Here is a 72,089-nt window from a genome sequence, read left to right as displayed (position 1 = left end):
TGTTGATTAGTGTCCGTCTCGAAAATTTTTCACTAATATGAAGACACCACCACTTGCCGGTGAACAGCTAACCTTTTTGTTCAATGCTCAGGCACTCTTAGCTATTGAGTAGGGAGGGATCCTTTTCGTGCAAGACCTTGGTTTTTACGGTCTCATCAGAGAGACCGGTCTCCACGTCCTACAGTGGGATTCAAACACGCGACGTAAGGATTGGCTCCTTACTTCTGCGACTCTGCAGCAGACGCTCTACCCACTGTGCTACACGGGCGAAATCAATCGCATTCAAAGGTTTGGAAAACATCAAAAGCTCTAACCACTACGCCACACAGGCGACCCGGTCGTTAAGTTAAGAAAAGTAAAATATTTCGTATACAGGAAAATTGTAGACAGACAAAAGACCTGACTATTGTCGAGTCTCCTCTGATCTTCGACCTGTAGAGCATAAGATTAAATCAGTTTAAAGCATATTCAAAGGGGTACTACTAAACAGAGAACCCTAATGATTTTAAGTTATTTATTGTCTGTATATGAAATATTTATATTTTAAATAACTTATTAATCATGCTAAAACAAAATCAAATTTTCAACAAAAATAAATATATTTTTAAGTTTTTAGCTTAATTTTACAGATTACTTTAGTCTCTTAAGACTCCATAATATAGATCTTTTGATGAAACTAGAAAGAAATTAATCAGTATGTATAATATATATCTTTTGATAAAACTAGAAAGAAATTAATCAATATGTTTTAGATCATAGCATATGGTTAAAAATTAAACACATCGTTAAAATTTATTAAAAAATAATGTGAAAAACATTTGTAACATAATTGTAGAATTTCCATTATTTCGATAAACAATATTTTGAAATTCAATCGGGATCGTGATGCCATAAAATATTTCACCATCTAATCTATTTTGTTACGTTTTTCTGGTGAAAACTTCGATAAAATAACTTTTTAATTGATTTTATGTATAGAATATGACTTATTTGGTAACAATCAACCAAATTATACATAACATGTATCCAAATTCACCATATAAACCTTAAGTTCTCTTGGGTTCTCTAGAGTTCTCTAGGGTTCTCTGTTTTGAAGGACCGTATTCAAAGTTATAAGAATACTCTAACCCTTATTTGAATGCACCAGAATATAATATTCCTTCCTAAAAATCGTGTGACCTGTGCAGAATGTGCCCGCGTAGCGCTGTGGAAAGAGCGTCCATCTGCTTTGGAGTCACTAAGTAAGGAGTTGATCTACATGTCGCGGTTGGAGTGTTTAGGACGTGGATATCGGTCCTTTGGTCGACACCATACATGCCAACTTTTGAAAATTCCCATGGGGGATTTAGCGCGTGACGACAATTTTCAAAGCTCTAAATTCGCAACATTTTGTCGTGAAATTAAATGATAATGAAATGATCTTTTTTTATATTTATAAATAATATTTGATGTCACTTATTAATACAACTTAAGGATTAATTTCACACAAAAAAATTGATTAAATTTTTTTTCCCCAAAATTGAAATTTTTTTCCTAAAATAAGTGCTTCTCTCAATAAAAAAAAAATTTTGTTGTTTTTTCTAGCAGGACACATAATTTAGTGCAAAATTGAAAATTGTACAACTTTTAAATCATTTTTTTTTCAAAGGCTAAAAATTATATGAGGTTTTGATACTGTAAAGTCCTGTTTCGGGAAACATTTTTGAGATGTTTTAATTATAATATTTCCATTAATTGGAGATTCTAATAAGATATTAAATTTACTGAAATTTATACCACCTATCCAAAGGAGAGTTATTTTTTTTTACAGTCGTGAAATTTGTCAGGCTTGATGGTGCCATGTGGGTATTTCCTTAAGTCATGCACATACCTATAAAATATTACTTTTGGGAGAAGGAAGGGAAAACAAATTCTAACTGAGGCCGGAATTAAAAATATCTTGTTTCCCCTAACCTGACCCTAAATTCTAAAGTTGGGTCGGTAGGTAGGTAAATAATTTTATTATTTGACAGAAGCTTTGAAAAAAAAACATTCTAAAATTTAATAGAAAAATTACCTTTACAAAAAAAGAAAAGTACAAAAGATAGCGATTTGTGACAAAATGCCAAGCATCGTACATATGCCGTTTAAAAGCAAAATTCATGATTAATTAATTCACAACTGTTACTTCGTTGATCTTGTAAAATATCTCACACCATTACATTTATATAAGTTGAATAAAATAGATAAGATTCTCAAATACGCCCTAATACCAAGCATACGAGTATATCTTTTCAAACCTTCCATCAGTCTTCAGAGCTTATAGATGATCAATGTACTTTTTTTAGGGCTATGAGATTTGCTGTTGTTCTGGAACATTTTGCTTTGGAGTTAGAAGTGGCTAATTTTGAATAGCAGGTTCAAATCCCAATGAGTAACGTTGAAAACGGTCCTAGAAATCAAAGGGGACCATAAAAATTTATGTCCAGTTTCACAGAAGACGCTGGTTCAAAAAAGATCCCCCACTGCTTCATGGAAAAAAGTGCTGAGTACCAGTACGTCTAAATTTGGAGCAATGGGGGAAATGTTTATAAGCTCTAAATAATGTCCTAACAAATCTCGATGGAATTAAAAGCAAAGAAACAACCAATCTTCAAGGGCCAAATAAAAGAAAAATACACTGGAGTTCTCAGGAAGCTGAATCGTGATTTCAAAACTATTTGGAGAGTATCTGAAAATATTTAATTGAACCAAACCAAATCTACAAATGAACAAGTTTGGCTTTCCAGAAAGCGTTAAATGTCATCTCTTTGGCTCCATCTGTGTCAAAGAATAAACAGTGGAATGTAACATTTTTCTATTAAAGACAGAATTAGGGTCTTCCGTCTTCAGCGGAAGACCCTTCTATTATTCTTCGGTTTCTTTTTCCCCTTTATTATTATTATTATTTTTATTCTTTTTTCTTCTTACAAAATTTGTGCAGAGGATTTCTCTGAGATGGCTCGATCGATTTTATCCAAATTTACATAGTTGATGCATTGACATCTGAAGTTAATTCCGGCAAGTCCTTTTTTGGAAATTCCTTTTTAGTCGAGAGTTATCGCCCTTTGATCTAAATTTAGAGGACCTCCGTGTCTGTCACGTTACTCAAAAATGGCTCGAGTTAGAAAGCTGATTTTGTCCGGGAGGATAGAGGACATGTTGCCATGTTGCACCTGGGTCATGATATTTTCCGGAAGTGTCTAGTATGGAAACTCGGTAGGGGTCAAAATTTAGGACACGAATCATGACTGATTTTTTAAGACATTTTGCATCATATCTTTTAAAGTATAATTATTTTGTTAAAACATACTGAACAAAATTTGTGCAGAATGACAAGATCCTTAATATGATATCAAGAAAATAGTGCTGACTCATCACATTAGGGGTCAAAAGGGGCTAAAAGTCTTTTTTCAACAACTCTTAAGCAGTCAATATTTTGTTATACATTACTGAAGCAAAAATGTTTATCACAACAATCTACAACTATATATTATGATTTGGATGTCCTATGGTGCATAATAAGGGCCCATAAGGGGCCAGAATGCTAAATCTTTGACACTTTTTATCTCAAAAGTGGGAAATATTTTGAAAAGTAATATTGAACAAAAGATGTTCAAAATAATGTTCTAAACAATCTGACACCTTTCATTTTTCGCTAAACGTCCCCATTAAGGAGTTGAAGGGTTGGCCCCTAAATATTTCTTTTGCAAATAACTCGAAAACGAAACAGAATCTCTGAAGAGTTGTTGAACAAAAAGTATTCAAAATCATGAGAACTTTAAGATGAGATCAGGAAAAAGGGGCTGGGCACTCAAATTAGGGGCCAAGAGGGGTCAAAAGTCTTTTTTCGATAACTCTTAAGCAGTCAATATTTTGTTATACATTACTGAAGCAAAAATATTTATCTCAACAATCTACAACTATATATTATGATTTGGATGCCCTATGGTGCATAATAAGGGCCCATAAGGGGCCAGAATGCTAAATCTTTGACGCTTTTTATCTCAAAAGTGGGAAATATTTTTATAAGTAATATTGAACAAAAGATGTTCAAAATAATGTTCTAAACAATATGCAATCATATATTTTTCGTTAAACGTCCCCATAAAGGAGTTGAAGGGTTGACCCCTAAATATTTCTTTTGCAAATAACTCAAAAACGAAACAGAATCTCTGAAGAGTTGTTGAACAAAAAGTATTCAAAATCATGAGAACTTTAAGATAAGATCAGGAAAAAGGGGCTGGGCACTCAAATTAGGGGCCAAGAGGGGCCAAAAATCTTCAATCGATAACTCTTAAGCAGTCAATATTTTGTTATACATTACTGAAGCAAAAATGTTTATCTCAACAATCTACAACTATATATTATGATTTGGATGCCCTATGGTGCATAATAAGGGCCCATAAGGGGCCAGAATGCTAAATCTTTGACGCTTTTTATCTCAAAAGTGGGAAATATTTTGATAAGTAATATTGAACAAAAGATGTTCAAAATAATGTTCTAAACAATATGACACCCTTCATTTTTCGCTAAACGTCCCCATTAAGGAGTTGAAGGGTTGGCCCCTAAATATTTCTTTTGCAAATAACTCGAAAACGAAACAGAATCTCTGAAGAGTTGTTGAACAAAAAGTATTCAAAATCATGAGAACTTTGAGATGAGATCAGGAAAAAGGGGCTGGACACTCAAATTAGGGGCCAAGAGGGGCCAAAAGTCTTTAATCGATAACTCTTAAGCAGTCAATATTTTGTTATACATTACTGAAACAAAAATGTTTATCTCAACAATTTTCAACTTTATGTAATGATTTAAATGTCGTATGGTGCATAATATGGGCCCATAAGGGGCCAGAATGCTAAATCTTTGACGCTTTTTATCTCAAAAGTGGGAAATATTTTGATAAGTAATACTGCACAAAAGATGTTCAAAATAATGTTCTGAATAATATGCAACCTTTCATTTTTCGCAAAACGTCCCCATTAAGGAGTTGAAGGGTTGGCCCCTAAATAATTCTTATGCAAAAAACTCGATAACTAAAAAGAATCTCTGAATAGTTGTTGAACAAAAAATGTTTAAAATCCTGAGAGGTTTAAGTTGAAATCCAGAAAAAGGGTCTGGACACTCAAATTAGGGGCCGAGAGGGGCCAAAAGTCTTTAATCGATAATTCTTAAGCAGTCAATATTTTGTTATACATTACTGAAGCAAAAATGTTTATCTCAACAACCTCAACTACATATTATGATTTTCATGTCGTATGGTGCATAAAAAGGGGCCATAAGGGGACAGAATGCTAAATCTTTGACGCTCTATATCTCAAAAGTGAGAAATATTTTGATAAGTAATATTGAACAAAAAATGTTCAAAATAATGTTCTAAACAATATGCAATCTTTTATTTTTCGCTAAACGTCCCCATTAAGGAGTTGAAGGGTTGGCCCCTAAATATTTCTTTTGAAAATAACTTGAAAACTAAAGAGAATCTCTGAATAGTTGTTGAACAAAAAGTGTTCAAACTCTTAAGAGCTTTAAGATGATATGAAGAAAAAAGGGCTGATCCCTAATATTAGGGGCCGTGAGGGGCCAAAAATCTAATTTTTAAGTCTTTAATTTTCAAAGTCTGTTTACAGATTATGGAGGCAAAATCGTTCTTCTTCACAATCTTTATCATTCTTTTAGAATGAAAATCTCAATCAAAATCTTATCTCATCTTATCAAGAATCGGACGGAAGACCCACTCGTTGCTCGCAACGAGATCGTATCTAGTTTTTATTATTATTTTTAGGGGAATGGTAATTAGATATTGAACAGGAAAAGGGGTAACTTTCAAACTCCAAAATCGTATTTTGTAGATAGGAAGGAAAGGTTTAAAGTTTTTGATTTTTTTCTGAAAAACCATTTATTTGGAGAAGACATGACTATACTAAAAGAAAAAGTATGGATAAGGGAGATTACTTGCAGTGAACATGCATTTACAACAGTGAAAGATTTAAGGGCCGGGCTGGGACTCAGATTTGAAGAAAATATATTTTTCTGAAACTTTCTAAATAATATCACGATTCATGCTTAAGCATTTCACACTGAACTATATATAAATCGTGTTTAGAAAACTGTTTTATATGGAAATATGGTAAATCCTAAAACTACTAATTTTGGGGCACGTTTGATTGAAACGTATTCTCATACTTTAGAATGTGAAAGGATTATAATCTTCATATAGGCATGTATCTAACTTTGGAATAATTACATTTTAAAAAGAAAATTTAGATGTCAATTTAAAATACGTTAAACATACGGGAAAGAATGAATTGGCCATTCATTTCATACCTTCGTACTATTCAGATAGAATCAAAGAGCAATTCATATTTTCTGAGATTTTTTTTCTTAATCACATAATATTATTATAACTAAAAGCATTTTAGATGCATTTGTATTTGTTAATTTATTTAAAAACACACTCAAGATAGTAACAACAGCTGACCAAGTTCCACTTAGCGCAATACGAAAGTAAAATTTAAAAGGTATCAGCTGAAATTAAGCATTCACGAATTATCTGGAAAAAATCCCAATTTGCCAATCCTGAATTTACGACTGTTTTGGGAATATATTTTAATTTTGGCTTCATTTTAATAAAATAGAAAAGGTGATTTGATTACTTTTTTGCTATTAATACCATTGAAAATTGTATAATAAAATGATTGCATGTTCTTTTATTATACCGGGGTATATGATTAAAAAGAAAACTGTAAACATTCAAGAAAATACTCGATCATAATCTTTGTGAGTTTTCTTCCAATGCTCGTAGTTTTTCAAATGTATTCTTGTCTCTTCTTATCCCCATACATGTATTTTTGTGGAAAAATGGCAATAAATTATAGAATGACAACCAAAAAAGTTTTCGACATCAATTCACAGCAGTTTATAGTACTAAATGTAAATGTATTAACTTTGATGTTGTTTTTCTGTTAATTCTTGGATCCACGCCTCAGCAGATCATTTGTGATTCAACGCGCTGACCTAGTTAGAATATTCCATCTGGTGCAGACCATAGATCATTTACGCAGTAGCCTACATGTAAACATGTAGATGATTAAATAAGTACATATATTTTGAACACCATGCAAACAAACAGAAGGCGATATTGTGTATCTGGCCCTCTGTGATTCCTGTGCAGCCCTTTTTCTTTTTCAATGTTTGGATCGCTCATTGTTTACTGCTCTATATTTAGAAATCGCATCATCATCAAAGTGACCACTCGGTGCTCCTCGGATAGTTCCTGCCCCGCATGAGCGTAATCATCCGAGGCTTACCGATTTTTAATGGCCGCTTACACTGGGACCTCACATCCGGAAATCAAACTTAATGTGTCATCTCTCGTGAGAGATGACAAAAAAATACTATATAAAATGTCATAATCACGAAGTCTAACCACTTAATGAAGATGTGAGGAAAGCACATCTGAATTATATTTATCAGGGTTAATATGCAAACATATTTACAACTCTTATGGTTCCATAATGGCATATAGTAAACATAGGAACATAGATGAACTGTCTATTAGATCAAAACTCAAATTAAATTAAATGCAGGAAAATTGAATGATGTGTTCACTATAGGTGGGTCCTTCATCTACTCCTGAGGTGGGCCTTACCATGTACTAGTATTACGTACCTTAAAACCAAGAAAGGTTTGTTAATTGTTTAACTTCCATTTCGAAAATTAATTCACTCACACGTAGACGCCAAGACACATCCGAAACACTCTTAATTACTCATGGTAAACTTTATTATGATAATCTAATTGTTTCAAGTGTGAACAATTCCAACTAGATAAAAACATATGATTGAGACCTCACCATTGTTTTAAGAAAAGCTAATAAAACAATAAAAAAATATTTGAATATCTTCTTTAAAAAATCTTTTTAGTCGGGGCGATTTCATTGGGTCGGTAGCGTTAGGGGAAACAAAGGTATTATTTATTTTAGCCTGACATACACTTGATTGTTTCGTCTTAATTTATAAAATTTTAACTGGCAAACTTTTCAATATTTTTTCATTATAGATAGATAAAATCAGCAGCTATGCTTTGTAGTTTTCTACTTTCGTTTTCAAAAATCGATCTCTTTGGATTCTGATTTTAAGGTTTGGTTAGTATTTCATTGTCTTTAATTTATGTTTTTAATAAAATGAAAAACAATTAACACGTTAATCTATGTGTTTCACCATGCATTCCCCTTAAAAATGACAAGATAATCCCGTAGTTGCCCCAAGCTATAAGCTACTTGTACCTGGACAACTGCGTGCGTTCATGCGTGACGTGATTTCCTGTGGCTAATTAACATAGTTAAATAAACAATAAAACTAATCTGAGTGCATTGAATAAACAAGTTTGACATTGTTATCCCCATTGTCAAAATTCAGCGGTAAGGAATCTTATATAATCAGAAATTTTGGTGATTTTTTCAAATCGGGAAATTGGTGCAATGTTATTTTCACGATCGGGAAAGCGGTATAAAAGGGTAAAATCGTGAGGATCCCTCCTAAATCAGGAAAGTTGGCATGTATGCGAAACAGTTTAAACCATGGCTACATGTCGCAGTAGTTGTGGAAAGTATTAAATCTCTACTAGGAAGGAAACAAACCCGGTCCAGGAGGACCATACAATGAAAACATCTATAAATAGAAACATCTTTAGATAAAGAAAGACTTCACTTCGCCTGTAATGTTACGTAAATTACTTAAAGGTAAAGCGCATAAATTCATGCTTGGTTTTTTTAAATGAAAGATTTGGTTATATTGCATGACTGACTACAAACACCACACTTGTTCCGTAAGAAATATTTACGTACAATCTAATAATTCTTATTAGATATGTATAAGCCAACTCGTACGCAGATTGACTCTTACTGTATGAGAAAATAGATTCCCATTCTTTGTACAAACTACTGTTTCTTTTATACACAAATACAAGTTAACTCATACTAATAATTTGCTTAAGAGTACGTGTACAATGGCGAAGGGATATGGGTTTGGGCTTGTTCTTAAAATGCATTTTGGTTTCAATTATGTAGAAAATAAGGCCTAAGGTTCATAATATACTTTCATTCATCATTCCGTTTCATGTTGATGCCGTTTCTTATTTCAAGTAGCGTGGTTAACCAGAAAAATCTATATTTAAACTTTGGTGTATGTGATGACGCATACGAAAATTTATGTTCGTCTCTCAGACGAATTAATGTCACGGATTAAGGCAGCTAGGCATTCTTTCTTACAAAGATTTGAAAAGTAGCCTTACCAACAATAAAATGTTACATTTATTATAGCTGTAAAGAGAACTGCACATTCCTAACAGCAGTGTTTGCTATTTATAGCATTTATATGGATTGATTGTGTGGACTTGGTAATGGTAAAGCTTTATCTTAAAAGTCGCAATTGAAAAAGTTCGAGGGGGGATAGGTGGGTCAAGGGAGTGCACTTTTGGCCCTGGGGGATAGGTGGGTCAACGGAGTGCAGGTTGGGGGTCTGGGGGATAGGGGGTCAACTCTACAGCCCTAACCCTGGGGCTATGTGGGTTTCAATTCAGTACACAGCCCTTGTGTGTTCAATAGGGCGCTTACATTATTGTTTTTTTAACTATACGCTGCCACTACGATTTGGCAGCGACTTAAGAATGTTATTATGACGTCACGTTTTTATTCACAGTCAAAAGTCTAGCCAGTTCAAACTGGATTTTCTGAAAAAACAGTAACAACACAAGACAGACAAGAACAGATTTTAATCAGAATCAAAGTACATACATCAATTGACTTTTTCTTCTTTTGTGCCTTTTCGGTCGTCATTCTTTTGAGTAGTGCTAGGGCCTGGAATCTCTCTGTTGTGTTCCTTTTTCTCTTTTTTGTCTCCTTCTTTCACTAAAGGTTTGGTCTGGTGTGTCCCTGAAGTCATGGGTTCCTGAGGCTTTTTCTCCAATTTTTTTTTTTAATTCTTTAACCAATTGTTGATCCTCTTCCTAAGTGCACTTATTAGCCCAATGGCAAATTTATCAACACTTGTAGCACAAATCTTCCTTGGGACAATCTGGGGGCCAATGCCCTAAGTGCTTCCTCCTCCTCTAATTTTGTCTTGCATGTTAGTAACTTTCACTTCTAATTTGGATAATTTGGCACGAATCAAACAAAATTTACTGATGTTGTAAGTTTTCAGATCAGTCAGCTTGTTATAAAGATCACTCACCTTGTTCATATCAGACAGCATGTTGACAATCCCATCCAGAGTTGTAATCAAGATGCCCATATCTTCTTTATTCATGTTTTCTGGAAGATTATACATGCCCAAATCTAATCCCACTGCATCCTGTGACTCTGGCATGAGGGCTCCTATAAGGTGACATATGAGGCCCGGCCGTGGGCCTCTTGTTAAAAAAAAACAAACATTTTTTTATTCAATTATTTACATCTATTCTTCTTCGTCGTCGTCTGATCGGTCCTCAATCACTCAGTTCAACAAAAGTCCTTTCTTTTCCATCGAGTCTTTAATCTGGGAAAAGGGGATGCGACAATACACGTACTCTGTAGGGCAATAATGAGGTGGAAACGTTAGTCCTTTTTTCTCCATCTTGAATTAATATTTCAGACAATCTCCAATGTCCGTGTACCGTGGACTTTCATTCTGAATGGTGTTGATGGGTGTCAGACGATGCATATGAGTACAGGTGACCCATTTGAATTGCTGCTAATGTTGGTTGATTTTCACTCTCACTCTAGATCCTGTTAGAGGATAGGGGATTTTGACTCTTTTTTCCAACCACGCATTCTCCAGGGAATTGCCTGGATGATTTTCAAAGAAATCCATGATGTCTCCTTGTTTAGTTTTCATCCATCCTCCTTTCATATACATATACTGACTAATGGGACTCTCACAATACCAACGATACTGCATCTTTGGGAAAACACGTCTGACTTGGCCAGTTCTCAGAATGAGAGTTTTTGATATACCTCTTGATAAAACCCCACTCCTCTATTTTTAAAGTTATTTTTAATAAAAAAAAAAACATCAAGAATTTTATAAACAAGTTTTTATTTAAATAAAAATACAAAATGATTTTAATGTCCCATGTATCGACATGAGGGACAATTTCTGTAGTAGGTCACTGTGAACTTCTCTATACATTTCTCACAACACGGGTATTGCCTGCATTGTTCGCATTTCCATTTTCCTTGAGTCATACATTCTTTCAATGGTCTGTTCCTGGTCGAAAATACCCATCGGGTGGCGGTTTATTCTCAATTCCTTTCTTCCAGATGAAATGTTTAATGCACCAGCTACAACCACAAGTCTCCATGGAAGGCTCATCATCGTCAAACCAGTGTGGAAATGGCATTCCACAATGCTGGTAAATCCTATAGACTTTCCAACGCCATCCGGGACAGGGGTTATACACTGTAAATTCTCTCGGATGGATCATCTTCTGATCACAGTAATGACAAACATTTTTCTACCTCGAACAAATACATCACTGTACCCCCTTCCTCCGGATAATTTTTAAAAGCGTTTAGATGATAGTCCTCATTTATATCCCCTTGATATATATCGAAAGATGTTTGCAGATGTACTGGGGAATTAAGTATTTTTAAATGTAATAAATTCAAACCAGCCCTATGTTTGTGACAAACAAGAGCAGAACAATAAAGTATATATCAAAAGTAATATAAGGAGATGAGTCCGTTGGCATGTCGCAAAGCAAATATTAAACACTTTGATTGGTAGTTAGTTAATTTGATCGAAATTTTCTTTTTATAGCTTTGCAATTTAAATTGACACATGGAGAATGAGATGGCTTGATATTTAAGTAAGTTCTACATGGGGTATTTTGTTCATCACAGAATCAAGACTGGGACAAGCTTTGCAATTTTTGATGCATGGATATATGCAATTTTTGTTTGACAAAGCAGTCTTCTTTTATTACGATCGTGAATGCGGTTCACCTACTTATCATTCATGGCGTCTGAAAGCTCAGACAGCAGCATTCTAGTTGGCTTTCTTCCTCTTCTAGCCATAAATAAAGTGATTCTATCAGATCATCACGCAATCGGTTATCTTTCGCATGTTCTTTACTTCAATCAGTTCTAGCGGAAGTAACGAGCTGTAATTAAAGTCGTTATATGTTACATGTTACATCTGTTAAATATTACATCTGTTAAATGTTACATGTTACATCTGTTAAATGTTACATGTTACATCTGTTAAATGTAATCTGAAGAGGATTAAGATTCTGGGGATGAAGATGTCTGTATTGATAAATTGAAATTGTAAAATAAAAGTAATATTAATCCAAAAATAACATATATGTTGATATAAAAGTTTGGAATAATTCCCTCAGCCATCGCGAGCGTTTGCAGTGATACTAACGAATAGATTTTTTATATGATTTAATTCTTAAAGACTAACAAATTTTCAAACTGTCGAATTCTCATCCAGAAGCGTATTCGACCGGCTACTAGACTCATCCAGGAACTTCTCCGGTCTTCGGGTGGTGGGGGGGGGGATCATAGATTTGATTGAAGCAGGTATTAAGTCACCGATTTCCTAGCCTGTGTGAAATTTTCAGCCATTTTATTCCGTTTTGAATACATACTTTCTCCATCGCATATATTTCCTGCCACAGTAAACTCACTTTTGCCGCTTGGGGATGGGTCAGGAAATTGTAAGGCTTTCCGAAATATTTGGTCAGACTCAGTCCATACCATTTTTGGAACAGAGTTGTTATCATCTGTTGACTTAGGAATTGTAGTGTAGCTAGTCTTGATCTGTTAATAGTCTGTTATTTAAAGAATCTTTAAAGGAAGGAAAATAAGGCATGTAATTTATTTTCTTAGATTATTAATCATTATATAAACGATGTAACTTTAAGATAATCTTTTTAAATCGTGGATTGGTTGAGCATGTTTATTGTAAAATTCGTAATTAATTGCTGGCAGTTTGTTTTATCCGCCATTATCTTCGACAACGAAGTCGCTTGTCATTTGTTGTATTCCTGGTACATAAATCGGGGTCGTATAAATAATTTGTTCAATATTTCATTCCATACTATTTGTTTTAAACATTTGAGATGGGATGTTTTGCTACGTTACTCATGAAGGTGTTCACCAATTGGAAGTATGTGGGGAAATCTTGCATTGTAACTTAAGAGATGACAGCTAAAGTTTAAATGAATTTTATTAGAAAGGAGAATATAATTAAAATAAACAAATAATTATGATATAACTTGGATTGTTCTGAAACGAACGAATATGCCTTAAAAGATTGATTGAATATTGTTTAATTCCGAGTCGGCAATTTTTTCAGCTATGTTTTGGCGGACCATCAATTTAAATCGATGTTTTGAACTGGTGGGCAATGATGATGACCTTGTCATGTAATTAAGCTGAATTCTTCGAAGCTCTTATTCTCGAGAAATAATTCTTTCTAACTCTGTTAAGTTTTCTCCGTCTCAACAGTGTCTGGTCATATAAGCTTTTCCTTGGTAAAATCCGATGTGGACAGCTGATTCCTGACTACAGAATGAACTTCAAGGTAACAAAAAAAAACTAAAATATTTATACAGTATGTGACATCACAATGCTTAGCTCAGCGTGATTTCATTTCATTCCTTCCTCTGTCCACCTCTTTCTGTTGTTTTTTTTTTTTGCGGGTATTTGTTTCTCAACCTTTAAATCAGGTAGTACTTCTACCAAATATGTTTATGTCCAGATCTGCAGATGTGTCTTCAACTAGAACAGATTGCTCAGTGTCCTCATCATTGTCAAGAATGCCTATTTCCACCTGAATTTTATGAAGAATTACATCTGCAACATATCTAATATTAATTATCGACGACGCTCACGTATTTTACAAAATCTGAATGAAATCAAATCTAGCTCAAGGGTCTATTGAAGCAATATCAACCAGGAACATAATAAACACGGACCTGTAGAACTAATTGTTAAATTGCGATAAAAAAATCTTTTCTTAAGTTTACCAATTAATTCTTATAAGAAATCCCACTTTGGGGATCCTGTGTAGGAGATTCGGTTATTACCACCACGATCTGTCCCACGGGCCGCCACGGATCATGTCAGAGACAAGGCAGATGTGGTATATACGTTGTCCTTTTGTTCACAGACGCTACAGGGGAAAAAATTGACAGTTTCTTGTGTTTGCCTTTTAACTTGCTATCAGGTTGACTTGCATCATAAGGTAAAGGAGAGTTATGCCTCTTGTTGTCGGGGGCGGATAAATTGTTCAAAGATAGCGCCAATTTCCTCATCAAATGTTGTAGAGACAGGGTGTAATCGACCATTGGTTTGTCCGAATCTTGAGGACTCACAAAGGGACGACAGCAATGGAAGTTGTATGCACTACTCTCAATAAGGAAGGTGAAAACATTAGAAATTACTACACAAATATTTACAAAAGATAAAACTAGAGCTTTACCTGCGGAGTGTATGGGAAGAAGAATATGCTTATGAAGAACAAGATGGACTATAATTACTCATGTGAGCCCATGGGCCTCTTTTGACATCTGAGGAAATTTCTCCTTAACCCACTCTTCGTACGGTGTGGAATGATCATATTGTATTTCCTCCACAGAATCGCAATCGATATATAAATTGATAATTTTCACAATTTCTTCAATTCTTAATACTTCAGAGTCTGTCAAAATACATAATCCCCAAAGTGTACGCACAATTTCAAAGGTATCTTTCATCACTTTTCGAATTCCAAATTTATCGATTAAACTCATGGACCATGAACTCGTACTAGTGGGAAACTCATTGTCGTCTGGAATAAAAACAAAAAAAAATGCAGTTTTCATCTAGACTCCTATAAATAGCAGGAAAATCCCTACCCAGCATGCTTCTCTCTGGGAAAGCCGAGCTCGTTGCAAAGCAACAAGTAGGTCTTCCGTCCTGTTTTACCGGAAGTAACTTTCATTAAAAAAAAAGAATATTGAAGTCCAAAAATGGATTAATCCTCCAAATCTATGTTAAGTATAGCAAAATTAAGCCATTCCTTGGTACTTCCGGTGTGACCAGAAGTGACGACGACGGACGAAAAATTAAAATTTAAGCTTCAAGTTAGACATGTTACCTAAAAACCTGTCAAAAACGGCAAAAATATGCATTTTCTGACTACTTCCGGTCCGACCGGAAGTGACGTCGCCGGACGTATTTTGACGACCCTAGTAGATAAAGCTTGATATTTTGAACAACTTTGTTTCTTTGATGCATAAAAAATTCTCAATACTTTTTGAGATATCTGGAAAAAACGTTTGGCCCCTCTAAGTCCCTTAATTTAGGGGTCAGCCCTTTTTTCGACATGTCATTTGAAAGATCTTCTAATTTTGCACAAATTATGTTCTATATATTTTAACAAAATATTTTTTGTTTAGAAGATAATAAGAAAAATATGAGTAATTTTTGGTTCTTTTAAGCGTTCTAATTTTTGACCCCTATATAGCGCCATTTTGAATACAGAAATCGAAAAACAAAAACTGATGTGCACAACTTCAATCCTTCTATTATCTAAAATCAGTAGAATTTCTGCTCCAGCTTTAGCCGTCTCTGAGCCTTTGTCTGGAAACGAAAGCCTAAAAATTTTCCTTTAAAGGGAAATAACTCAAAACCGGAAGTGGCTTTTAGAAATTTAGACAACATTCTGAAAGAGTTTATTAACGTCTATAACGTCTGAAAATTTGAGCGAAATCCCTTGAGAAATGAGCGAGATATGAGGCCTCAAAGTTGCTGTCTAGGAAGCAGAAGAAAAAAAACTAGAGCCGAGCTCGTTGCAAAGCAACGAGTAGGTCTTCCGTTGGAGCTGTGGACAGGAAGTACCGACCTTGGGTCAAGGTCACTGCACTTTCTTATGTAAACAACCTTTTCTTATCATGAGCCTCCAGTGAATCTTAATTACAAAGTTATGCTTAAACATTTTTTCTCTCTCAGTGACCTTGATTTGCCAGAAAGACCTTTGATCAGGGTGACATGACACAACCTCCAATCATAAGTAATCTATGTTTCAAGTAAGAGCCTCCAATGATTTTCACTTACTAGTTCATAGCCTGGAAAAGAACAGATTTCTTCTGTCAGTGACCTTGATTTTAACAGAATAACCTTGGCTCTTTGTCAAAACAAACCCTCAATCTGAAACAACTTTTAGAAATTCATAACTCTGACAGGTGTTTTACAACTTTTCTGTCATTGGCCCTGAATTTGTTAAAATGACCTTATTTTAAGTCATCTGAAAACCGGCGGACTATAAGCAATTTGTATCAAGTATGAACTTAAACAAATATAGTCAGAATGAAAAAAATACTATTTTTTCTGAGTCAAAATCGTAAAAAAAAAACTTTTTATCACAAGCAATCTCTGTATCAATTATGAGCTTACAGATATTCTCGATTACATATAAATGAATGCAACAAAACATTAATTCTTTCTCCAGTGGTCTTGAATTTCCCGTAATATTGCCTTGAATAAATACAATGACACATCCTAGGATCATTTGAAATCTTTGTTTCGAGTACAAGCTTCTGGTTTCTTTATGTTATAGCCTGGCCTTCTGGGAAAAACTTTCAGGGACAGACAGACATATGGACAGTTAAACAGACCGTTTCATTCCCGTCCCATCCACACTACCCCCCAAAATACACAATCACTTTGCAAGGGAAAACTCTAGTGATGATTTGAAAAAAGTAATCTTTTTTATATCAGGAAGCTTTCATAAATATGGTTTCTCATACTTGCCCTGAAGTTCGTAAGAATAATATTTCAAAACGACCCCTTCTTTTTTTTTAACTGACCGTTTTCTTCATTGTTTTCATTTTATATCCCCCAAGGTTGCCCGCATAGCGCAGTGATTAGAGGGACTGCTCTAAAGTCGCGAGGTAAGGATCAGGGGCCCGTTTTACAAAAGGCCTTACGACTTAAGACCAAATTTAATTCTTCATATAACTTTGTAATTAACTTTAGATCTAAAATTATTTTAAATTTTTTTAAAGGAATGTGGTAAGATATTTTTATAGAGACAAATTCAAAGAGAATGATTAATTTTGCAATGTTTTACAATCATCTAAAGTTTTTGGTCTTAGTCGTAAGTTCTTTTGTAAAACGGGCCCCAGCTCCTTACGTCGTGGTTTCGAATCCCACTGTGGGACGTGGGGACCTGTTCTTCCGATGAGACCGTATAAAACAAGGACCTGTGTCGCTTTAGGTGCTGGCACAAAAAAGATCCCGCCCTGCTCAAAGGCCCTAAGTGCCGATTATAAGACAATTAATGTTTAACTATGGTGCCGGTTATGATTTTAACAGTTTAAATTTGGAAATAAAAGTGTGTAATTACATGATAAATTTCTGATATTCAGTGTCCATGTAGTGTACATGTAGCTGCAGATTGTTATATAAGTTCTTAAATTTTCGATTCCGTACATACGACGCGGGTTTATTACTACTTACATGTTCATTGTATAACCTGCTACTGATATTTTTAAAATCACAGAACAAAATTAAAATGTTAGCACACTATACTAATCATTTACAGGCTTTGAATAAATTATTACACAAATTAAATTCATTGCTTTAAAATCTTCTATTATTTTTTCAACTTGACTATTCAACCTGTAATAAAAATGGGCATTGTGCAAGCACAGAAGTCACTTATGAAGTTTACAGGTGCGGAGATACTTATCGATGTTTAGTCCATTTCATTGAGTATAATTCTAATTAGATCCTTATGATTCGGAAGATTTTCTTTACAAGTTTAAAACTGAAATAGCCATGGTAAAAATCTGTGATGAAAAAAAAAATGTATTTCGGAAAATTTGTGTTGAAAACAGATTTATATGTGTGTTAAAAGCACAAATTAAGCTTGTGCATTTAAATCAATATTGGTTGAAGTTAAGTAACCGCAGATCGGCAGTCCTTACGCTATGAATCGTCAAAATGAAAAGTAAAATTACACATTGAACTAACGAACTATAAAAATTGAAGATTGATTAATGTACATATAAAATAAATACCCCTGCGTTTTGTTCTAAAGTCTAAACTAAGATATTTTTAAATATTTTTGAAAGATCCGATTTACTTACAGAAAATAATGTTTTCCGTAAGTTTGTAAAATTAAATTTAACATTCGACCACGCTGTGTAAATTAATGTCAACAAGCGATGGAAGGAATGATTGGTCGCGTAATTGTAAACAAACACAAAGCCTAGATAGCTGTTTTAGATAAACATGTATCATGATCAAATTTAAAACAAAGATAAGCCAACATATTAATCTCAAATATCCGACAACAATAATTTTCCATTAATTGTAAAATAGTTTTAATACACCAATTATTTTGTCTATGACTACGGTGTCAATGTTTCGCCGCGGTGTGTCGCTTTAGATTTTCTTGGACACGTGTAATCGTAAGATTACGCAATGGTACACACGCTTAAAATCTGGGTTCCATGTGAATGTGAGAAACGCGCGGTAAATAATTTTTGTATTATTTGACTCTTTAAAAGCTTTTTTTATGAGATCCGGGCGTTTATCGTTTTCGTTCATATTGTTTGTGTTCATATTTAAACGAAGAAAAGATACTAGCTCGTGCTTTTTCTATAACTCTTTCTCTTGGAAAGATCTTGATTAATAAAAGGAAAATGATGCCATTGAATACTCTGAACAGGAACCAAAGAACACGTTTAAAACCTAATTTTAAAAAAAGAGATATGATACAGCGTTGTAAAATATTTATTACTCACGGCAAGTTTACTGCAATTCTCCGCATAAAGACTAAAGAGTTTTTCTTCAATAGCAAGATGAGAACTGTCTAGCTTTCTTTCCTATAATACGTAAGACTCGAACAAAATAATATTTTCATAGGACAGAGATAGTATTAAGGAACAATCTAATATATTTTTAAAAAATGAATTTAACCATTCTGTGTTTTTATTTGTGTATAACTGTGGGTCGCTGGATTACTCGCCGATTGATTCCCAGTGACCGACTTTGCCCCGCGTTATCGAGGGAGGCGCGTTATATAATTGTAAACAAACAAGGTGAAAGTAAAGGCGTGCGCTTAGTAAATAAGCATGACAATTTGGGGAAAAAAAGCACAAAACACTTCAAGAACTTTATTCTAAAGAATATTAGCATCCAATGTAGCCATGATTTTTATTAAGTAAGTTTGTTTTATATACCGCTTTATGCATGGGCCTCCAAAAACCGGAAACTTCCATAAGGCGCTACCTATCGACTAACCTTATCCTTCTGCAATCAAAACCGGAAACTTCCACAAGGCGCTACCTTTACGAGCTGATACTGATTGGCGAATTCGCCCCCTGGTGAGAGATTACCTGTACATATATAGGTCATGCATCTAGCTCATTTTAAACAAGACTAGAACAAAATAACAATTTCATAAGATCAATAAGATGTTGAAGCACCATTTATTTTATTATCAAAAGTCATTGTACGTTTTAAATATTTTTAATCGTTGTTTTCTTCTCTTTTCTTCTCTGAGATACATAGCAAAAACTTTCATAGGGATCACTTACTTTTAGTTTTGAAAAGTATAATGGGGCACTTAAAGTAGTAAAATTAATTTTGAAAAAAAATGGATAAATATTATACATTTATTGACTGAGTTCGCAACATGCCCCCAAGAACCAAACTGTCTGCCTGAGGCCGTAAGGCCGAAGGCAGACAGTTTGATACAAAACGCATTTTGTCCGAGAACTCTGTCAATAAATGTTTTGTTATACCTTTCATTTTATTTTATATTTTTTGACATACATGTATTTTGTACTATATTCCGTAATGTAACATTGGATATGTCACTGTTTAAAACCAAAGAATGAAAATGAGATTAAGCCCCGCCCATTCTGTGACGTAAGCGGTCCAACATCTCTCCGAGCGGTCCAACATCTCACTCAGCGGTCCAACATCGATTTTTTTATGCCCGCTCAGCAAAACATTAAAATTATTAGACTTTTTTCTGTATGTATTTGTATAGGAACAATTTTTTAAAGGTATAACAAATATTAATTTTAATCGGCATTGTGATTCTCTTCTTAAAATCAACCGATATAATTATTCACAGAAGAATAAGGTATGAAAAATCTTGGCAATTAGCAAAAATTTAAAATATGTACTTAATGCTTATTTATAAGTTTTGAAAATTTGATCTATTCAATATTATTAGTCTTTTTAAATTTGAATTTGTCAAAATATTTTTAGTTTTCAAGAAGAAAAGGAGAATATGTGTAAATTTTCACTCTTTTAGGCTTTCTAATATTTGACCCCTATAAAGCGCCATTTTGAATACAGAAATCGAAAAACAAAAACCGATGTGCACAACTTCAATCCTTCTGTTATCTAAAACCAGTAATATTTCTGCTCCAGCTTTTGTGGTCTCTGAGCCTTTATCCGGAAACGAAAGCCTATAATTTTTCTTATAAAGGGCAATAACTCATAAGCGGAAGTAAATTTTTAAAATGTTAACCATTATTCTGATAGAGTTTATTACCATCTATATTGTCTGAAAATTTGAGCAAAATCTATTACATGTACTAGTAAACACAAACACTTTGGCCATGTAGAAATATCAGTGAGATATCAACATCCATAATTGTTTTCAGAGACGATTCTATTTTAAAAATGCACTTCCTGTCTTTCAGACTGAATGTTTAAATTTTGAAACATGCATTTCAATCTAATTAAAATTTATTTAAATGTTATTGATACTGTCTTACGTTGAATTAAAGTAATTTTGCCTTAAAGTTGGCGTCTAGGAAGTAGGTTTTAGAAAAAAAAAATCATTTCATGCACTTTTTTCGAATAATAATCTTTACCAACAGAATCAATTTCATAAGATCAATAAGATGTTGAAGCACAACTTTATTATCAAAAGGTTTTTGAGATACATCTTCCGTAATGCACAACTGGAAACGGAAGACCTTAATAATAATCTTTACCAACAGAATCAGTAGAAGGTCTTCCGTTGGAAACGGAAGACCTTAATAATGCATTTGTAATATTTAATCTATAATATTTTATATAATTTGACTTGGATAATATTCGCTGTACTGATTTGAAATGGATGTCTTGACTGAAAAAAGTATCCGCTGAAGATTCGTTTATATATTCTTCGTTTTGATGAACCTGATTTGGAAGATTTAAAGCAATTGGCTAGAGTGTTTAGAATTATGATATTCATTAAAAGGGACCAAATCATCATTCTGTAAAAAGAAAAAAAACGTCCTTGTTGCCCTGAAAATCTATATGACTCAGTATTAAAATCATATAATTCAGTGATAATGCTTTTTATCCTTCATAAAAGTTCTATAAATGACCACACATGCACCTGATAAATCGAGTTGTACCATGCATGTACTTTGATCCATTGCACCAAAACATGAAATGGTACTTGTCGTTTAATCAAGAGCAACAATGATTACCGTCAGTAAAATTAATATCTCGTATTGTCTTGAATGACATGTTTAGAAGAAAAGTGAAGGTAATATCTGTATATTAGGTAAGGTGTCAAATTGGTCGACGTATTCTTCCGCTGCGTTACTCCGTGAAGACAATTCAATGAGTTTGGTTCTAGGATGTTTAATAGTACTTTCATTTGCATGGACTCACAGACACCACCATTCTTCTTTTCAATCATGAAAATTGCATAATCTAATATAAAAAATTTCCACACGATAAACCTTTCTGCTAGTCTAGAGATTTGCCTTTTGCTTTTCAGTTTTATATAACTTGTCGAATATGTCGCTGGGGTCTGCAAAGCATTTGGGGCGTAAAACACCTATAACATGTCAAGGTCTGTTGAACAAGTCCAACTGGAAACTAGAGAAACGATTCTAATTTATGTTTTATTTTGTTAAGGTAGTTCTATACTCGGCACTAAATGGGCTCAATCTTTAAAAATCTGCTTTTATATGATAGACATATATTCCAACAATGGATAGACACAATAAAAATTATATGTCAACATGTTTACTTTTCCGCTATAGCCTATCGGAGTATATACCCCGAAATGTAAAATACTGAAAATTTACCTATCCTAGATTTTGTTGTATATAAATTAATTAAAGTCAAAATATTTAACTTTAATGCCCGAAATAGAGTAGAAATATGTTAGTAAACAATATAAGTAGTATAAGCATCCTAGCTAGGACCGCATTCTGATTGGTTGAGAGAAATCACGTGATCAGATTTGATTGGTGGAGGGGATAAATGGGTCAACTGAGTGGAGAACTAACCCTAACCCCCTAACCCTAACCCTAACTAACCCTATCCCCCTTAGCCCTAACTAACCCTAACCCTCCTAACCCTAACCCTAACCCCTAGCCCTAACTAACCCTAACTAACCCTAACCTTAACTAACCCTAACCCCCTAACCCTAACTAACCCTTATCCCCTAACCCCCTAACTAACCCTAACCTATTCCCCTTAAATACTGGAGTTGTTTACACAGTGTTTTTTTTTTTTACATTGGTACGTTGGTACTACGTTTTGTTTATGCTAAACTATACAGGTAAATGCGCCGTGTGCAAAAAACATTTCAAGAATGTCATTATGACGTCACGCATTTATTCACAGTCTAGCTTCATTTTTTGAAAACCTCATTACCAAGAAACAAAAGAGAAACTAACCCTATTTTCTCTTAACCCTATCCCCTAACCCTAACTATCCCTAATTTCCCCTTAGGCCTCTATCCCTAACCCCTTTTAACCCTAACCTATTTCCCTTAAATACAGGGGTCCACTTACACTGTGTTTACACTGTATATAGTTTTTTACTATACGCTGCTATTACGATTCACAACGTTGCTACTACGATTTTTTGGCAGCGATTCAAAAGAATGTCATTATGACGTCACGCATTCATTCACAGTCTAAAGCTCAGCCTAGCCTAACCGGTTTGAACTGGTTTTATTGAAAACAAGAACACACACAATACAGATTAGAACACAGATTTTATTCAGAATGAAAAAAAATACATACATTTACATTTTCTGTTTCTTCTGGGCCTTCTCACTGGTCAGGGGTAGTTTCCTTTTGGTTTCCCTAGGTTTTTTTTTCTATGTCTTTTACCAATACATAGCATGGATCCATTTGTTTCTTACTCTCTCCTGATCCGCCCTGGGTCCCTTCTTCTTTTTTCTGGTCAATGTTTCCTCCTTCTTCTCTCATTTTTGTCTCTTTCCCCGTGAATGACTTTATGATTGGGGATAATAGGCCACTAATGTAACAAAATCCACTGCTGATGTAACATTTCAATTTATCCAGCTTTTTGTCATGATCACTTGCCTTCTCAACAATATAATTCAGCTTGTTGTCATGATGACGCACCTTCTCAGCAATATAATTCAGCTTTTTGTTAAGATCACTCACCTTTGGTGTTCATATCATTCATCTTGTTATCCAGAGCAGATAGCATGTTCACAATTCTGTCCAAAGTGGTATTTAAAATGCTCATATCTTCTTCTTTATTCATGTCCTCAGGAAAATTAACCATGTCCAAATTCAAATCCAAATCCACGGCGTCTTTTATTAACTCTGTCAAGGATGGTCCTTCATATCCTTCAGGTGTCACATAATATACTGGGAATTTTCTGAAGTATTCATCCTTGCTTTCTTTTTTCACCTGTGTCCAGTTCGAAGTGCTCACGCAGAATGATCATCAAATTTGTTACAGTTTTTTAGTTTATATACCTGCTATGAGCCGTGTGCACCTCTTTACCTGGGCTTTATATACCTGTTACATCCTCTGTAAAGGACCGTGTGCCAAAACTTAGGGGCCGTGTGCACCTTTAACCTGCGTTTTCTATACCTGTTGCATCACCTGTAAGGGGTTCGTGTGCATCAATACGTTTTACCTACGTGGGCTATAAAAAATGAGAATAAAAAATAATAATAATAATTTTTTACTGTGGCAGGACATAGATGCAATGGAAAGAAAAAAAAAGTATGTATTCAATACCTTGGAAATTTCACACAGGGTTAAGAAAAAAAAAAATCAGTGACTTTTTTAAATACCAAAACCTCAATCAAATCTACGAATGACTAGACCCCACCCCTTGGATGCAATGAATATCATATACAAAATACTATTTCGGAGGAGAATTCGACAGTTAGAAGCATTGTTAGTTTTTAAGAAATAAAATAAAATAAAAAAATCTTGTAATACTACATCACTGTTATGTTTATTGTATGACGTCATAGATACACTCGGGTTCGGCCTTTCCCCCCTCAATTTTGCTTTCTCACTGTGATGGGCGTGTTTACCAAATGGGGTGATTTTCTTTTAGCCAATCACATTTGATCACATGATTGGTTTTTTCCATGTTTCGCACGCGATTGCACTATCGTCTGCTATTGTAAATAAATACAGCCCCTCCGTGTATTCAGCATCATTCTGTTCCTGCCAGATTGAATTTTACAACATGGCGAACCAATTTCATGAAGAATTTTTTATCGTGTCTGGTATTGCGATTGAGCAACATGTAATTGTGAGGCGTTTAGACACGTTAGAGGAGCTCGCAAATTACAACATGGTGAGAATCCAGATGAACACTGAGAGACAGAACAGAAGTAGGAGGGCGCACCCATACACGAGAATTACGCCCAGAGGAAGTAGAAGACCGGCATCGAGATCGCTGTCCCCACCACCGCCGCCCAGAGGAAGTAGAAGCCTGGCATCGAGATCGCTGTCCCCACCACCGGCGCCCAGACCCGCTACGTCAACCCCATCCACACAGAGCCAGGCCCTGAATCAAGGCTGAATTCCCCGCTGGGGCTTCCGTGTCCCCCAACAGGGGTGTTGCTAAAACGCGGAACGGAAAACGGAACGGAAAGCGGAACGGAACGGAAAACGGAATATTTTATTTTATATTAAATCACTTAAAATACTCAATTTTTATCATAAACGATATATTTTATTCATTTTAAATCCCCCATTATTCAAAACAGGTTGTTGAGTCATTTTCAGTCTCTTATTCACGTAAATCGCTGACATAACAGTCACGTAGAATCGAATTTGAAAGTTTGTGGGGGGGGGGGGGGGGGTAAACTTACTTATAAAGAGTTTGGCAAGCGAAAAAGACAGAAGACAATTTTTGTTCGAAGAAGGGGGGGGGATGTTCTAAGACCAACATCTTTCAGTACTTTTTTAACACAATCTGACTACATGAATTGTATTAACAAGCCCTGTTGGGTTTCAATATATACATTTCAATTTCAAGTAAAAAAGTATGGAGCTAGTGTCAAAAGGGGAAGGGCGGACCTTTTGCAACTTTTCAGACCTTTCCAGAGAACGGAAAAATAAACTCAATTTCACCATTCATATCCATCCTGCCCTCCCCCTTACACATACACAAATGTACCACATAAAACTATAACTTCATTATATGTAAAGATGCTACATTTTTAACAAGCACAGAAATGTTCAAATGTGAACTTTACGTGTTAGAGGTGTTTATCCGAGGTTGCCGGAAAGGTCTGCTCTAATCGTAATCTTAGGAATTAAAAAAAAAAATCGTTCTCTTTAAACATGGTTCGTCTAGATATCAAATATTTGCACCCTCCCTTTCCAGGTATAACTTTTTTTTTACTATAGAAATGTTTATTGAAACCTCCACAATTTGTTAATTAAAGTAGTAAGTAAGTGTAAAAAAAAGTATTGAAAGATAGTGGAGTGGGAACTGATTCCCCCTCCCGAATCATATACATGTATTTTTTTTTCCGCTTAACCCCCCCCCCAACACACACACACACAAACTTTCAAATTCAATTCTATGTCACTGCTACGTCAGCAATTTTCATGAATGAATGATTTGAGACAATTATAACGAACAGTATTCAATATCAAAAGTCCATAAAACAATACAAACAGGAGCAGAGCAAACACGGACCTCCAAACATCAGAGGTGGGATCAGGTGCCATGGTGGAGTGACCATCCCGTGCTGACCGGTCACACCCGCCATGTGCTCCTTGTCATGATCAGGAAATAACGGTAAAAATCCGTCGTCAATTCAGTGTATGAATAATGAACTATCAATTAGTATGAAAAACGTCAGTCAGCATTTGACTCAATGATAAATTGTATTTGCTGACAAGGTCATTGTATCGACCATAGAACTTACGAAATGGTGTCTTTAAACAAGACCGCTGATATTCTTGTTTCATCAACTTGCTTGTCAATAAGAAAAGAGGCTGAACATGACTAAATCAACTTAATTTTGATAATACGGGATTGTATGTTTTTAAAATATATTGTTTAAGACAAAATTTGTGTATTTTAAGTGATTTAATCTAAACTAATATATTCCGTTTTCCGTTCCGTTCCGCTTTCCGTTCCGTTTTCCGTTCCGCGTTTTAGCAACACCCCCCCAACAGGCCATCATGTGCAGCTTATGTCTCGCGGAGGGGGAGCCTAACAATTATTGTTGTTCACGATGTCTTCAACGAGCATCTTGCCTACTCTGTGCTGCCCGTATCGTCGAGCAAAACCTGCCCTGCCCCCTGTGCGGGAACCGGATACGTGTCCCCGTTCCTCTCTCCAGGAGAGCAGAGTTTAACCCTCCTGATGACAGTTCTTCTTCGGATGATGATGAGCCTTCCATGGGCCAGATGCTCCATGAACTCTTGGCTGCCTAGGGAGCCACATGGAGCCACCTTGATACCAAAATTATAAAACAAAAAAAAAAAAAAAAAAAACAACAAAAACATCGAAAAATACAAAAAAGTGTTTTCTACCAACGGCTCTTTTAAGAGCCACCAAATCTTTAGAAAAGATGCCTACTTAAACAGTCGAAAAACGAAACGTTCTGTGTATGTCTTAGAAAAAAAAAGATTTTCTTTTTTTTTTTTCAAAATAACAGTCAAAGAAACGATTGTATCTTAGGAAAAAAAAATAGGATCTTTTTTTTATATACAGGCAAAGAAAAAACGAAACGTTTGTGTGTGTGTGTTCAATAAGAGTACCTTCTGTACAGTCAAAAAGAAACATTGTGTTTCTCTCAAGTTATAACACCAAGTCACTTTTTAAAAATTTTTTATGTGTTCAAGTACGACTTAATTTTCTATGTAAATAAGGCCGCCATGACGAATCTCCGCAAGATTTTACCCCAGTGAAAAAGGCTTGTAATCCACCTTGTAGATCGTTTAAAGTTGTTTCACATTGTTTATGATTGTGATTATGTTATCCCTCACCTATATGTTTAATGTCAGCTATGCTAAATAATCCATTTCTGCGTAATTCGAGAGAATGTTTTTGTCATGTGCTTAAAGTATGGCCTGCTATTCATGTCATCATTTAAAGTCAATCCTCAAATAAATCTGTCTTTTTAAAAGATACATTTTTACAAATGACATTTAATATGATTGATTAGAGTATAGGAATCTATATATAAGATATTATTTTTGCATTACATTTATAAGAGGCATTGTCTCATGTAATTTGATTCATAATAACAAAAATGGGTTTTATTTTCTATACAGTCCTCAACCTGGAAGATATGTTCCTAACCAATCCATTCTCTAAGTGAAGTGAAGCCTGGCTGCTGGTCTTCCTTTGGGGAAAATACACAGTGAATCAATTATGATAAAAAAACAAAAACTTGAATCTTAAAAAAGTTTTCAATGAGATATCATTTTAATTTATTTTCATTATTATTAAGATAATTATGAGTTTTATTTTAAATGTTTTTATTAGGGCCCCGCAAGGATTTGCGGGTGCCCTATAGTAATCACTCTGTCCGTCCGTCCGTCTGTCTGTCTGTCTGTCTGTCTGTCTGTCCGTCTGTCACTCTTCCGTCCACAAATTTTCTGTTTTTTTCTAATAACTTTTTTATGGTTGCCCAATCAAGTTCAAATTTGGTATGGTAGTTCAGTAGGCAGAAAGACATATTTTGATGCTAAGTTTGGTTCTCTATGTCTTCTGGTTTGGAGCTGGGGTGGTGGGGTAGATTCCTTTACTATGCATAAGAATGAACGGGCAACTTTTTTTATGGTTGCCCAATCAAGTACAAATTTGGTACGGTAGTTCAGTAGGCAGAAATACATATTTTGATGCTAAGTTTGGTTCTCTATGTCCCATGGTTTGGAGCTGGGGTGGTGGGGTAGATTTCTTAACTTTATATAAGAATGCATTGGCAAAGAGAGATAACTGCTGAAGATGTTCCCCTTGTAAAGTGAATGCTGCTAGGAGTCCCTTGGGATTAATTAGCTTTCCTCCTGAAGAAAATCCAGAGCATTATCTTTATCTGTCACATTGAGATTAATTACCATCTCTGTCTGCAAATGAAGTTTGTTTTGAAGTTAAATCAATTTGGAATGCTATGAACACTCTGAAATGTGGATATAAATATAAATTTTTATTATTTATTTTTGTTTGATAGTTATGATTTCATTGAATTCTAAAAAAAGAAATAGATTAAAGAAGATTTTTGATTTACTTTTTTTCACTTTTTTCACTTTTTTTAATGTATTAATTCAAGAATATCATTAATTTTTAATGTAGTTGTATAAAAACCCCATTCTATCATTAATACTGAAAAAGTTCTTATTGTAAATTTAGAAGAAAATGATGAGAGAGGTACAATTAATCCCTTGGGATTAATTATCTAGCCTGCTGCAGAAATTCTTTATCTGTCACTTTAAGGTTAATGAAAACCTTTGTCTGCAACTGCTGTTTGTTTGAAGTTAAGGTCAAGCCTTCATGATATTTGCATTCATTGAAGGCTGGCATTTTATATAACACAAGCTTCATAATTGTTTAAATATACATTCAATGTTAAGTTTTTCTTTACTGCCTAATGTAAATACAAGGATATTATTTTCAGGTTTTTGAATATTCAGGAATTATCTTGAAATTTTAAGAATACAGTTGCTGTTGCTTATTCTTCGTACATTTATTAATCATTCTGTAAGCTGCACCCTTTTAATTCTACCCCATGGCGGGGCCCTTGCTGACTGGTCAGTTTTCTAGTATTTTTTAAAATGGATTAAAAAATAAAATCTGATCATGGAAATCAATATCATAAAGATAGCAAAGTTTTGACTCCAATTACTGATGAATTTCTGAATTTTCCATTAAATATTTGACATTATATCACAGGGGAAAGAAAAACTACTTGAGTGTTTCTACTTACCCCCCAGAGATCTGCTTATGAGTGCATGGGGACTGCGGTGGACCTTCATCTCCAGTTTAAAACAGACTTTAGAGTATGACAGATAAAAAGGTACTTTTTTTTTCTTCTTTATTTTACATCACATGAAAACACACAATTAATGATGATGAAGAATGTACACATGTTTTTCATAAGTGTGTACAAATTGTTCAATATAATGTCTATAATGAATCCAATTTCCTTGGGTTAGTCCACAGGCAATCTTGTAAGGAAAAGCATAAGTCTGGTAAGGTAAACTTTCCCCCATTTCTTGTAAACAAGTTTTGAAACCATTGCTCTCTGTTTTTTTGTGGGGGTATCCTGATAAGTGGAAATTCTTTTAGGTCGGTGACTTGCTTTTCCATAATCCCATTGAGCTAGTAAACAAATGACCACAGGGGTTTGTAAGGGAAACGTCTTAATAGTGCCGGGAATTCCTCTATCTTCTTCTACAGCTAACTTTTGAAATCCTACAGCTCTGCGGGTGGCATAGAGATTAGCTTGTGGGAATTTCTCTGCCAGACTTTGACTCAATCCATGAGCTTTTACAGTTAAACAATTACATTGATGAACAATGGCTTCTACCTCACAGTTGAGTAAATCACCTTGTATCTCCTGGAGACTCATGATGTAAAGTGAATCTATTTTTTAAAAAGATCCTTGTTTTTATACAACAACAACAACAAATACAGCTTACTGAGGTTTTACGGAGATTGCAAGAAGTCTCGACACAGCAGCAAGAAGTGATGAACAATTTCTGTAATATCCGAGAAGAGCTAGACAAAAGGGAAGTCAACAAGTCCAATTTGAACCTCGATGAAATAAGTTTGATATGCGGTATCTTCGGAGAAATGTCCATTATTATGCAGGGAAGGAAAGAAGTGCTGACATAGATGACAGGAGAATGATATGCGGTATCTTAAATCCAATGGTTTTTATCATGCAGATAATTCATGATGATGATGGAATTCACTTGCCTCTCAGAAACATGTCTATATCTTCTTGTTCTTTGGGCTCTGTAATGATGAAAGTCCAATTAATGGCTATCCTGTAACATCTGTGTGGATCATTAGGATCCTTCACAGCTTGCTCAGGCTTGCTTAAATATTCATTCCTAGGTTCCTGATCCACCTCCATAGGTTCTATCATTCTCTTTTCTATAGGTTCCTGATCCACCTCCATAGGTTCTATCATTCTCTTTTCTAATAAGGTAAGTTTTTCCATCTCCATCTCCATGTCTTCTAATATTCTAGGAATTCACTTGACCAAAACTGTCCTTTACTCAACCACATACACAACTGATGAGGATTTTCTTTAACACCTTTGTTTTTATACCCCTCACACCTTTGCAAAAGATAAGGGTGGTGTGCAAAGAAATATAACGATAGACCTACGTTTTTTGTTTATGCTGACTGCACAGGTAAATACTGGCGCCGTGTGCAAAGAAATATACGATAGACCTACGTTTTTGTTTATGCTGACTACACAGGTATAATACTTTGGGGCCGTATGCAAAAACATTTCAAGAATGTGATTATGACGTCACGCTTCACAGTCTAGACATTCCTCTAACCAGATCAAACTGGATTTTTTTTTTACTGAAAACACTAACACACAAGAATAAGAACACAGATTTTTGATTTTTTTCATTCTTTATTTGTAACAACAAACAACAACAAACAACGTATTTACAATACATTTTGATAAAAACATTGACACTTTTGTCCATGACCCGTAGGTAATTTATGATAAGTGTTTTTAAACCAATTTGCCACGTATCTGTCCCTTTGTAAAGCCGTACTCTGGTCAAAAGGGAATAGCCATTCGTCAGTTTTCTTTCTTTTCTTGTCTCTTTGATGTAAATAATACACGCAATATTGTCCACACACATCGGTATTCCAGTCTTGATAGCGATACGGATTATAAATCCATTGCTGAGCATGACGCTGGATAAAATCTTGAATTTCTTTTTGTAAGGGAGGAAATCCATAAGAATCGAAATATTCCACCACGGGATTACTCACATACAGACACACCCAATGTGCTCCAGGTCGATCTTGAGGATCCGTATTGACCACCACAGCTTTTTCTCCAGGTCTTAATTGATCCGGTAATAAATCTACAGGATACACCCCTCCAAAAGAACTCTTGAATTCTCTGGATAAGACTTCTCTCAATTGTCCCGTATCCATTAGTAATCAATGCTCACTTCTCTCTGTTTGTTAATTTCTAATAGGTTATCGAATTCTGCATACACCACACAGTTTAAGTTAGTGGCCGTATTGTTGGTAAACTGCACTTCTACTCTCAGATTTCCTGTTTCTATGATGTGGAATTTATCCGATTGCGCTTCTTGATCTTTAGTGAAATCCCAGCCCCATAGAGTGTACCCGCTTTTATACTCTTCTAAGGTGATGTCTGGAGCCCAATCTTCTCCTAATTTTCCCAGAGCTTGATACAGACTGAGATAAGATCTCAGATATAAATCGTCGTCGAAATTAGGCTCAAAACAACGAGTACTCATGGTCTCTCCGTTGATACTGACATCTAATTTCTTGATCCCAAAGTTTTGGAAATGAAAGGGATTTTTAGTTTGATCTCCGTTAAAGGCTGCATTCTCCACAAAGCCTAAAATGAGCCGTTTAGGCATCTGGCCTTGAAACAGATGATCCGTAATCTTAGACTGAGTTCCTGTGGGGATGGTAAAGGTTTTCGCTTCCACTCTTCTCAAGGGATATTTGGCTCTGTGGGTATTCAAACTCTGATTAATGGCATTCATCATGACTGGTGTGGGTTTGACTTTTCTCACCCACAAGACCATACTCAAAATTTTCACTTTTCCTGTACTTCCTCCTTTGATCATCATGTAGAAAGCAGGTCTAGCTCGATTAAATCGCAAACGGACGTCCACTCCATTAGGTAGAAATCGATCTTGTTGAAACAAATCCAGATGTAAACGATCCAGCAAACTGATTTTCTTACTGTCAGCAATAGCTTGGTGTCTTTTTCGGAATCCTTCGTTTTTAGAATTGACTGGTAACGCTGTGAGGATGGGTTCGTCAATGGTCACCGTGTCTTTACTTGAACCTTTAGTTACATCAAAGGTCTTATTTTGAGATACACCAAGAGCCTCTAACCCCACTTCGTCCATGTGTCCTGCCGTATCTTTTTCCCACAGCCTACAGGCCCTCGCCTGTGTCTTTAATGTTCTGGGTCGGTAAGACAATAATTTCTCCAGATAAGCTTTGTAAGGATAAGTATCCGTGCCCGGGGTCACTATTTTTCCATTCAGACTGACATCGATTTCCGTAAACATGGAATGTAAGATATTATTCACTGGACTCGAAGTGCTGTTCGCCCCAGTCAGATTACTTCCATCGTCTTTGGTAAATTTACATACCATTTGAACATAGGTTTGGGATAAATCCAGATAGTGATCTCCTTGTCCTTTAATTTCAAATTCGATGGGAGCGGTGTCGGAATCTAAAGTACTGGAAATAGGGTAATATTCTTCCCATTTCGAGTCTTCTAAAGCAATATTAGTCGGAGGGACTTCAAACAATTGTAAATTGTTCATCCCACACGCACAGGAATCGGGTTGTAACATGATGTGTCTACTAGGATTCAGTTTTCACAAATGAACCTTCTGTTCACTGGACTGGCCTATTTATACTCTCTCTCTCTCTCTCTCTCAGTCAAACACATCTAAATGACGTTTTCTTTTAGGAATTCCTCCTCCTTGTGTTTTCCTTTTTCTCTTAGGACCTCCTCGGGCTAACATAGGGGTCTTTTTTCTTCTGTTGTTAGTACCTCCTAGATTCATTCTTTGTTTCACCATTCCCGAAGTATTTTTTAGAGCTTGTACTCCGTGAGTTTTGACTGCGTCTTTTAAAGATCTCTTATTTTCTAATACGTCTTATCCCGTTCTAGCAGCAGCAGTTAAGGCGTGTTTAGCTCCCGTTTTCAGTAAATCAGTAAAAAATCCTCGGCCTCTCTGTCGTCTTCTTTTTCTTCTTGTTATTTTAATCACCATTCCCGATCCCCTCTGTTTTTTCATTCTTTTTCTTCTTCTGTTGTTAGTACCTCCTAGATTCATTCTTTGTTTCACCATTCCCGAAGTATTTTTTAGAGCTTGTACTCCGTGAGTTTTGACTGCGTCTTTTAAAGATCTCTTATTTTCTAATACGTCTAATCCCGTTCTAGCAGCAGCAGTCAAGGCGTGTTTAGCTCCGGTTTTCAGTAAATCAGTAAAGAATCCTTCCCCTCTTTGATAGTTTTGGGGTGGATAATAGCCTGGTGGTGGTGGTGGTGGGGCTTGCTGTTGACCCAATAATCCTCCTACTAGATTGCTGACTAAAGGAGCTGCTACTTTAAATAGGGATCCTAAAAAACCGTGTCCTTTTTGACGTAATAACCCTTTATGATAGACAAACTGTCCGTGTCCTCTTTGTCTCAGTAATCCTGGATGATACTGCATGGTTCATGTCTCTTGTTCAACTGACCTTTATATCCTCGGGGGACTTCCTTTTATACCCTTTACGGCTGAATACAATACAGACAGCAGACCAGACAAGCCACCACACCCAATAAGATGGAACACAATAACGGTACACTCATCTCAGTAGACTTTTCTGAAATGAAGTTTCACCACTGATTTGCCACTTACAAAGGGCATGGGTTGTCCTAAAGGAGTCATGATGTGAATCTCAATGGTATCGAAATGTTTTTTACTTAGTTTCAAATATTCCGCTCGAATGGGTTCCCATTTGGCTTGTTTTGAATCCTCCAAATGAAACGTACAAGGCACCACTCTTAATAATTTCAAGGCATTGGAGCCTACCGTCTGGGGTTGAATCAAGTCACAATAGACATACATGGATTTCAGATTTTCATATAAATCCACAGTATTGTTTCCCAAGTAACTAATGTTGATCCATTTGGTCATGTTTTCTGTATCGTTCTGAAGAATGACTTTCTGACTGTCCATGCCTAGCTTATAAGCTAGGGATGTGGGGAAACGAATGCATAAGGGAGTAAGCATTTTTTCATTGATTTCATACATCACTCGATCATAGGTCTCGTAATATACTAATTTCATAGATTTGTCTTCATTTCCATCACTAAGGGTTTTCCATAATTTTTTCAATGATCTCTGTAGTCCTAGACTTATTTCCTCTGTTAAAGCCTTGGGGTGAACATAAGGCCCGGATCTGAAGTGAATTCTTCTAATTTCCATCTTACTATCTAGTTCAACGAGTGCAGGCCGTTTAGTATGGGCCCAATCGAGCAGTACAGGACATTGACGTAATGGCATTGGGTCTAAGTTTTCATTTTAAATCTGCCATAAACATTGGGGTTTTTGATATGGTGAGCAAAAGACTGAGGAACCAGGATGTCAAAATAAGCTTCCTCTTCTGTAATGTTTTTCAATGAATTGGGATACATCATTTCTGTTAAAGCCACTTCCCATTCTCCGTCGGTTAAATCCACTGTTTGTGGTAATAAGGTTTTAAATTAAGCGGTCGTATTGCTAGAAAAAGAGGTCATAGACCCATCACTGGGTAAAGTCATGTAAAACCCACTGCTCTCGGCCATGTTCAATTTAAGACTGAGACCCTAAACCTTAGAACCTTTGTATTTATAACAACACTTTTTTAAAAAACAACAAGATTTTTTTTTCTTTTTATTTTATTGATTCATAACAACAAGAACATCATAATAACAAACATTCAAAACTTTGATTCAGTTCTTTTTGTATGGGAAAAGGTCTCCTCATGTACAAATAGTCTGTTTCACAACGGTTACCACAGGCATTGAATCCTTTTACGACCACTTCTTTCAAATAGTCTTTAACACAATCTCCAGCTTTTTCCATCCATTTCCCTTGAAACAAACTGCTTTCGGGTCCCTCTCTTTGGTGAGGCAAGACGTAATTGATTTTCCATTTGAATTCCCGATACTTGGGCTGTCTGGGTCCTAATAAGACCATGTGTTTGCTTCTTTGGCGGTCCGGTAACTTGAATCTCTTATACAGGTAGATTTCATTGAGACCTGTTTGTCCTGGATTCTGATCAAAGAAATCTTGAATACATGTCTCTTTGTTTTTCATCCATTCTCCCTTTAAACTAGTCCCATCAGGTTCTACTATTTTCCAACGATACTCTGAGCTTAAAAATTCCATGACGTGTGCTCTGTCCCTCACTCAGATCAGAACTGATCCTCTTAGGCTTTGGGTGTCTCCTTTTTATATAGAGGGATGTATCTATTTTTAGATTCCGGGACTTGGTGAATTCGTCTTCTTGACCGTAGGGGTATGATGTATCATGGTAGGATTAGGCATGATGTAACCCACCGAAGAACTCGCACACACCATCCAATATTCTCGATTAGAATCGTGTAAAGCTAACATGACCACACTGGTGATGATGAGGGAAATACAAATGAATAATTGGGCAAAATACACAATTTCTTCTCGAGGAATATTCTCTCCACAACATTTCCAATGAGGTGTTATTGAATGAGATCCGTTTGGGGAATCCATGAATCGAAACTAGGGGGATATCCTTTCCACCGGACTTTGACTTCTTGAATGATTTTTTTCCCGACTCGTCGCTTTTTATACCCCAAGATTTCCTCTACTTCGTACACGTCGTCTTTTTTAATGATCTGTTGTAATTCTTTCTCGTAAAATGTCCCTTCTAATTCCTCCTGGTTATAATCTTGTACTCGATACACGTAAGGATACCGACCGGGGACTCGTTGGGCAATGGTAAATATTTCCGTGGTCCAGTTCGGTAAATATCCTTTTTCAAAAGTGCGTTTGGCTTTACTGATGCGCACTTTATCTCCTGTTTTAAACTTGGGGGGTTTCTTGGTTTTAGGTGATGATTCTTCCCCATATAAAGTTTTCCAGACTTTTAACACATTCGAGGGATTCACTTGAGCTGGAGCTCTTTGGATACTGCGATGATACGTATGATTGAGCATACACTAAATCCGGTAAGACCTCTAAATACCGTCTGGTCTTATTCCGAGTGAAATACCGCCACATGCGTGCTTTGAGGGTTCTTTGAAATCGTTCCACGATACTGGCTTTGGTGTCCGTATTGCGTGTGGTAAAGAAATGAATGGATTTAAATGCCTGTAAGAATTCTCGATTGGTAAATTCTTTGCCTTGATCCGATTGAATGCGGACGGGACGTCGATCGTCTTGTCGGAAAATCTCTTGTAATCCTCGAATCATTTCTTTTCCCGTTTTCTGTTTTAAAGGCACCACCCAAGCATATTAAGATAAGACGTCAATGGCACACAATAAAAAAGTATAGCCGTCATTATGTTTCTTTAAACTGGACACATCGGCTAAATCTAATTGCCATTGTTCGTCCATATCCGTCACTCTGGTCTGTTGTCTCCGGAATTTTCGATGAATGGGTTTATGTAAGGTATAAGTATCTTGCTCTTTTAACCATTCTCGTATGGTGTTTAAGGAAATCTTATGTCCTAGACTTTTGACCTGACGATACAAAGTCTGTATGCCTCCATACCCTCTCTTGGGATCGTAATAAATCTCTGTTAAAATGTCCCCCACTTCCTTCTTCTTCTTCTTCTTCATGTCTTAGGCAAAGGAAGCCAATTTTCCTCGATTTGTTGTAATCTCTTTTGAAATGGATCTGTTCTGGCTTTCTTTTTCTTCTGGAGGGCCTCCTCTAATCTTAAAATAGGGGAAGGCTTGGATTTTATAGATCGTCTAATAGGGGTCAAAAAAGAGGAAGCATCATGAAATCCGCTCTCATCCTCTTCGTCGTCCTCGTCACTCAAAACCCCTTTAGGAGTACTGATTTTTCCTGGTTTCTGCATGGCTTTTGATAAGGTCTCGATTTTGCAAGTAAACCATGGGAGTACGGGTCTCTTTTAAAGCTTGAGCAAATTCTTCTATTCCTTTAGGCACCGGTTGACTTTTGAGAGGTTTAGATCTCATACTATCAGCCATTAAATCCACAATGTTAGAATCGGGCACTTTTTGACCTCGATAACTGATTTCTCCGTCTTTATCCCAAGTCAAGACTTTGGTTTTCTTTAAATGATTTAATAATAATTCAGCTTTTCTTTGCATGGGCTTATTCACGCTTTGAATGATTTGTTGATCGATCTCGGGATCTGGAGCTGCTGCTGCTACTGCTGGAGCTGCTGCTGCTGCGGGGGCTGGGGCTAAGGGTGCAGGGTTTTTTTTCCCTGGCTCTCTCGCTTGTTGTAAATAATTCCTATACCGATGAAGTTCTTGACCGTATAAAGCCACTTTTTCTTCTGGAGTTAAATCATCACGTCTGGTAATCTGGTCCAATTCTTGACCTATACTCAGCGTAGATTGAAATTCCGGAGGTTTGGGGAGTTTTCCTTTGAGTTCATTCAACAGAACTTCAGGTACTAACACCATTTTACGACTCATTTTAGAAGGTTCAACAGTAAAGGAGCGGCTGCTGCGAATAAAAAAGGAAAAATACCTCCTTTTTGTTGTACTAATAAAGCTCTTCGTCTCTGGATGGATTGAGGTTGAACCAGTCTCCTTAAGATGTGTTTCTTAGGAGCTAGTTTTCGTTTCTGAGCCGAATGGAGAGGTAACACTCCTTTTAATAGGTTGTAGACGATCTCACAAATTTTCAGACTACAGTCTCCAGAACAGGCTAATTGTATTCGGCGCGTCGGCGCACCAGCGCGTCCATCTCATCCCAATATCACACAAGTATTTTCTCCCTGCATTAAAACACTCAAATGACAGCGATTTTATTTATAATTTAAGCATTATCGACTATATTCAAGTTGACACCCCGAGCCCGATTGTATTTTTTTGGTTAGGTGGATCCAGAAAATTTTCTTTAGGAGGTGGTGGCTCAAATCGGAAGGGGAAAAGGATTTGAGACAAAGCCTTAGTAATTTTACTATGTCAATTTAAAAAAAATAGAATTTTCCAGGGATCCGGGTCCCCTTTGATCCATGCATGTCTAACCACGATTTATGCAAGTGTAATCCGAAATTTACTGCATTTTTTTAGTTGACCTATCTCTCTTTTCTCTCAATCTCTACATACATATTACATATTAATAGTTATATCTCTAAATTCTAAGTATAGCATTAAAAAATATTTAGTGCTTTTGTTTTTATAAATGAACTTTATGCATAACACATAGGTATCGGAATGGGGGGGGGGCTTATAAAGATGGACATCATGTAGGTATTCAACATTGGGGCGTAGGTTCATTTAGTCCCTCCCTCCCCCAACTCTCATCAGGCAAGGCAGTGTAGTCCTAGAAGAAGGGTAAGTGGTAGTGTAAGTGGTAATGTTTGAAAGAAAAAAATGGTACTGAAAGAAGTCCCCCCCCCCCTCATAAATAGGATTTTCTTGTTTGGACAATAGACACATTTAACGGTTTTTTTTTTTTGGGGGGGGGGGGTTGCTTGCTAAGATTTTTCAGGTTCTAAATTTTTTTTTTCTTTCACTTACCCCCCCCCCCCCCAATTTCAATTTGATTCCGACGCCAATGTAACAAATTAAATTTACCAGTATTACATTATGACCCTATACTCTAGAGTTTAGCCTCCTTTTAAAGACTTGATTTTCATGGCAGTAAGCTACCATACATTGGTATACGTGTTTGAACAAGATGCCTTGTTACTTTTAAAAATAATACTACTAAAGATTAACTTGTTAGGTCACCTGAGTAAACTCAGGTGACCTATTGGCATCTGTTTTCGTCCGTCGTCGTGCGTCGTGCGTCGTCCGTTAACATTTGAACATTTTCAGCTTCTTCTCTGCAACTACTGAACCAATTTCAACCAAATTAGGCACAGAGCATCTATGGGTGAAGGGGAACAAAATTTGTGAATTTCATGATCCCTGCCCCCCTGGGGCCTGAGGGGTGGGGCCAAAACCACTAAAATTAATGCAATCTTTAAAAATCTTCTTCTTTACTCCTGGACATCAAGCAGTCAAACTGTTTGCATGATTGTAATCAGCAATGAGTCGTCTACCAAAATTGTGAAATTCATGGCCCTGGGGTCAGGGGTTCTAGTGCTAGGGCGGGGCTAAATAAGTAGGTAGTGAAAATGCATTATTTCTTTGAAAATCTTCTTCTCTGCTCCTGGGTATTAAATAAACCAACTAAGTACATAGTTATGATGGGCAAGAGTGCCTCTACCAAAATTGTGAATTTTATGGCCCCAGGGTCAGGGCTTCTGGTGTTAGGGCGGGGCTCTATTGATTGTATAGTGAAAATGCATTATTTCTTTGAAAATCTTCTTCTCTGCTCCTGGGTATTAAATAAACCAACTAAGTACATAGTTATGATGGGCAAGAGTGCCTCTACCAAAATTGTGAATTTTATGGCCCCAGGGTCAGGGGTTCTGGTGTTAGGGCGGGGCTCTATTGATTGTATAGTGAAAATACAAGAATTCTTTGTAAAATCTTCTTCTCTGCTCCTGGGTATTAAATAAACTAACGAAGTACATAGTTATGATGATCAAGAGTGCCTCTACCAATATTGTGAATTTTATGGCCCCAGGGTCAGGGGTTCTGGTGTTAGGGCGGGGCTTTAATGATTATATATAGTGAAATGCATGAATTCTTTGAACATATCTTATCCTTTGCTTTTGGTTAACTATACTAATGATCTAATTACATATTTAAGGCCAGGATTTATTTCATTTTCAGTTTTACAAACCCTACGCTCAAGGTTTTGAATTTTCAGGAAAAAAATAAAACAATTTGTTATTGTTATCTGTTTTTCGTCCGTCATCGATCGTGTGTTGTCCATTAACATTTAAACATTTTCAGCTAATATTTATTCTTCTCTGCAACAGCTCAACCAATTTCAATCAATTTTGGTATGAAGCATTTATGGGTGAAGAGGAACAAAAATGTTGAATTTTATGATACCTGCCCCCCTGGGGCCCGAGGGGTGGGGCCAAACCACTAAATTTAATGCAATCTTTAAAAATCTTCTTCTCTACTCCTGGACATCAAGCATTCAAACTGTTTATATACCTGTAATCCGCATTGAGCCCTCTACCAAATTTGTGAAATTTATGGCCCCTGGACTCAGTGTTTAGGCTCTAGGGTGGGGTCAAGGTTGGCTGTTTGAATGTTGAAAATGCATAATTTATTATAACTTTTCCTTCATTTACTCCCAAATTTCAAGAAGGGTATATATTTTATGATTATATTGAAAAATTAGTTCTCTAAAAAATTTGTAAAATTTATGTCCCCTTAAGGTTCAGGGTTCCATCATGTCCCAGGATTGGGCTAATTGAAATTTAAACTTTGTCATAAATGAAAATGTAATTAAAAAAAAAAATGATGTTTCTATATTGTGATCTGAAAGCAATAAAATGTTGGCATGAATAGCCTTCAACACTGTGGAATGTATGACTCCTCGGTTTTGGGTCCAGGCCTCAGGGCAAATATATATGCACTGTTTTTGGATTTTGAAGAAGCATTTTCGTCAAAATGGAGATTAAATTATATTTAATAAATGTTTATGTGATGTTTTATGTTTTTGAACAATATATTTTATTCATTCACGGAAGGAAAAAAAACCCAATAGGCCTATATTTTTAATATTTTTAATTCGACAGATTGACCCAATCAACCCTGTGTTTAGGCCTAACATTAGAAGAGTGTTGGTAAAATGGGTAGGCAAACCCGAACCGGAGCAAATAAAATAACCGGGTCTGGCAGCGATTTTTACAAATTTTCTCTCTTAATACTTCGTCAATTGTGGAACTAATATTATCAAATTTTGTTTGTTATACGTTTATTTGTATTTGCTACATATAAAATTTGGAAAATGATAAATTGCGGTCAGCCCCGGTTTTTAATTTTACCCCAGCCGTTGTTTGCCAACCCATTTTACCAACACTCCACGCATGCGTAAAAGCGATCGTCTGGAGAAATCTTCGAAGACTTGCTCCTTCAGTGTCCTGCTGAATATTTACAAAATTTACGTTTTTTACAAGTCTAAGGTTTAGCATTACGAACGGTGGGTTTGAGTGTTACGGTTTTAAGTGTACATAGTATGAAATATTACGTGCTTTTTCGAATACATAGCATTTTTTTGTTATCTATCATATTCGTTTTAGCATTGTTATGGCTTATGACGGAGATGCTGCAGCACCGAAGGAAACGTTCGTTCGAACGGTGTTGAATTTGCATTTTTTGTGGAGTGATAAATTATGTGCATTAAAAATATTATTCGTTATTTTTACGTATTTTGTGTTAAATATAGATTTTTAAGGTTAAATCTTTGATTGAATTGTTCCACGATTTTTATTGGCAACGGGAAGATTCGCCCTCTATTGACTATTCGTACAGAGATTTCACTCCATACGCATTTCGTTCCTTCTTAATTCTTATATTTGTGTGTACAATCATAATTTACATATTAAGTATTAGATGAAATGCTCTATCATTAACAAGATGAAGGTTCTACAAGGGTTGCCACGATGCAGACATAGTAAGATTATTTTAAATAAGTACAATTGCTTTGATGAAACTACTCAAAAAAGATGTTTGTTTTTTTTTCAGTTTATTCTTTAAGTCTGTATTTATTAATTATTTATTCCTGTACATGGTAACAGGATGGTTCGCACCTATGCAGGGTTTGCCCTGCACTGTTTTGCACCAATTCTGTTTCGGGCTGAGATTGTTCACCCCAAATTGTTTCACTCAAAATACTTAAATGTGCTTCTGATTTAAGTTCATTTAACAGCTGTTAACAGATATGTTTTGAAACATTTTTTTTTTATTTAAGAAGATGAAATATTTGAAGCAGAGATGTAAATAATTTATGTCTGTATTTAATTTTTAAAGTTTACAAAGCGTAATTATGAATTATCTTAACGCAATGCTAATTCTATTACCGCCATATAATAAGGTAATTATTGCTGGCTTGGATTACCCAACGTCAATTAATGATATAAATGATATAAAATGCTTTCTCTCATTATGATCTCGTTGCAGATGATCCGCTAGATTTGGCATTGCATATTATTTAGTCATGAATTTGAACACGCCACATACATTTATATCATATACATGTACTTTATAAATTATGGATCAAAATGTGATTGAATATTTACTTTAGAACATGAGATGTTTTGCACTGATATAGGCACGAACCATCTCAGTGCAAAACAGAATTGATGCAAAACATTCAGGATTCCACTTGGCTACTAGCAAATAAGTATATAAAAATATGTTTATTCAGGAATCTTAATATATGAAAACACTTCAATAATTTACAGACTCGAAGAGCAATTTAGCAAATGAAATAACTGGTAAACGGTATAAAATAAGTATTCATGAGTGCAGGACAAAATTGACTCTCCAAACACACAACTTACAAATTAATTCAATAATTGCGTGTATGAAAGAATCAACTTATTTTTTCCAGATAGTACTTGGAATTGTATAAGGTTTATAACATTAAGCAATGTTACTTCTGTTTAAAACATTATGTCAATGTGAACATATGTAACTTTACTGTTTACAGTCAAACTTGCTTACTGTATATACCCGCCTATAAGTCGGTTTTTTGGGAGTTAATCTTTGGTCTAAAACTCTCTGTCCGACTTATGGGCGAGCTATTAAGAGTATGGTTTTATATGAGGAAAGTCCATCTGATATGCAAGCTTATTAAATACAACCGACTTATAGGCGAGTATATACGGTAGTTCGGACATGGATATTGTGAATTCATGATTATAGTGAAGTTATCTTGGATCCTTTTTTATATAAATTTAAAACATTATGAACTGCATGTTTGACAGCAAAAAATGTTGAAAATTTGAAATTAACTATTTCAATGACAGAAAAATAGAACATTTATAAACTACTGTTGTTCATATTTCCTATGAAAGAACTTTTTATACCCATTGTTTGCAGCAAAATTGAATTATTGTCGTCTTGTACAAAAATGATTTCTTATATAATACTGTATATTCGGTTGTACAGAAATATTTCTTCTAAAATATTTTTAAGCTTTACAATGTATTTTGGTTTTATTTATCAGAAGGGTTTAGATTACATACAGATTAATCATAACACATTTTACCAGCAAAATAAAATTCTCAAAAATGCAGCTCATATTGCTTTAACAAATTTCTTATATGGGGGCTATAACAAAATAAGGATATAGCAAAATAATTTCATAGGTCCTATTGATTTCGTTGTAACTAAGTTCTGCTGTATTAACAGAATGAATTTTAAAAAGAAAATTCTTGGGGACATTAAGATCTGGGTCGTGCAATTACCGACACCAGGGCTAACTAATTATAGAGGTCAGGCTATCATAAATCTATACTGCATTACGCCTTGAGTCTGTCACTGGCTGCCGGGCTAGTAAATCTAAAAAGTAAAATGAAAGTATATGTATATTTGTGTTGACTGAGTTGATGAAATTTGATATTCAGATTTATCATAAGAATATCTAGGTCAAGTTCTGTGTCTGGTACAATCAAGTCATTTTTGACAGTTATGCATTTGACTTCCAATGCAGGAAAGAATGGCATAAGTGTTTTACAAACATTTCTAGTTATACCCCCGAAAACAAAGTTTTTTTTGGGGGGGGGGGGGGGGGTATATAGGAATCAGCTTGTCCGTCATCGTCGCAAACCACAGCCAACATGTACACTCCTCTCCCATTCTGGCCGTGGTTCAACGAGGAGAGAATTTTTCATTGCTCATTAAAATAATGACCAATGCGAGTAAAGCATAGTGGGATGATGAACTTTATCGCGACCTTTCAATATCCAATTGCAGTATTGGAAATATTTCTTGTATACTGTTGACGTCAGTTGTTGATTTCAATTGCGATGGAAACAAAACTTTCCACTGATTGAATATCACGTCACAATAGAGAGGCGTGAATATTCAAGATAACGACACTTTTTGTGATCAAGCAGCCACGGGTAAGAGAGAGCTATATAAGCGGACTCCAAACCGTGGCTTGAGACGATGCTTGTCCGTCTGTCTGTTCAAACGTGTCCGACCCATATCTTTCTTATGGATAAACTTGGTAGGCTCTAATTACACACAACAATTTCCCATGACCAAAAGGTCATGAACTTGACCCAAGGACATTTGGGGAATTTCAAGGTCACTGGAAGAAAAATTTCATAATTGGTGTCCGGTCAATATCTTTCTTATGGATAAACTTGATAGGTTTTCATTTCACACAAAGATTGCCCATGACCCAAGGGTGTGTCATGACCTTGAACCAAATCGGGAAGTTCAAGGTCACTGGAAGAAAATTTCATAATTCATGCCCGGTCCATATCTTTCTTATAGATGAACTTGGTTGGTTCCCATTTCACACAAAGATTGCCATGACCCAGGGGTGTGTCATGACCTTGACCCTAGGTTTAGAATTCTTGGATTTATTACAAATTGAGAAATACACTGTGGATTTCAATTTTTTAATTGAATTTATATCAATGAAAGGACAGAACACTAATAAACTGTAGAAAACACCAAACACCACAGAATTTGAACTCTATAAAGTGCATTATAAAGAGGGTTCTTCACTTATTTTAGGGAAAGGCATTAGTAGAAGAAATCAGTAAATATATTAATTCAAAAAATACTGATTGAATTTCTAGCTGTTTTATGTATTTTGCAGAAATCTGGTGTCATGCCACGCAAGAAGAACTGGCGGGTTGCAGCGGCCAAGATGGGGAACCAGAGTCATGCCAGCAATGACAATAGACTCGTGGATACTAGCCACGTAAAAAATAGTACGAAAGACCCAACGATTAACGAAACAGTTGACGAACCTTTTAGACTCGTGGAAGCTAGCCACGTAAAAAATAGTGCTAAAGACCGGGGGGATACTGCCTCCTTAAAAAGAGTACAAGATTTGCCTTCGGGCGCAAATATCAGTGCAAAATTGCCTTCGGGCACAAATAACATTGCAAATTTGCCTTCGGGCGCCACAAACAATGAAAATTTGCCTTCAGGCGCCACAAACATTAAACATTTACCTTCGGGTATGAATGAAATTTCAAATTTGCCTTTGGGCACCACTAACATTGCGAGTTTGCCTTCGGGCATTAGATTATTTGCAACAATCAATCAAGCAAATAATTTATTTCCATCTTTTTCTAGAGGAGTTCAGTGCACATGCAATGCTTTGATGTCTATCATTTTGCAAAATGCATCCACTTCATCAGAACTTGATAAGGTGCTCTTTGCTGGGGATGATTTATTTAGAGTCAGAATTGCAGAATTGCAATCAACTGTCCAATTTGTATCAAAAATGCTTCAATTTCAAGAACTTCCCAAGTCTGTCGATGTGCATGACAACCAGTATGAAATAAGCTATTTTGAACAGATCTATGGAACAGTAACTCATATACATTGGGATCAGTCATGCCAAAGTAATAATTTGAAGGAAGGTATTGAGCTGCTCTTTACAAGGTATAATCAGGGATTAATTATAGTTGGAGGAGTTTGCTCTGCAATATATGTGAATGACAAGAAATGTCCTGTATTTTTTGATTCACATTCTCATTTAGAGGACGGCCTTTCATGTGCTGATGGTAGAGCTATTAAAATCACTTTTAATGACATTGATCAACTTGTGGACTACATGTTTGCATTTTATCAAAGTTGCAATATTTCAATGATGAGCCAGTTTGAGATTCAACCAGTGTCTGTGAAACAAAAAACAAATGTGTCCATTTTAGGAAGTGAGAGACTCTCCTTAATTGACAAGTACTTTGAGTTTCAAGAGAACATGTCTAGAAAGCATACCTTTTCTGAATCGTCACAAGGAAATCGAAATGAATATATGAGAAACTATATGCGGAAAAGGAGGGAAATTTCAGAGATTAAACAGAAAGACAAAGAAAGTACCTTAAGAAGTAAGACAAAAGCAAGACAATGTAAAGAATTTAAAGAGAAAGAACTTGCTTCCAAAAGAACTGTAAGAGAAAATCCTGACACAAAGCTCAAGGAAAGAGAACGTACATTAAAGAGTATGAACAAGGCAAGACAAAGTAAAGAATTCAAAGTGAAAGAAGTTGCTTTCAAAAAAACTGAAAGAGAAAATCCTGACACAAAGCTCAAGGAAAGAGAACGTACATTAAAAAGTATGAACAAGGCAAGACAAAGTCAAGAATATAAAGAGAAAGAACTTGCTTCCAAAAAACGTGTAAGAGAAAATTCTGAAAAAAAGCAGAAGGAAAGAGAACGTACATTAAAAAGTATGAACAAGGCAAGACAAAGTCAAGTATATAAAGAGAAAGAACTTGCTTCCAAAAAACGTGTAAGAGAAAATTCTGAAAAAAGCAGAAGGAAAGAGAACGTACATTAAAAAGTATGAACAAAGCAAGGCAAAGTACAGAATTTTGTAATAAAGAAAAAGAAGCAAAACAAAAGAAAAGAGACAATGAACAGCAGCTAGAGAAAGAACGACAGTGTAAACAGCAAAGTAGAAAAAATAACAGAGATAAAGAAAGAGAGACTGAAAGAGTTTCTAAGGCTAAAAGGAGGCTTGATGCAGAATTCACAGACCATGAAAACAATTTATTAAAAAAAAGGTGTCATGGTAATTCGTTGGAAGATTGTATAGAAAAATTTCATGAAGAAGTGAAAACTGGTCCAATTTATGTGTGTACATGTTGTCAACAGACTTGGTTTAGGAAAAGTGTTGTGAAGCTAGATACAACTAATCTTAGTGTTAGTAGTAAGAGTATTTGTACTGGATATACATCAGTAGACGGCATAGAATGGCTATGTTTAACTTGTTGTTCAGCTTTGAAAGATGAGAAAATTCCAAAACTTTCAGTTAGAAATGGAATGAAATGGCCTGACCAACCAGATGCTTTGAAATTACATCCACTGGAAGAGAGGTTGATATCTCAACGCATACCATTTATGCAAATAAGAGAATTACCAAGAGGGGGCCAGATGTCAGTCAAAGGAAATGTTGTAAATGTTCCAGTTGATATTCAGCCAACTGTGAATGCCCTTCCACGACAAATAGATGAGCATGTAACTATAGCTGTAAAATTGAAGAAAAGATTATCTCACAAATCAGCATGCTTCACAGAAAATGTTCGCCCAAATACGGTGATGAATGCTTTACAATGGCTTATGAAAAATAGTGCATTATATAAAAATTCTGGTATAGTGTTAGATCATTCTTGGAGAAACGAAATTGAAAAAAGTAATGAGGAAACAGTACAAGAATTAATGGGCAGTTCAAATGATAGTGATGATCGTGAATCAGAAAGTAATGATGATGGTTTTTGTGAAGTTTCCTCAGATGATTGTGTTCAAGGCAATTCTGATACACTTGTTGATGAAGCAGACATTGATACAAATAAACTCTATGTGTTTGCTCCTGGAGAAAACCAAAAACCAATAAGTTTATTTACAGATAAAGATGCAGAATATCTATGTTTTCCAACAATATTTTGTGGTCAATGCAGAATTGAAAATGAGGATAGAGAAGTTCCAGTACACTACAGTGATATTGCAAAATGGGAGTTGCGCAGTGTTGACAGACGGGCAGCACAATCTGTACCCAACATCTTTTTTAAGTTGAAGAAAATTCAAATTAAGCAAGTTAGTGACAAAGTCAATTTGGCACTAAGAAGATGTAAATCAGACGGTAAGAAAATCACTGCAGAACAAGTTTTGAATCCATCCTCTGCAGAAAAAATTGTCAGATTAAATGAAGGGTATTATATATTTAGAACACTTCGAAATTCTCCTGCATATCTTTCATCTAAAAAGAAGGATGTATTTGCCATGATTAGGCAGTTAGGTCTTCCAACTTGGTTTATTTCACTTTCATCAGCTGATACCAGATGGCAAGATCTGTTGAAAACATTGGCAACACTAGATGGAAAAACCCTGTCACAAGAGGAACTAGACAATTTGAATTGGAATGATAAATCAAAACTAGTTAAACAAGATCCAGTGACATGTGCAAGATTCTTTGACAACAGAGTTCAACTTTTCATCAATACTGTTCTTAAAAGTTCTCACAATCCTCTAGGTGTTGTCACTGATGTGTTTCGAAGGGTAGAATTCCAGAATCGAGGTTCGCCACATATTCATATGCTGGTATGGACAAGTGATGCTCCAAAGCACAAAGAAAATAGCAATGAGGAAATTGAAGCATATGTAGATAAGTATGTCACATGTGGTTTGCAGGAAAATGATTCTCAAATGAAACAGCTTGTAGATCTTCAAGTACATAAACACTCAAAGACTTGCAAAAAAGGAGGTAGATCTGTATGCAGATTCGGTTTTCCGTTGCCACCTTTGCCCAAGACCATGCTTCTTGAACCCTTGGATGTTGATGTTGACCATTATAGAAAGATATATTCTGATATTCAGAAGAAAATGAATGATTTCAAAGATGGTTGTAGTTTAGACTATGAGTCCTTCTTAGAGACTATTGTAGAAATGTGCGAGGATGAGTATATAAAATGTATTCGAGCTTCCTTGAAAGGTCCTAAAGTGTTTCTGAAGAGAAGTCCATCTGAGATGAGAGTAAATTACTATAACTCATCAGTGTTGAAGGCCTGGAATGCTAACTTAGATATTCAGTTTGTACTTGATCCTTATGCCTGTGCCACATACATTGTTGCATATATCAGCAAATCTCAGAGAGGAATCAGTGCAATGCTTGATAAGGCATCTCAAGAAGCTGCAGAAGGAAATATGGATCTTAAGCGACAAGTTCGACATATTGGAAACAAGTTCTTAAATTTTGTTGAGGTCAGTGCACAAGAGGCAAGTTACTTAATCCTTCAGATGCCACTTGCTCAAGCCAGTAGAGAAGTTGTTTTTATCAATACCTCGCCACCTGAAGACAGAGTTTTCTTACTCAAACATCAAGATGAACTGAATGAGTTACCCAAGGATTCAACTGATATTAAGGCAGATAGTATGATACAAAGATATGCAAGAAGACCAAAACAGCTAGAAAATTGGTGTTTAGCTGATGTTGTTTCTGAATTGGAAGTGACTTTCCCAAAAGAAATCAGAAAAGACATACAAGAGGAAATGAATGATGATAACCCAGAAGATAATTCTCAAGAGAAGTTTACTGATCACGATGTGTTAGTTCATTTGAAAAATGGAATTAAGATCAGGAGACGAAAAAACAAACGAGTTATTAGATATGTAGGCTACAGCCAAAAAACTAATTCTGAACAGTATTACAGAGAAAGAATTCTTCTTTTTCTGCCATGGAGAAATGAGAATGCTGACCTACTTGGTAGTCATCAAACTTATGAACAGCACTACAGGCAAAAAGCATGTATAATACAAGTAAAACAAAAGCAGTATGAGCATTTTGTGGATGAATTAGAACAAGCTAGACTTCAAGCTGAAGAAGATCTTGATGATCTGGAGACAGTAGCACCAAATACAGAACATACTGAGGCAGAAGATTCTGAGATAGGTTCTGAACCATCTGAGGAATTTGTTCATTTTGATCCTGATACAGTTCAACATAGAGATTTTGATATTGGGCCAGAACTTGGATTGTCCTCAAAAGTAACTGAAACAGAAATGAGTGCCGTCCGCATTCCTGAAGAGCAGTATCATAAACTTTTGCAATCCCTGAATACAAAGCAGAGGGAATTTTACAATCATGTAACAAACTGGATTCAAGTCAGAGATGAACCATTATACGCTTTTCTAACTGGTGGAGCAGGAGCAGGAAAATCGGTGGTTATTGATGCCATTTTTCAAACATTACACAGAATATTGTACTCAAAAGAAGGTGAAAACCCTGATGATATTAGAATATTACTTTGTGCTCACACTGGCAAAGCTGCATACAACATCAAAGGGACTACTATCGCATCAGCTTTTCACAGAAAAATGTATCAAACTCAGCAGCATATGAGTGCAGATGAACTGAACTCATTTAGGACAAAGTACCGGAATTTGTCTGTTGTGATAATCGATGAAATTTCAATGGTAGGCAATAATATGCTGTCATTTATAAATGATAGACTTCAACAACTTACTGGGAGAAAACAAGATTTTGGTGGTATTAGTATCATAGCTGTTGGTGATTTGTATCAGTTGCCACCTGTTGGAGACAAGTGGATTTTCAAAGACCTTTCTAATCCTGGTCAGAGTTTGGCAAAGAATTTGTGGCATGAACATTTTTATATGCATGAACTAACTGAAATTATGAGACAAAAGGATGACCTCAGATTTGCAGAAATGTTAAATAGACTTCGTGAAAACAAGATGACAGATGAAGACAAAGAACTTATTTCTCAACGCATCATTAGGCAAGACTCTGAAATCTATCCTAAACAGGCACCTCATCTGTTTATTGAGAACAAGTTTGTTGATTGTTTTAATAACAACTTAATAGAAAACCTTTCAACAGTTAAAGTAAATGTAAGAGCAGACACAGATGTATTATCGCAGACAAAACTTTCTGCAGCCGTGAAATTGAAACTAGTTCAAAATTTGCCTGAAAATCCAGCATCTACTGGACAATTAAGAACAAATCTTGTTATTGCTGTGGATATGCTCTATGACATATCAGTGAATCTTGATGTTACAGATGGATTGACGAATGGTTCTTCATGTGTTGTGAAATACATTGAATATAGACAATCACAATTAAGACCTGCCATAGTATGGGTTCTGTTTGCTGACTCAAGTATAGGTATTTCAAGAAGACATCAATACAAACATTTGTTCAGCACAAATGTGAACACTACATGGACTCCCATATTTGAAGCTAAAAGAACATTTGTTTACAACAGGAAGACCTATGAGAGAGTTCAATTTCCACTCCAGCCTTCTGCTGGTAAAACAATCCACAAAGCACAAGGAGCAACTCTTTCAAAGGCAGTAATCAGCTTAGCACAGACAAAGCAGCGAAAAATTCCTCATATACATTATGTTGCACTTTCAAGGGTAAGGTCACTTGATGGTCTATTTATTTTGGATTTCAATGAAAAAAGTCTTTCAAAAGATGAAAATGTTGATAAAGAGATGGAAAGATTGAGAGATAATAGATTGCAGCTCTCATACATACCACTTTACTCAGTATGTAAAGATATCAAATTTTTGTTCAACAATGCAAGGTCTCTACACAAACACTTCTTTGATATCAAGTCAGAACCAAGTGTCATAGCTGCAGATGTTATTGGTATAGCTGAATCTTGGCTTTGTGAATCAGATTTTGATGAAGACTTTTCTTTGGAGGGTTTTACAATGTTCAGAAATGATGCAAACATTTCCCATACCAGATCGCATCATGGCATTGTCATATATTTGAGGAATCATTTACAGTGTTTGACACACAACTCCTTCACTTCCAGGTCTGTTGAATTTTCCATAATATCCATTATGCCATCCAATACTCCAATACAGTGTGTAGTTTTATATAAGCAGCCCTCTTGTACTCTTCAACATTTTCATGATACCTTGAAGAACAGGTTGCTTCCATTTGTTAACAAAGATGAAAAAATTGTGATGATGGGAGACTATAATTTGGATTTGAATACTGGTCAGTATGGACATTTCCTTAACTTTATGAAAGAAAACTTTGGTTGTGAGCAAGTGATAAACAAGGTAACAACAAAAAACAAGACACAGTTAGACCTAATATTTACCAACTTTACTGATATACAAACAGATGTGCTTCAGGCTTATTGGTCTGACCATAATATGATTTATTGTGCTGCAAATAATCCTTAAGCTAGCCAATGATAGAGGTGCAGTTGTATTTTCCAGTAGCAAAAACCCTTTAGAGCACAACGCAGGCAGTATGTAAATATTTAGTTTCCACTGGAAGCTAAATATTTACAAACTGCCAAGAGTGGTTAGGCAAAATCAAGGGTTGCCACTCATCATCTACCCTATATGTCCCAATAACTTCCTTCTATCTTAAAAAAAAAATACATATGTACATGTACATATATGTACAGTACTACATAATTTAAAAATTTTAATATATATATCCTTATTTTGAAGTTATTGGGACAAAATTTAGTTTAAAAATTGAATGCCCATGAGATGAAATTATTTAGTTTAATATGTATGTAATATATGTTTGCAAACTTAAAAAAAAAAAGAAGGAAAAAAAGGTGGAAACAGTTTGGCTACCTTTATTTTATAAAGTACATACAGTTCAATTTCATCACAGCATTGTTTTCTTATAACAGGATAATTATGAAGATTTTTATGTTTTGTAACACATTATGTAAATTTGTATACTATTGTAATTATGGAACTAAACATGTATATAAGTCATATATATATATTGAATATAATTATACATGTTCTTTTTCTATTTAATTGAAATATGAAAGTATTATGATGAATTATTGTACTGGTGTATATCTGCAAGATTTGATTCAATCAAATATTAAGATATTTTTTACAACATGCTTTTAGTGGCCATGCTTGCCTCTAAAATTTGACTTGGTCTATTAGGTCTGGATGAAATATAATACAAATCAAATAGCATTTGATAGTTTTCCAATGATGTTTTACTTCTTTTTTAAATATTGTTTTAACATTTATTTTAGGAACCGCTCAACACTAAAGAAAAATTGAGAAAATCATAGTATGTAAAAGTGAAAAAATACTCAGCTTATCTATTATATTTTCATCTGAGGCTACCTCATGTACCTATCAGCCTTAGAAACATATATTCAAAGTGAATCCAAGTTTCTTTATTTCAAAGAGAATGAATTAGTACTCATGAACAAATATCACTAGTGTTTACTTAAGTGTGCAAAAAACTTTCAAATGAATTAAGAGTTCAATCTATATTTCTTGGTCTATTTAAGAATAATTGTAAATGCTTGATTTGATCACACTCACAGATTAGCTGATACTGATAAACTTTACATTTCAATTTATTAAGTTGAGATCAAAGGGCAGATTATCTACTTAAAAATACCACAAAATCAGAACTCTTTAGTGTGCAATGCATATAGGGCCCTTAATGTTTTTGTGTTTTAAAGTGCTTTGTACATTTTTTTATGTTTTGTTAATGCATGTACATATATAATAATCATAAAATTCATATTTCATCTCATGGGCATTTAAACAAACATCGATTTCTTATATAGTAGATTTACTTATGGTGATTGATATACATGTATACCTATGTATTGAATTTAAGTAAGTATGTATTTGAATGAAAGAATTTATGTGTTACACAGAATTGCTTAAGTTATTGTACAACCCATTGTAAAAAGGGTATATCTGCAAAGATATTGTAAACTGAGAACACTTGCCCCTGTGATGTGAAAAGACTAGCTGCTAGCTGTGTTAATGTAGTATGTGTACTGTTATATCAACATTCCAAAAGACTATCTCCTGTGATGCATGTGAAATTTAAAAATCAACATGGCATATCTGAAAAGATGATCTACCGTGTTAGATATGAAACTGTTAAACCAATTACATTCGATTTCTGAAAAGACTAGCTCCTGTGTTACATGTGAAACTGTTATCTTACATTTCTGAAGAGACTGCCTCGTGTTACATGTGAAACTGTTATATATCTACACTCTGTTTCTGAAAAGACTGGCTTCCTTAAATTGCTACAGCGAATGTGAAACTGTTATAATCTGTTGCACATAATAATATTAATTAAGACTAATGTTGTTAAAATTTATTTTTCTAAAGAAGTGTGATAAATGTATTCAGGTCTTTGTAAACAACTTTTAATCTTTCTTTTCGCTTTCGTTATGTAAGATTAAAGAAGTTGTTCTCTACAATAACTGAATACAGCTAAATTTCCTTGAAATATATCCCTTAGCTTTCATTTTCATTAGACAGATATTTTAATTAAATTTTATATGTATAAACTCACTGGTCTAGGTAATCTTTGTATATTATTTGATTTTTTTGGGGGGGGGGGGGCTGCATTGTTTCAAAATGCTTTGGAGCAGAATGATTATTGTGTATTAAATCAGAGACATATAAAACCATGGTTTTATATGTCTCTGATTAAATTTATTTCTATTGTTCTTGCCATAATGCATTTATATGTTCATTACATTCTTGTTAGTGTGTAAAAGGATAATTTTATAGTTCAATTCTTACTACATGTATTTGTGCAGATTTTAAAATGTATGTATAAACAATTTATGCTTGGTGAACAAATTCAGGTATATGAAAAAAAAATGTGTTCATGTTACCATAATTTTACATTATCTATTTTTATGCTCTAACTGTCTGAAATCACCAAAGACATAAAGCATTCACATTTTAAAGGTAAGTAGCATAGAAAGAAGGGGGTCAATGGCCAGCCCGTAAAGGGAGGTAAACCTTGCTTCTTTCAGATGATATAGAAATAAAGTGAAGATTGCTTCATACATAGTATGTTTGGTGGTAAAATTTCAGAAAGTAGACCAATATGGTATTTTCATATTGTTTAAAAATTGGACAAAGTAATTAAAATATAAATGAATTTGTTCACCAAGCTCTTTAAATAAATGCAACGCTATAGTCAATAATAACAACTTCATTATTTCATTCATTTTTGTGCACAATTTAAAAGTCAATTATTGAAACATTGATTGTACTAGTTACATGTTTATATATAGAAACATGCATTTCAGTATGTAAATCAAGCAGTAAGTTATATCTACATTGATGTTCTCTTTTGCGAGGGAGTTCCCATACTTTGATTTTTTATGTTGAGTATTTATGCGTCATATTTTCATTTAAGCTGTTGTACAATTGTAGATACTATGATATAAGATATTTTGTTTTCTCATGATGCTTTTTTCAAAATCTGACGTTATAAATAATTTCATTGATTAATGCATGAAAAGCATTATACTTAGTGAATTTAGAACTCCAATAAATCTAATATGACTTTTTGTGAATGTGTGATTTCTTATTACAGTATGTTTGAAAGGCTGTAAGAATTAAGGGAAGAATTACTACATATCAGAGTATACATGTATATAATTAATTTTCAAAACATAAATATATAAGAACCACAAAATGCAGGATATATCACTCTAGAATATGAAATTTTTAATGTGGCACTTAAAGTTTACAGTTGTGACAAAAAATATTTAGTATGGGTACAAGGACTCTCTAACTTGTACAAGGTCGGTGTCACACAAGGATCCCACATTTTCGTACTGCAAATGCAATATAATTCAAAGAATTATCAGGTCCCCCCATTTTTGGTGTCTTTGTGGTTGAGATATCATTTTTTATGACATTGTGTCAAAGATGGACAATCTATCATATATTGTAATTAGAAATTATTACCGAAGTTAAATTTTAAACAAATAAGGTCAATTGTGGAGATCAAGGTCAAGGAGTCAGAAATCATAACATGCTTGGAAATATTTTGTCACAGGTAATGCACATGCCAAATCTGAAAGCTTTTTTTAATCAAAAGTTATAATGAACAAGATGTGTTTGTTTAACACTGATGACCCCTGTATAGCAAATTGGCAACATAGTGAATATAAAACTTTTCTTAAATGCAAATTAATTATATTGTTACCCAAAGTAGGGTCTTCTCACAAAAAATATGATATAGTGAAATATGAAAACCCTAGCACCACCTGTTCAAAAGTTATGACCAAAGATAAGTTTTTGAAAGGTATGTCAAATTTCAATATCAAAGTTTTTGATTTCTTAAGAAATGTCTTGGCAGTATTACATATGTACAGTTTAAAAGCCCTAGCCCTTTAAATATCATAGGCTTTTTTATTATATAGGCATTGAAAATTTAGACTTCTCTTTTTTATTGGTGTAGCCCCCCCCCCTGACATACACTTCCATTGCTTCCGACACCTATGCTAATGGCCAAGGGTAATTTTTTTTTAATAAATTATATCAAATGTTAAGGTCAGGGTCAAAGGGTCAAAATTCTTGATACCCAATGAAAGGGCTTGTCACAAGGATTAAATATTTGGGGTGTGAAAGCCCTAGTCCTTACCATTCAAAAGTTATGGCCAAGATTAAAGTGTTTGAAAAGTAGATCAAACTCCAAAGTCATGGTCAGAAGTCAAAGGTCTTAATATTTAATTTTTAAAAAATCTTTGTAACAAGGATTAAATATGTGAAGTGCGAAAGCCCTAGCCCTTACTGTTTAAAATTTATGGCCAAAGTTAAACTTTTCTAACTAGGTGAAACTCCAAGGTCAAGGTCAGTGTTCTTGTTATCCAATGAAAGGTCTTCTCACAAGAATTAAATTTTTGAATTATAACAGCCCTACCCTTGCCATTCAAAAGTTATGGCAAGGTTAAAGTTTTTTCATAGTTCAGAAATCTCCTACATCAATGTCAAAGCTGTTGTTATCCAATGAAATGTCTTGTCACAAAGAATACATATGTGAAATATGAAATTAGAGTCCTAGTATCTACCGATTAAAGTTATGGCCAAAGTAAAAGTTTACAATTTCTGTGTAAAAGTAGGTCAAACTCCAAGACCAAAAGGTCAAATTTGTTGATAACCAGAGAAAGGTATTGTCACAACGAATAACAAGCAAATTCAAAGAATTGTGGTCCCCCGCTTTCAGTGTCTTTGTGGGTGAGATGTTATTTTTTATGACATATTGTGTGTAATATGAACATACTATCATATGTCATTTATTTAGAAAGTAACACTGATGTTGATTTTTTTGAAGGATGAAAACCCCAATCCTGACCGTTAAAAAGTTATGGCCAAAGTAAAAATGTGTAAAGTACACGAATCGGCCAGACAACATATTAAAAGTGCAAGTGATAAACAGAAAACTGGTTACGATTACTCTTTGAAATTTAACCCGTACAAGAGTGGTGACCTCGTATGGCTCTTTGACCCTAAGCGCAAGATTGGTGTGAGCCCGAAATTGCAATCTAATTGGGACGGACCTTATCGCGTGATTACATCAATTAGTGATCTTGTGTACCGCATTCAAAAGACATCAAATTCCAGACCGCGTGTTGTGCATTACAACCGATTAAAACCATATTATGGTGAGACTGACGTGTGGCAGCCGTCAAGTGCGCATCAGTCTGGTAATGATGACGAGACCTTTTCTACAGACAGTGCGAGTGACGATGATGATCGCGAGACAGATACAATTGATGCGGAATTCGGTCGCGGTAAACGAATTCGCCGTCCAGTGGATAGATTAGATTTGTAAAGTGACAATAAATGACAATGAACTGTGAAAAGTTTTTAATGGCACATTTTGTATATAATCTCTGATTTTTGTTTTATGTGTATAAATAATGTCATTTGCATAATCATTTTAAATGTAAATACTGAAAAACATGTGCATGGATTTTGTTCAACATTTATATAATTTTTATGTTCATATTTTTATGCAATGATTGTAAGTTTTTGTATATTGTGTATTATATTTTCTAACTGTCTGTCAAAAGTTTCTGCTAGGTAATTGATCTAGAGTGTCTTATAGGAGGAGTTTAATTGTTACCGGCCGCCAGGAGGCGGTCGGTTATATGATATGAAAGTTTTTAGTCCCTGTGCGTTTCTGCGGAGCTAACAATTTAAATAAAAATATTCAACATCATATCGCCGGCGTTTTAATATTAAACAAAGATTTCTAAATGTTTAGGAAAAAGCACAATAATCGTAAAATTCAATTTTATAAATAATGGGGTAAATATTTCATCCAATCCTGATTGACAAACTCTGATATAACTGAAGTGCGGAGAAAATTAGTAGGAGCGTTCGGCATAGTCTAAAACAAAGACCGCGTTGTAAATCAACAATTTTACTTTCTCTTTTTTAAAACAGGATCTGCTGTATTAATTTGAAATGAAGTGTATATTTAAACATTTCCTATGGCTGATTTTCAAAAATATGATGAAACATTGATCTCTTAAAAGCAAAGAATATTACGACATGTTGGTCCAGGAGACTAGGATAGAGCGCGTTTTACAAAGTTCCAAACATTTTCCCGCCACATCTCAACACCAAAACAAAGAGATTGAAAGAGAAGAAATGTAGTGGTGGATCTTGAAGGAGTTGTGGGGGGGGGGTAACATCCTATAAGAGAGAGCGAGGAGCCCCACATGTTTTATATTTGTTGCGTTTTTATTAAGGTAAAACTATAGCTAAGTTTAAACTTTAGTTTTGTACTTTAAATGTAAAAACTACTTAAACAGCACGTTATATATATACCAAACTGAGTGCAGAGACGCAGAATACTATGCATAGTTTTATTGCCTATACATGTAATACTGTACATGCATTATGCAATCGGCATTGTCGCATGCATTTTTTTTTCATGTCACGAGGATATTTTAACAGATAAATATAAGAATTTTTTTTAAAAACAGCAAATTTCAGTTTCTGAAGAATTTAAAAAAAAACAGCAAATTTTAGTTTCTGAAAGGAACTTCAACAGTTATATAAATTGGTTTGCGGCCGATTTTTGACGCTTGCGTCAATATGTTTCTTGTTGTAAATTAACATGTGTGGGCACATGTCTTTGAAGGAGAGAGCAATGTCATAATTTAGAGTTTCACTAATCTAATTTATTTGTGTTATCTTTAAATCATGCATGTTGAGCATTTATTGCTCTGCACTGTTATTCTAGTGGGTAACGGGATATGTCTGTCAGTGTCCTATCTGGTGGTCGCTGATGTTTCTCATGGGAATATAGGGGTTCATTGTTTATATTCCTGATTAAGGTTGGTCACTATCGGTGCTTTATGATTTTGGCTGGGAACCTTGAGTTTAATGAGTTAGTTCTGCAGTAGAGTTTAATGCAGATGGATGTCAGTTCTGTGTTAAGCAGATGGACTGATGTATTAATGTCTAACAACATAATTTTTCAGTAAAAAAAAAACACTGCCCCTACAAAGGCATCGGACAAAAATGACCAACATTCACAGAGAAGTTGAAAAAAAACCTGTCTAGGTCCCCAGTCTTTTGATACAGCCCGATTGCTCAGTGAAGTTTTGGCGGGAAAATAATTAATTCGACAAAATTATAACATAGATAAAACACAATCTTTTAATAACTTTCTTATTTTATATATAAGTAAAAGTAGTATTAACCTACCTATTTCTCATAATTATAATAGCATAAAAATAAATAAACTTAATTTTAAAGTTAGATATACATTATTTTATTACAACACAAACGCATTATCCGGGTCCTTCCGCCAAGCTCGGTGAATTCACTTCGAGGTTCTTTCTTTTCATTCGCTTACCGGAAAGATCCGAGGATATGAAAAAACCAATGATAGTCCTCGCATTTCCCGCCAAGTATATATATATAATAAAAGAAAGCGCGCATCTGATACTGCGTCAGATTGAAAAATTCAACAGAAGAGGCTAGTGTGAGAACCGCTGTTATCCTCCGAGGACTTACTCCGCTATGGCAACTCCAGAGAAACGATTCAAAGCAGACCAAGAAGAAATAGAAGGTTACATCCATGATGTATCACCCCTAAAGACGTCCAAGAACAGTAACAAGTACTTCAATGCCGTTCTTCAAGAAGCCGAGGGTTTCAGTGACGTTGTTTGCTTCAGAGCCGATCTACAACCCCAGCTTGTGGATTTTGAGAAAAACAAGTAAGTAAAAAGCGCCGAAAACGTATTATAAATCACTTAATTAATGCGTAGTATTTCTTGTATTCACATACCATGTATGCCATTTGAAATGAAGGCACAAGTTTCAGAATTCGGTACTTGAAAAGCATTTTATGCGTGTTAAAATTTAAGCGCAAAAACTTAATGAATACGCTGGTCATGAAGAACTGGTATTTCTATAAATATGTAATTAATTAATTACAAAATTTTGAATATCAACTTTAAGAGAGCATCTGACAATCGAAATTCTGAAACGCACTCATTAAACACTTGGATGTTTCTGCTGCGGTGACGGGCTACTTTCGTTTTTGTTTGCTGCAGAAAGGCTGATATAAAAGTTCTAGATAAATAATAAGAGCTCGAATTTGGCAAATGCATTTGAAAGAAATCAATCATAATGATGGCTGCTCAAATAAAATTATTATTATATTATTAAATCAAACTGTAGTAGTTTCTCCAATTGCAGGTCACGCAGTCTCGAGCTCGTGGCATTAACATCTCAAAATTCTATGTACAAAACCAATCGACAACCATGGTTTTACCTTGATTATCAAAATTATTCTAACTGGAAAATATTTTTTTCTAAAAATTAAAATCGAGTTAACCCTTTAAATGCATCTTTTAAATAAATGAATTTAATTATATTATTTTTAATCCTAATACATTTTTTACATTCTGCATATACTGCAATTTGTTTTGTTGTCATTGTTTTGAAAATAATTTAAACATATTTCTGTGATTGTTTTACTTTTTTCCCAAGCTGTATGACTTGTTTTATGTTTCAACATCATAAACATCGTGTTCCGAAACGTTCCATAAATATTACACGACCGTAAAGTCACATGACCCGGAAATGGAAAATTTTAAAAATTTGTGAGTTTTAAAATGTTTGGATTTATAAACATAAAATATAAATTGAACGTTTGTATCAACGAAACACCCTGACCCCGGAATGGACAGTAAAAAGCAACGAGGTGACGAGAAGTTTTCGTAATTTTTTGAAAGTTCTAGTGAGGGAAAACAGCATTGTCATAAGGAAAATTTTAAATTTGTGAGTTTTAAAATGTATTTATAAACACGTTTGTCCTGGATTCGTATACAGCATTCATATTATACTATATACATGTACAGTACATATTTAATTTCAAAGTAATTTATGAAGTAGACTAAATAGACCCTTTTCCTTTGACATATTTTGCCTACGAGTTATTCACCTTAGTCGCCATCTTGAAGGGCAAAGTAGTGAATTTACTTTTTTGAGCAACCAATTTTCTGTATCTGTATAGTTACGTTGAAGAAACCTATGTAGGCTTCTATACAATGGTGAGAGAGAATGCCGAATTTGTTTGGCGGTCTTCAATCCCTCTATAGTGTTTGCATGCACGTAGGAGTTTGGTAGGTGGTTCCACTGAATGCACGTCTCAACATAGCTGCAGATCTGTAGCGTTATGGTTTTAAATATTTTTCTTTGACTATAACGCTACAGATCCCATAGTGTAAAAAAAGTGCAATTTACAGCGCAATATTTTTTGTGCTCTTTTGGGGAGAATTTCTCCACTTTCTAGCTTTGGTCAATCAACTATCTTTCACCCCTAGACAGATTTCGTAGCCAATATGTATAGATTATCCACCTCCCAACCATTTATAGTTGTCTCTACAGGCAATAAACTCGCTGGATTAAAATTTTCGGTAATCTAACAAATAATTTTAATCAAGCGAGTTTATCACTTGTAGAGACGACTATAAAGGGTTGTGAGATGGACAAAATAAACAGATAATGTGTCTAGAATTAGGGGTTGAAAGGTAGTTGATTGAACATGTGTTAAACGATGCTGGAAAGTAGAGAAATTCTTCCCTAAAGAGCGCAAAAAATATTGCGCCGTAAATTGCACAATTTTTATACGCCCGTCTTAAGACGGGACGTATTATGTTATAGGCTTGGTGTCCGTCCGTCCGTCTGTTAGCTTTTCTCGTGTCCGGCTCATAACTAATACTATAAGGCCTAGAGTTATCAAACTTTGTCAGCTGACACATCTTTGGTAGAAGGTGTGTCGCGCACAAAAAGTAGGTCGCTCTGACGTATTATTAAAAAGTTATAGCCAAATATGGAAAAATCCTGTCCGGTCCATAACTAGAAAACTATTAGACCTAGAATCATCAAACTTGGCCAGTTTATGCATCTAAGATAGAAGGTGTGTCGCGACCTATTTTAAGGTCACTGTGACCTTTAATTTGAAATGAATTTTAAAAAAATGTCTTTTTTTCTATTCATTTACACATTCAAAAAATGTTAAACTATTGCACTAACCTTATTAGAAAATGTTAAATCAAGAAAATATTTATTTTTTTAGCATAAACTTAACAGAAATCTAAACAAATATAATGTAGGTTAGAGAAATTCCACCACTCCCATGAGTCTAATTATATAGCACTGGTCAAGAAGAATTTTGATAACAGAAAATTGCATGTCAAATTAGAGAGGAAAATTAATGAGTTTAGTGTGAGGTGTAGCTGTCAGAGCATCGGTGCTATCTATATCCCTTGAGTATTGGGCCAAATGGGTAAGCCTTTTGGATTAAAAAAAGATCTTTTTCTTGGCCAGTTTATTCATCTAAGATGGAAGGTGTGTCGCGACCTATTTTAAGGTCACTGTGACCTTTAATTTGAAATGAATTAAAAAAAAAAATGTCTTTTTTTCTATTCATTTACACATTCAAAAAATGTTAAACTATTGCACTAACCTTATTAGAAAATGTTAAATCAAGAAAATACTTATTTTTTTAGCATAAACTTAACAGCAATCTAAACAAATATAATTTAGGTTAGAGAAATTCCACCACTCCCATGAGTCTAATTATCTAGCACTGGTCAAGAAGAATTTTGATAACAGAAAATTGCATGTCAAATTAGAGAGGAAAATTAATGAGTTTAGTGTGAGGTGTAGCTGTCAGAGCATCGGTGCTATCTATATCCCTTGAGTATTGGGCCAAATGGGTAAGCCTGTTGGATTAAAAAAAGATCTTTTTGGCTAGCCAAAGGTTTAAAATGAATTTGATGAGAAGTTATTAAAACTAATTTGATATTGCATATGAAACTATTTTGATATTACATAATATTATGAACTTCATAATTAATATTATGGGGGTAGGGGTGGAATCTGCATGTCCATATGAATTGCCGCTGCATTTCATTTCCGGAAATATGCATAGCATTTCTGACATTTTTTATTTCATTTCCGACATTTTTTGTTTTCATTTCCGACAAAATTTCTTTTTCATTTCCAGATTTTACCTGTGTGACAATTCAATGTTTTCTAAGTAAAAGAAAATGGAATTTTGAAAGTATTTATACCAAAATATTAATAATAATGATAAAATCATCTATACATAATATATGCATGCATGTAGCACCAAGTCTAGGTAAAAGAGTTCAATGAGTATAAATATTTTCACCACATTTAACGTGCACTACATGAAATGTCAGTGACAGCACCATACTTATGTCCAAATCACCGATAGATTAATTTACAAAATTAGAATTAAATGATTTATTTATGATTTATTCCTTTAATTTTTTCATAAGTAAAGCTATCAAATCCATAGGTACTACATATGTACCAGTATTTGAAAAATGTCGGAAATGAAAACAAAAAAATGTCGGAAATGAAAACTAAAAAATGTCAAAAATGAAAAATTGATAATTACCTGAAATTCCGGAAATGAAATGCAGCCTGAATTGCATATAAACAATTAACTGTCTGACATTAAATATAAAAAAAAAAATTATTGATGTTTCATATATTTTAAAAATGTTTATGGTAGTTCTGCAGATCAAATAATCTTTTGGGAGTAATGAGTATACAAGCATCCAGTTAAAGATTAATTAATGTGTTCAATGTAGGAAGGCTAACTGCATGTCTCATTCATTTAATCTTAAGAGCATGATTTTATCTGTATCCTTCGGGAATTAGACAGGAGAACTGTTGTTCAGTTTATATTTGATGGCCATGCAACCTTTTATTTCCAAAATAAATTAAGAATAGATTAAATTTTGAAGACTAATTTGATATTGTTTAATATGATAGGCACTTGGCAAAGTATAGAAATCTATCAATGATGCAATATTTGTTATAATTAATTAATGCCTACACCACAGGGGATGGATAAACAATTTTTTTAAGATGTGTAAAAATCATTGAAATCTTAAAATCAAGGTTGAAATGATTTTCCAGCACTTTTAACTGTTTAGGATACATTATAATTGTAATTTTTTGACGGGCGTATCATGCTGTGGCGTGGCACTTTATTGCACTATGGGATCTGTAGCGTTATGGTGAAAGAAAACTATATAAAACCATAACGCTACAGATCTACAGCTAGTCTCTACAAAGAATGAATGTTGTTATAAGAAAAACAAATTTAATTCACCTCAAAAGTTTACCCTGCGTTTCTTTTTCCCTTCAGTTTATATATAAAAACAGAACTAGTTTAAGGTAGGGCAAGCAAAATCTTAATGAAATTAATTATTTTCTTTTTATAGAACACCTGTCAAACTGCAAAATGTTTCCAAAGTCATCAGCAGAAACAAACCAGGATCTTTTGATGTGAAAATTACCGGCTTGACAAATATCACTTCACCAACAAAAAAACTTCCTTTTCGCTTTGACCCTCCACTGCAAGAAAAGGACACAATACAGCAAATTAAAAACAAGCCACAATATGCAAAGGTATCATTTAATTTAAACTTCTCCACATTATTATCCATTAAAATTATCCATTTGGCCAAGCTTACAAAATTCTTTGTTAGCAGTTCATTGCCGACCTAAAATTTATTGTCTGGGTAGGTAAGAGGCAAATTTTTTTTTTTTTTTTTAATTTTTACCAAATTTTTCTTAGGTAACATAAAACAGTTTTTCATAGCCTGTAGTGTACAAAATTCAGGTAGACCAGCAGGGCTGACTACTCAAAAAAGTCTGTCAGCTCGGCCGAAAATTGGCAAGCCCGCATAAGAAAATTCAGCATTAAGGGGTACACATATTCAGACTTGTACATTTGATCACATCCAGGCCAAAATAAAATTGTAGTTTGTTTGGAATTGCCTCCCTCCTCAATGAAATGCCCCCTCCTGAAAAAATTTTATTGACCAAAAGTAGGAAGATTGTTTTTATTTCATCAATTGTTTTTGCTGCCCCCCTCCTGAAAAAATTTTATTGACCAAAAGTTGGAAGATTGTTTTTTTTTTATTTCATCAATTGTTTTTGCCCATTACATGTATCACATGCTCCATACGAAACACTGAAATATAGTGTCAGATCTTTGTAAAATTAGGGGTTTTTTGTTGATGGTAGATACTCTTTTTAAAAGTCAGAAAATGTATTTGATGTTTACTGAAATTTTTATCAGAGTTCATTTTTATTCAGAGTTGGCGAAAGACACCGACCCTGCGGCAATCTCCAGTAAATTTTGTCCAAGTTCGATAGTTTCTAGAACCACGCTGGACACCGTGTTTTGGAGATTATTCAGAATAATCAATAGTAAAATATAATTAGAGAAATTAAAAATGGCATTATTACTCAAAACTTCATGTAATTGAATCTGTAAGAATTTAACACCATTTAGTATTGCAATACATAATAGTATAGCGATTACCTTGCAGTTATTGAACTCACGACCGCTCTTATGCTGGGGAGTCGGGGAATATTTTATATCATATACCTAGTAGTGTATCGGCCCTGATACAGGCTTTTTGGACTAAGCGAGACAGCGCCTTTGAAGTAGGGCTGTCTCGCCCTCAGGGCTGAGATATCTCTGTCTCGACCCGTCGTCAAGGGGCTGTCTCGCCCTCAAATTTCAAATCATTATTTCTGTTTTATTTGGGTGAAATAAGAGTAAAATTCATATTTTAGTAATAAAGAGAAACATTGTATATCGAAAAATTAAACCAGAATCATTAAAAAATATTTATTTATATTAGAATTTGATGAAAATTGTTTTTAAAAAGTGCTCCAAATGATAGCACTTGTGACGTAAGAGAGGTAACTCTTGTTTACTTCTAGGACATGAAAAAATGGACATTTATTTGCTCTGACAGTAAGACAATACCAAGTTTTCATGTCCTTTTTTTTAATTTGATATATATCGTAAACAAAACAAATAGTTTCAGATTTGCAATTTGTAACAATTCATTGAAGAAGTCAAAACCCCGGTTTGATCTAAAGTGAAAGTAGAATATTTTTTAAAGTTTTTTTTTTAACTTTTTAAATCTTTATTACATATAATGTGCTTGAAATGAAATATTTCAAAACAACAGGGCTATTCTTTTTAATGACTAGACCAAGACAATCTTTCTCTGTATTCGCTTCAAAAATACATTTCCAAGAACATCGAAATAAAGAAAGATAACTCTAATTTTGTTACGACAAAATTATATAAACTTCTTTTTAAAATTGAATAAATGTCTAAATGTTTGTTCTTTTCTTTGGTTTTAGATATATGATATAAACAACATCACACCACTGTTTTGATCAAAACAGCAGTGTGATATTCTATATAGAACACAACAATTTGTTTACAGTATAATGACAATCAAATGACTGGAACAATCATTATGCCGTTGTTGCATTGTATTGCCACAGCTTGAACTCGGTTTATAGATTGTCAAAAAAGGAAAGTTAAAAATATTTTATTTACTTTCAAAAGTAACAATTTTCAATAAAAATTAGCTTATTAAAAAATATCATCAAAAATGTATCATCCGAGGACAAGCTCCTCTACAAAATTTAATACAGTGATTCAGCAAAGAAATTTAACAGGATTTATTTCAGATCTGTCTTTATCAACTCCACAGTGATCCATTTTTCATTGTATTCACTACCACATTGTCCTCATCCACCAAACATTTTCTACCTCCACCAAGAAAGAGTTCTGTCAATCACAAATCAATTTCAACTTTACATTTTGTTTATACATTTGGTCCAGCAAATTTTTAGTGTGTCCTGCAATTTTTGTAATTTTTAGACAGTCTATAGGACACTGTGTCCAACAGATTTTTTCCTCTTTCGCCAACTCTGGGCATTTGCTTTATTGTACTTAAAATATAAAATAGTTTTATTGTACTTAAAATATAAAATAGTTCCTTGATATTCACAATTCAAAAGTAAAGAATGATTGGTTCAAAAATCTCAAATAGTATGAGGATCTTTTGATTCATTCAAACCAAAATGATAGTACTATTGATGTATATTTGCGCATCTTCCTTGAACATGCCTAAAATTTAAGCAAGTCACCTACCAGAACTTAAGCATCAAGAATTTTTTTTTTTACAACTTGTTATGGCTATTTTTTTTCCATGGACTTCTATGATCAAACTTCATATCTATTTTCAGACATCCCTCCTAGCGAAAGTTGTTAATCTTGCGGAAGAGATCGTCATAGAAAATCACTCCACACAGAAAACTTTGAGAAAAAAAGATTGCATGCTTGCTGACAATACTGATACCATAAAATTGACAACCTGGGAGGACCATACAAGAGAGATTGAGCTGGGGAAAACATATGTTTTCAATAACGTCACAGTTAGAATTTGGGATGATGTTAAGTTTATAACAACTTCCGTCAACACTTGCATTACACCAGAAAAAGACTTTGGTCCTTTGCCAAATATCGAAAACTTCGATCTTGATGACAAGAAAGAAACATGCAAAATTACCTCTGTCTCCTGCGAACAGAAAAACAGCTGCCCTCTTTGCAACGTTTCAGTTGAAATAAATGAAAATCTGCCAACATTCAAATGTTGCAAGTGTTGCATGCGTCAAAAAACTATAAATGTCAAAAAAACACTTAAATGTGAAGTTTGTGTAGAGGGGTCTACAAAAAAATTTGCAGTCGCAACTTCACTTTTGAAAGAAAATGAACACACAAAATTGTGTTCCACAGTTGATGATTATGAGGATGCCCTCCTTCAAGAACATATCATGGTTGAACTTACTGGAAATTTTGTTTCCAACATTGTTTCCAACATTACAAATACTTGAAAACAAAAGGATGAAAACTGAACTACACGGTGAAGAAGAAACTAATTTTTGGTTTGGTTTTTTTTTTTTTTTTTTGTATGGTATGCATGCATGATATGCATATTTTATTTTAGAATTGATGAGCAAAGAGATTATTTGTACTTTCACAATCCAATTAGAATGTGTACATGTATTATACATTAACTTTGAACTTTTGTTGAATTTCAACTACTTTCCATACGCATGTACATTTCATATACAAATATGCAAGGATTTTCCTATTGCTATCTTTTTTTACATACAAAAATGATAATAATTATACCTGCATAGCTATAGCAAAAGAAACCTATGCAATATGTCATTAAGTATATAAACTTGGATGTTTTTTTTTTTGTTTTTTTTTTTACTTGGAAGAGATACTTGTTGACATCTGCAATTTTTTTTTACATGCTTTTGTATTAGTTTATAGTTCATTATCATATTATTTATAAAAAGCTACAGGTATAGCTTACTTTATGCTCCAATACTTCCTTTCCATTCCCTTTTGAGTTCTCCTATCATTATGCCAAATGTATAATTAGTATCATTTAATTTACTAAATAGCTTATTGTTTCATTACATGTTGCTTCCTGTTAAAATTGGGGATCAAAGTTGCACTACATACACAGAACTGTTCATTATACATTAAGAGCATATTACCAGTATTATGTAATTCAAATAACAATACCATTTAAATAATTTGTAAGAAAGCCCATGCACATTGTATTTCAGATTGTTTTCAACCAATTTTATCACAAAACATACCAGTTTTTGCATAAATTAATGAGGACCGAGAATTATAACCTATTTCTTCTAATTTAACAATATACATTCTGTTTAGTGTGTAACCACATGCATTCTGCCTAAGATGTCTAATTTGTTTTTACCCTTGGTATTATGCTTAAGTTTGATAATATTTTGTTAATCCCCAGTCACATGCTTGAAGTTTTGTTTAAAAAGTGCATAAATAAAATGTTGTTTTTACCCATTAGTTTTGGCTTTCATTTATTATGCCTTCTATTGAAAAGAAAATTGTCCCATAATGGTTTCAAGGGGAGGGGGAGGGGGGGGGGGGCAAAGCAAATATGAATGTCAGGCCGGGTGTGAGTGTATCAAAAAAATATTATAAAAATAATTATCTAAAGTTTAGAGCAAATGATTATTGATGATTGATTATTGTTTACCATGTCTACACTTAAGGAATAACTGTCTTATTTTTCTAATTCATGAAGTGATCAATGGATTAGTTTGTGTGATAATTTGCATAAACGCCTTCTAAAATTATCACACAAGCCAATCCATTGATCATCTTCATGAATTCGAAAAATAAGACAGTTATTCCTTATATTTACATGCTTTGATTCCGCCAATCCACGGGCTCCAAGCCTGCTTCTCTCTAGGTGTTGTCCCGCCCTGCACGTGTTTTTTTTTTTTTTTTTGGAACCGCGCCAAAACATGCATGAGGAAATCAATTACATTTACAATTGGTAATTTTATCTTGGACAAAGACATTGGAAATGTAAATATAAGACTTCAATAGATCAGTTCACCGACTGGCAGTCAATAGATAGGTTTCAAAAGATAAGCGAACTGAAAACATGCATGTACAGTATAGATAGGTGAAATTATTTCTTAATCAAATAAATTTTGGTTGTTTTATCAGAGATGTCATATTTTCATCTATCTGCATGTGTTTTCAGTTTTTATGTTTTCATACCTAGCTATTAACTGCCAATTAATAGTCTAACTGGAGCAATTGTAACAATTTAGGAAAAACCAACCCACATTTCGAATTTATAAACGTAATGATTCTAAGCAATGTTTCAATGGTAGAGTGTTTATTTTAATGAAACTTGCTTTAAATATATTACATATGTACCATAACTAGGCACAAATTAGTCCCCTACTGGTCAAACCGGACGAAACTAGACGTTCCTCTGAGCCTGTGCACACTTTTTCTAAACTCTTGCAGATATTGAGCCAAATTTTCGTATGAATGTATCTTAATTAAAGCTCAAGTTTGAAAATTGTTCCGCTTCATTGATTTTTGACAGAATTTTAATTTATTTTTAGCTCTACTGGTCAGAGACCAGAAGAGCTTATGCGATAGTAAGGTGTCCGTTTCTCATCCTTTGTAATAAATACCAGTAGAGCTACAGTCTCGACAGAGACTTCTGGTTTCATAATGGTTTAAGATCATGGTTTGTACTACGATAAATTCCAAAGTTCATTATGGTAGATATGAAGACAGCCAACATTTCTGTGTGTTCTATTGGCCTTGGGTAATAGAACAGACTCAGCTGCTCCCAGCACCAACAGAAAAATATTCTCGTGTATCAACTGCTCAGGCATTAAATAATTCTATACTATTGCACTGATTAACTCGATAAGTAGAGTACTGCACTGACACACCCCAAGTCTGAGATTTAATCCCTGAAAGAATGCTTAATTTACAATAGTTTAAAGTATACATTCTTCATTTATATACCTCAACTTCCAAGGATACTCAGGTGACCTTTAAGGCCCATGGGCCTCTTGTTTTGTAGATCATGTTGGTAGTACAGATATTCTCAATCTCTCTCTCCTTGGGTATTAATTCTTGAAGCAAGCACAAGCTTTCTTGAAGAGTCTTCTGAACTAGTAAAAGTTGTTTCTGATCATGAACACTATAAATTAAGGATAATTAGCTTTTCAGCAATTGAATTTATTGAAGTTTCAGATTAACGTCGGTACTTCTTGACTTCTGTGTCTGTTTTTTGCGCTTTTCCAGCTTCTACCATGTCTGTGTCTACAGCAACAGTTGTCTTCTCATCAATGCTTAGCTCTCCTCCTGTTCAGCAGAAACCTCTGACAACCTGGCTTTTGGAAGAATGTCTCTATCAAAATTGAAGTGGGAACACTTTGTGTACTCCGGCTATAAAATTCCCAGGGTAATAAAAGAAACTGCTCAGATTGTGTTTGAACTTTTAAACAAGAACAACTAGTAGGGCTGGGTATTGGCCTGAGATTTCGTATTGCGATATATAGCGATATTTTTAACTGTATTGCGATATGTACTGCAATATTTTTAATATAATAAAAATGGCATTTTCTTACTATATTTACTATAATTAACATGCAGAGTGTGCATAACTAGGATAAGTTACCAACAAGGAAAAAAAATCTTGTTAATTTCATTTAAGTTATGCTCTGAAATTTTCCCATAAAACAACTTCTGTCTTGCTGTTTGGCTTAATCTGTCTTGCTGTTTGGCTTAATAACAAACTTTTATAAGTCCTTTTTTATATTTAATGACAAAATTCCTTAATCTAAGCATATTGCCAATATATCGATATTACAAAATCGTATTGCAATACGATATTTTTTGTCATTGTATTGCAATATATTGAAATATCCATATATCCATATTATTGCCCAGCCTTAACAACTAAGGATCAGATTATCCGGATTGACGGTGTAAATTTTTGCCACCTGTACTAGTAACCTGACATTCCGGAATCTGTTGCGAATACCTTTTGTACTCGTTCTTAATTTCGATTTTATACTGAATGTGTCTACAAGAAGGATATGGAGATAACGAACAGCATTCAATCTCAAAGTCCATTAACAATATTCAAAATCAGAGCAGAGCAAACACGGACCTCCGAAACATCAGAGGTGGGATCAGGTGCCATAAGGGAGGAGTGAGCATCCCCTGCCGACCGGTCACACCCGCCGTGTGCTCCTTGTCATGATCAGGAAATAAGGGAAAAAATCCATAGTCAATTCAGTCACAGGGGCCAGTAATATGCAAGTATTTCCCAGGTAAAATATCATGAAGAATAGGTAATGAATAAAAAAAAATAACCAAAACCGCATTTCTGAGGCCTTCCAATATTTAAAATGGTAAGACAATGATCTTGGAACTCTTGTGATAATTGAAGGTGGTCTAATCTGCAAAAGTCTTGGATCGATAATTTCAACATAGTAAGATATTGAGAAAATTTCCTTACTGCTGATCCACAGATTAGTTAAAAGTTTACCTATTCCTAGAAGTACATCATGCATGTAATCTATTGAGGTTGACTTTACAAAATCATAGGACTTTAGAGTCATCAAAAATGAGGGTCTTTTATTCCATTGACTGTTTTTCTGTTTTCTATTGCCAGAACTGCACCTCTCAGGCAATATTTAGTTCTTCTCTTCATGTTTAGTTTAGGCACAGATGCATCATAATGAAAGTTGTGAA

General features: G+C 34.6%; 4 protein-coding genes across 4 annotated transcripts; 2 read left to right on the top strand and 2 right to left on the bottom strand.

Annotated features, from left to right (window-relative positions):
• Positions 1-31,414: 31,414 nt before the first annotated feature.
• Positions 31,415-32,830, bottom strand: LOC134245395 (uncharacterized protein F54H12.2-like). Its single transcript, XM_062727682.1, has one exon. It carries the CDS (start codon positions 32,828-32,830, stop codon positions 31,415-31,417), a length of 1,416 nt encoding a protein of 471 aa, XP_062583666.1.
• A 2,903-nt stretch (positions 32,831-35,733) lies between these two features.
• Positions 35,734-36,210, bottom strand: LOC134245394 (uncharacterized). Its single transcript, XM_062727680.1, has one exon. It carries the CDS (start codon positions 36,208-36,210, stop codon positions 35,734-35,736), a length of 477 nt encoding a protein of 158 aa, XP_062583664.1.
• Positions 36,211-46,594: 10,384 nt separating this feature from the next.
• LOC134245393 (uncharacterized) lies at positions 46,595-51,970 on the top strand. The gene has a single exon (XM_062727679.1). The coding sequence runs from the start codon at positions 46,595-46,597 to the stop codon at positions 51,968-51,970; it is 5,376 nt and encodes a 1,791-aa protein (XP_062583663.1).
• Positions 51,971-59,521: 7,551 nt separating this feature from the next.
• Positions 59,522-68,926, top strand: LOC134245396 (uncharacterized). The gene is made up of 3 exons (XM_062727683.1): positions 59,522-59,793; positions 64,351-64,537; positions 67,196-68,926. The coding sequence occupies exons 1-3, from the start codon at positions 59,597-59,599 to the stop codon at positions 67,841-67,843; spliced, it is 1,032 nt and encodes a 343-aa protein (XP_062583667.1). The 5' UTR covers positions 59,522-59,596; the 3' UTR covers positions 67,844-68,926.
• The last annotated feature ends 3,163 nt before the right edge of the window (positions 68,927-72,089 follow it).

The sequence above is a fragment of the Saccostrea cucullata genome, unplaced genomic scaffold (assembly GCF_032062105.1).
Source record: "Saccostrea cucullata isolate Sc308-1 unplaced genomic scaffold, CSIRO_AGI_Scuc_v1 ctg2258, whole genome shotgun sequence".
Classification (NCBI taxonomy): Eukaryota; Metazoa; Mollusca; class Bivalvia; order Ostreida; family Ostreidae; genus Saccostrea; species Saccostrea cuccullata.
Note: the sequence above shows the minus strand (reverse complement) of the source record. Positions and strands in the feature narration are given on the sequence as shown.

Coding starts and splice junctions, on each gene's coding strand:
- LOC134245394 (XM_062727680.1), bottom strand. CDS start 36,210: ATGCTCAATCATACGTATCATCGCAGTATCCAAAGAGCTCCAGCTCAA.
- LOC134245395 (XM_062727682.1), bottom strand. CDS start 32,830: ATGTTACAACCCGATTCCTGTGCGTGTGGGATGAACAATTTACAATTG.
- LOC134245396 (XM_062727683.1), top strand. CDS start 59,597: ATGGCAACTCCAGAGAAACGATTCAAAGCAGACCAAGAAGAAATAGAA. Junction 59,794..64,350: donor GTGGATTTTGAGAAAAACAA/GTAAGTAAAAAG, acceptor TTCTTTTTATAG/AACACCTGTCAAACTGCAAA. Junction 64,538..67,195: donor ACAAGCCACAATATGCAAAG/GTATCATTTAAT, acceptor ATCTATTTTCAG/ACATCCCTCCTAGCGAAAGT.
- LOC134245393 (XM_062727679.1), top strand. CDS start 46,595: ATGAACAAAGCAAGGCAAAGTACAGAATTTTGTAATAAAGAAAAAGAA.